General features: G+C 42.7%; 4 protein-coding genes across 13 annotated transcripts; all 4 read right to left on the bottom strand.

Moving 5' to 3' along the window:
- Positions 1 to 9,881: 9,881 nt before the first annotated feature.
- On the bottom strand, positions 9,882 to 26,820 carry abi2 (abl interactor 2). 9 transcript variants are annotated; one of them, XM_023961535.1, is made up of 12 exons: positions 26,639 to 26,819; positions 22,376 to 22,543; positions 22,083 to 22,259; positions 21,566 to 21,583; positions 20,130 to 20,233; positions 17,747 to 17,893; positions 15,673 to 15,797; positions 15,301 to 15,507; positions 13,819 to 13,983; positions 13,091 to 13,177; positions 12,514 to 12,699; positions 9,882 to 11,849 (listed from the first exon to the last, which is right to left on the bottom strand). In XM_023961535.1, exons 1-12 carry the CDS (start codon positions 26,753 to 26,755, stop codon positions 11,674 to 11,676), a joined length of 1,677 nt encoding a protein of 558 aa, XP_023817303.1. In that variant the 5' UTR covers positions 26,756 to 26,819; the 3' UTR covers positions 9,882 to 11,673. The 9 variants fall into 9 exon arrangements, with proteins under 9 accessions (XP_023817303.1, XP_023817318.1, XP_023817312.1 ...); XM_023961550.1 differs by lacking the exon at positions 13,091 to 13,177 and having other exon boundaries at positions 26,639 to 26,820; XM_023961544.1 differs by lacking the exon at positions 21,566 to 21,583.
- Positions 26,821 to 27,109: 289 nt separating this feature from the next.
- LOC101165867 (cytochrome P450 20A1) lies at positions 27,110 to 31,967 on the bottom strand. Its single transcript, XM_004066358.4, has 13 exons — positions 31,768 to 31,967; positions 31,335 to 31,384; positions 30,992 to 31,158; positions 30,771 to 30,916; positions 30,520 to 30,687; positions 30,356 to 30,434; positions 28,849 to 28,961; positions 28,720 to 28,774; positions 28,528 to 28,648; positions 28,348 to 28,459; positions 28,215 to 28,279; positions 27,675 to 27,764; positions 27,110 to 27,588 (listed from the first exon to the last, which is right to left on the bottom strand). The coding sequence occupies exons 1-13, from the start codon at positions 31,837 to 31,839 to the stop codon at positions 27,435 to 27,437; spliced, it is 1,392 nt and encodes a 463-aa protein (XP_004066406.1). The 5' UTR covers positions 31,840 to 31,967; the 3' UTR covers positions 27,110 to 27,434.
- Positions 31,968 to 32,416: 449 nt separating this feature from the next.
- LOC101166111 (transmembrane protein 237B) lies at positions 32,417 to 36,250 on the bottom strand. 2 transcript variants are annotated; one of them, XM_004066359.3, is made up of 14 exons: positions 36,061 to 36,250; positions 35,825 to 35,860; positions 34,503 to 34,534; positions 34,383 to 34,396; positions 34,243 to 34,311; positions 34,027 to 34,155; positions 33,860 to 33,953; positions 33,597 to 33,742; positions 33,397 to 33,529; positions 33,138 to 33,329; positions 32,996 to 33,069; positions 32,831 to 32,918; positions 32,641 to 32,762; positions 32,417 to 32,570 (listed from the first exon to the last, which is right to left on the bottom strand). In XM_004066359.3, exons 1-14 carry the CDS (start codon positions 36,079 to 36,081, stop codon positions 32,506 to 32,508), a joined length of 1,215 nt encoding a protein of 404 aa, XP_004066407.1. In that variant the 5' UTR covers positions 36,082 to 36,250; the 3' UTR covers positions 32,417 to 32,505. The 2 variants fall into 2 exon arrangements, with proteins under 2 accessions (XP_004066407.1, XP_020563214.1); XM_020707555.2 differs by lacking the exons at positions 35,825 to 35,860; positions 36,061 to 36,250 and adding an exon at positions 34,992 to 35,237.
- A 538-nt stretch (positions 36,251 to 36,788) lies between these two features.
- mpp4 (membrane palmitoylated protein 4) lies at positions 36,789 to 51,322 on the bottom strand. Its single transcript, XM_023961520.1, has 22 exons — positions 51,217 to 51,322; positions 50,123 to 50,231; positions 49,916 to 50,037; positions 49,420 to 49,497; positions 49,246 to 49,329; positions 48,010 to 48,141; positions 45,278 to 45,359; positions 44,734 to 44,819; positions 43,064 to 43,138; positions 42,797 to 42,993; positions 42,249 to 42,307; positions 42,132 to 42,149; positions 42,011 to 42,052; positions 41,912 to 41,932; positions 41,777 to 41,791; positions 40,802 to 40,843; positions 40,558 to 40,731; positions 40,400 to 40,480; positions 38,410 to 38,503; positions 38,234 to 38,342; positions 38,018 to 38,152; positions 36,789 to 37,029 (listed from the first exon to the last, which is right to left on the bottom strand). Exons 2-22 carry the CDS (start codon positions 50,178 to 50,180, stop codon positions 36,838 to 36,840), a joined length of 1,896 nt encoding a protein of 631 aa, XP_023817288.1. The 5' UTR covers positions 50,181 to 50,231; positions 51,217 to 51,322; the 3' UTR covers positions 36,789 to 36,837.
- Positions 51,323 to 52,402: the final 1,080 nt, after the last annotated feature.

Consider the following 52,402-nt stretch of genomic DNA (forward strand, 5'->3'; position numbering starts at 1 on the left):
ACAGTAGCTTGCCATTGATGCCCAAGAAGTTTCAAAAAGATCGAAAAAAATCCCTAGGACGAGTTTTCGTTTGTATCCGTTACTAAAGGTGCTTTTTTTGAAAATTCAAGATGGCTGCCCGTTCCCAAGGTCAAAGGTCAACGAAACTTCTTTGGCAGTTGTAGAATCGTGTTAGTGGCACGTGTATGCAATTTCGTGAAAATCCCTTAAACAATAGTTTCGTTTTCCTATATTGTCAAAAAACATGAAAATCGCCATTTCTCTGAGTTTGCCACAAAATGGCCGCCAAGCCGTAGGTCGTGTGGCCATCCCATAATGATTTCAAAACTTCTTTAGGATATCTCCAACACCCGTGTTTTGGTTTCGTAACTGTATCTTGAAAAAAAAAAATTGGCTCCATTTGAGATTTCGGCACCATTCATTTTTTTTACGGTTTTGCCGACTGTGAGGTCATCGGGTTTGGGGGGGGGGCGTTCACTTCGCCGAAAATTCATTTTGAATTTATCCTAGGTGTGTGCCAATTTTGGTGAGTTTTCGAGTATGTGGCGGGGGTCAAATTTGAGCTCAAAGACGCAGTAAGAAAGAAGAAACGTAATAATAATTAAAGCCGCAAGCGGCGTTGTATGGCCCGCAGACGCAACCCGCCTTCCACGCCCAACGCTACGCACCACCGCCGCCCTCGCCGCCCTCACCGTCCACAAATGAAAAGCTAGTCAAGGCTGGATTTGATAATTATGCTAACTATGCTAATGTGGCTAAAAGTGCTAGCATAGCGATCAGCATCATCAACTGACTCAGAAAAACACATTACCTGAAATGCTAATTATGCTAACTATGCTAGCTATGCTAATGTGGCTAAAAGTGCTAGCGTAGCGATCAGCATCATCAACTGACTCAGAAAAACACATTACCTAAAATGCTAATTATGCTAACTATGCAAGTTATGCTAACATAGCTAAAAGTGCTAGCATAGCGATCAGCATCATCAACTGACTCAGAAAAACACATTCCTCCATTGGTGAGAGCTATATGTCATAAGTTGATAAAAAAAACCCACTTTTTTCAAAATGGCGGCTTTTTTGTTTATTTTATCTCCATAGCAACCATTTTATGTTTTGTTCCCCTTGAGAAGACGAACAGATTGACGTCAGTTACGGACAAATCGATAAAAGTAAACTTTTTGTCGTCCTTAGCAACAGTGGTTTTATGCTAACCACGCCCACATTCCTTATATGTCCATTTCCAGTCTTTTTCAATGTATTCAGTTTCAGGCATGGATGCATGCATTCAATTTTCACTGTATTGTATTGAAATGCATGGGAGTTATAACAGTGCGCCACTTTGCTAGCTTGCCACGCGCACGCCGTTCAAAATCTACAACTTCTAATTCCAACATTTTTTCCACAGTAGCTTGCCATTGATGCCCAAAAAGTTTCGAGACGATCGATAAAAATTCCATAGACAAGTTTACGTTTGAATCCAGTGGCAAAGGTGTTTTTTATAGAAAATTCAAGATGGCCGCCTTTTCCCGAGGTCAAAGGTCGACGAAACTCCAGAGGTAATTGTAGACTTATGCTACGGACATGCGAGTCAAATTTCGTGAAAATCGCTCAAAAAAAAGTTCCTTTTTCCCTATTGTGTAAAAACGCGAAAAACTCAAAATGGCCGATTTTGGCACAAAATGGCCGCCAAACCGTAGGTCGTGTCGCCATCACGTAATGATTTCAAAACTTTGTTTGGATATACCCGACAAAGTTATCTGGGTTTTGTTAGCCGATTCTTAAAAAAAAAATCCGAATTTTTTTTTTTTGCCGAGTCAGCACTTTTTTTTGCGATCGTTTTTTGTTTACCACGGCCACATTCCTTTATCGATTTTGTCGTATGTGACATTGTTTTGTTCAGTGTGGGCCAGGGAATCCTATATTTCATTTTCACGACATTCCGATAAAATATGTGCAAGCTAGCTAAAATGGCGACGGTTGCGAATTCGCCACGCGCACGCGTTTCAAAATCTACAACTTCTAATTCCAACATTTTGTCCACAATTGATTGCCATTGATGCCCAAGAAGTTTCAAAAAGATCGATGAAAATTCCTAGGACGAGTTTTCGTTTGTATCCATTACTAAAGGTGCTTTTTTTGAAAATTCAAGATGGCCGCCCCTTGCCAAGGTCAAAGGTCAACGAAACTTCTTTGGTTATTGTAGAATCGTGCTAGTGGCATGTGTGTCCGATTTCGTGAAAATCGCTTGAACAAAAGTGTTGTTTTCCCATATTGTCAAAAAACACGAAAATCGCCATTTCTCTGAGTTCGCCACAAAATGGCCGCCAAGCCGTAGGTCGTGTGGCCATCCCATAATAATTTTATAACTTCTTTGAGATATTTCCAACACGCGTGTTTTGGTTTCGTTACTGTATTTCAAAATATTTTTTTTTGGCCCCATAAGCGATTTTCGGCCCATTCATTTTTTTGACGGGAACGCTCGCCGTGATGTCATCGTCGTGGGGGGGGTGACATTCTCTTTGCCGAAAATTCATTTTCAATTTATCCTAGGTGTGTACCAATTTTGGTGAGTTTTCGGGTATGTGGCGGGGGTCAAATTTGAGCTCAAAGTATCCGTTAGAAAGAAGAAGAATAATTAAAGCCGCAAGCGGCGTTGTATGGCCCGCAGACGCAACCCGCCTTCCACGCCCAACTCTACGCACCACCGCCCTCACCGCCCTCACCGCACACTTTTGATGAATGCTAGTCAAAACTGCATATGCTAATTATGCTAACTATGCTAGCTATGCTAGCTATGCTAATGTGGCTAAAAGTGCTAGCATAGCGATCAGCATCATCAACTGACTCAGAAAAACACATTACCTAAAATGCTAATTATGCTAACTATGCTAGCTATGCTAATGTGGCTAAAAGTGCTAGCAATGCGATCAGCATCTTTAACTGACTCAGAAAAACACATTATCTAAAAATCTAATAATGCTAACTATGCTAGCTATGCTAATGTGGCTAAAAGTGCTAGCATAGCGATCAGCATCATCAACTGACTCAGAAAAACACATTACCTAAAATGCTAATTATGCTAACTATGCTAGCTATGCTAATGTGGCTAAAAGTGCTAGCATAGCGATCAGCAACATTAACTGACTCAAAAAAACACATCACCTAAAATGCTAATTATGCTATCTATGCTAGCTATGCTAATGTGGCTAAAAGTGCTAGCATAGCGATCAGCATCATTAACTGACTCAGAAAAACACATTATCTAAAATGCTAATTATGCTAACTATGCTAGCTATGCTAATGTGGCTGAAAGTGCTAGCATTGTGATCAGCATCATCAATTGACTCAGAAAATACATTACCTAAAATGCTAATTATGCTAACTATGCTAGCTATGCTAATGTGGCTAAAAGTGCTAGCAATGCGATCAGCATCTTTAACTGACTCAGAAAAACACATTATCTAAAAATCTAATAATGCTAACTATGCTAGCTATGCTAATGTGGCTAAAAGTGCTAGCATAGCGATCAGCATCATCAACTGACTCAGAAAAACACATTACCTAAAATGCTAATTATGCTAACTATGCTAGCTATGCTAATGTGGCTAAAAGTGCTAGCATAGCGATCAGCAACATTAACTGACTCAAAAAAACACATCACCTAAAATGCTAATTATGCTATCTATGCTAGCTATGCTAATGTGGCTAAAAGTGCTAGCATAGCGATCAGCATCATTAACTGACTCAGAAAAACACATTATCTAAAATGCTAATTATGCTAACTATGCTAGCTATGCTAATGTGGCTGAAAGTGCTAGCATTGTGATCAGCATCATCAATTGACTCAGAAAATACATTACCTAAAATGCTAATTATGCTAACTATGCTAGCTATGCTAATGTGGCTAAAAGTGCTAGCATAGCAATCATTATCATCAATTGACTCAGAAAAACACATTAGCTAAAATGCTAATTATGCTAACTATGCTAGTTATGCTAACATAGCTAAAAGTGCTAGCATAGCGATCTGCATCATCAACTGACTCAGAAAAACACATTCCTCCATTGGTGAGAGCAATGTGTCATAAGTTGATAAAAAACCCACTTTTTCCAAAATGGCGGCTTTTCTGTTGATTTTATCTCCATAGCAACCATTTTATGTTTTGGTCCCCTCGGGATGATGAACAGATTGACGTCAGTTTCGGACAAATCGGTAAAAGTAAACTTTTTGTTGTCCTTAGCAACAGTGGTTTTATGCTAACCACGCCCACATTCCTTATATGTCCATATCCAGTGTTTTTCAATGTATTCAGTTTCAGGCATTAATGCATGCATTCAATTTTCACTGTATTGTATTGAAATGCATGGGAGTTATAACAGTGCGCCACTTTGCTAGCTTGCCACGCGCACGCCATTCAAAATCTACAACTTCTAATTCCAACATTTTTTACACAGTAGCTTGCCATTGATGCCCAAAATGTTTTGAGACGATCGAAGAAAATTCCAACGACAAGTTTACGTTTGAATCCGGTGGTTAAGGTGTTTTTTATAGAAAATTCAAGATGGCCGCCTTTTCCCGAGGTCAAAGGTCGACGAAACTCCAGAGGTGATTGTAGACTTACGCTAAGGACATGTGCGTCAAATTTCGTGAAAATCGCTCGAAAAAAAGTTCATTTTTCCATATCGTGTAAAAACGCGAAAAACGCAAAATGGCATATTTTGGCACAAAATGGCCGCCAAACCGTAGGTCGTGTCGCCATCACGTAATGATTCCAAAACTTTCTTTGGATATACCCGACAAAGTTATCTGGGTTTCGTTAGCCGATTCTTAAAAATAAAATCCGAAATTTTTTTTTTTTGCCGAGTCAGCACTTTTTTTTGCGACGGTTTTTTGTTTACCACGGCCACATTCCTTTATCGATTTTGTCGTATGTGACATCGTTTTGTTCAGTGTGGGCCAGGGTATCGCATATTTCAGTTTCAGGCTATTCCGATAAAATATGTGCGAGCTAGCTAAAATGGCGACGGTTGCGAATTCGCCACGCGCACGCGTTTCAAATTCTACAACTTCTAATTCCAACATTTTGTCCACAGTAGCTTGCCATTGATGCCCGAGAAGTTTCAAAAAGATCGATAAAAATCCCTAGGACGAGTTTTCGTTTGTATACGTTACTAAAGGTGCTTTTTTAAGAAAATTCAACATGGCCGCCCCTTCCCAAGGTCAAAGGTCAACGAAACTTCTTTGGTTATTGTAGAATCAGGGTCTTGGCATGTGTGTGCAATTTCGTGACAATCGCTTAAACAAAAGTGTCATTTTCCCATATTGTCAAAAAACACGAAAATCGCCATTTCTCTGAGTTCGCCACAAAATGGCCGCCAAGCCGCAGGTCGTGTGGCCATCCCATAATAATTTCATAACTTCTTTGGGATATCTCCAACACGCCTGTTTTGGTTTCGTAACTGTATTTTGAAATATTTTTTTTTGGCCCCATAAGCGATTTTCGGCCCATTCATTTTTTTGACGGGATTGCTCGCCGTGATGTCATCATCGTGGGGGGGGTGACGTTTTCTTTGCCGAAAATTCATTTTCAATTTATCCTAGGTGTGTGCCAATTTTGGTGAGTTTTCGGGTATGTGGTGGGGGTCAAATTTTGGCTCAAAGTGGAAGAAAGAAAGAAGAAGAATAATAATGAAACGAAGCAGAAACAATATAGAAGTTTTTGCAGTCAGGTGGCCTATGTATTTCAATGCGGCCTGTCTTTTACTATAGGCTGGGCATGTCTTTTTGGCTTTAAACCCGTCTTTTGAGGGCTTTTTGGGGCTTTTTTGTGTTTTTGTCGTCATTTTTGCGACTACAATTTTGTCGTTTGTGCGGGGGTGTTGTGCGTGTGTGTGTTTATTTTTGTTCCGTTACACAATTGTCGTGTCGTTGTGTGCTTTGGGCGACTTTTGACTCCATTTTTTGGCGTTTTGACGCGTTTTTTCGACGTTTTGGACTTTTTGAGTGTTCGACCCTCGTACCAGTTACAATATGGTCCTTGCAGTCTATGACTGCTGCGGGCCATAATAATGAAACGAAGCAGAAACAATATAGAAGTTTTTGCAGTCAGGTGGCCTATGTATTTCAATGCGGCCTGTCTTTTACTATAGGCTGGGCATGTCTTTTTGGCTTTAAACCCGTCTTTTGAGGGCTTTTTGGGGCTTTTTTGTGTTTTTGTCGTCATTTTTGCGACTACAATTTTGTCGTTTGTGCGGGGGTGTTGTGCGTGTGTGTGTTTATTTTTGTTCCGTTACACAATTGTCGTGTCGTTGTGTGCTTTGGGCGACTTTTGACTCCATTTTTTGGCGTTTTGACGCGTTTTTTCGACGTTTTGGACTTTTTGAGTGTTCGACCCTCGTACCAGTTACAATATGGTCCTTGCAGTCTATGACTGCTGCGGGCCATAAAAATGAAACGAAGCAGAAACAATATAGAAGTTTTTGCGGTTAGGATTTCCTATGTATTTCAATGCGGCCTGTCTTTTACTATAGGCTGGGCATGTCTTTTTGGCTTTAAACCCTTCTTTTGAGGGCTTTTTGGGGCTTTTTCGTGTTTTTGTCGTCATTTTTGCGATTACAAATTTGACGTTTTTGCGTTGGTGTTGTGCGTGTGTGTGTGTATTTTTGTTGCGTTACACAATTGTCGTGTCGTTGTGTGCTTTGGGCGACTTTTGACCCCATTTTTTGGCGTTTTGACGCGTTTTTTTGACGTTTTGGACTTTTTGAGTGTTCGACCCTCGTACCAGTTACAATATGGTCCTTGCACTCTGTGAGTGCTGCGGGCCATAATAAACGTTTTTTCAGTTTAGTCTACAACATGATACAGATGGATTGTCGGGAAAATTTTGAGAAGAAATGTGGATCCGGTTAAAAAGTTCTTTTAATGAGCCTGTTTTCCTCTAACCAATTTTCAATGAACATCAAAAAGAATGCGAAAAGGAAACAAAGAAAATACTAACAAGAGCAAGATGACAACAGGCAGTTCAAGAAAACATAAAATCAGCCATAACGGACCACTGCAAACAAGAAAACCACATTATGGCCAAAGTCCTCCGCACTGAAGACAACGGACACCGCAGATGGATCATGGAGGTGGTGGAGATACGAAAACCGGCCCACACTTCCATGAACCGGGATAACTGGAGCAACATCCTCCAGCAGAAAAAGGACATCAAGGGGCGGAGTCACTTGTCAAGGTTTGACGGGTGACTCCGCCTTAGTCAGAAGAACCATCTGTTTTTAAGAGGTCACACACCACCATCTGATGACGACTCTGATGAAGGCGGAAGTGCTTCCGCCGAAACATGTCAGGTATGTGAAAAACAACCGTGTCTGATACAAATTAACTTGAGAAATCACATTTCAATGAGCTGCTGTGAGTCACTCCTGCTTCAGAACTCTGTTTCCATCCCGCAATCCTCAGCTACGGTGGCTGTTTTGGTTCAGTTGTTCCACTCTGAGCATAAAGCCTGTTCAGACTGAAGAATCTAAGAGCGAACCGGAGCTCAGTCCGATTAGAAACAAACCAAGACCACCATAAAAGATTGGTCTAAGAGCGGTTCCTGGTCCCGGACCATTGTCTGCTTGGGTTGGTGAAATCTGGTTCCGGATTATCCAGGCAAAGAACTCCGGTTCACTTTAAGCGAACCAAATGTGTCCAGTCTGAACACATCCTATATGAACAGAGAAGCAGGTCAGTTCTGTCAGTGGTGAGGAGGAGTCTTTGTGATGATGAGGGCAGCAGAGTTCTGGAGTTTCTGGAGGAGTTCTGGTCAAAGACCATAGAAGATTGTAATTGTTTATGATAGAAATGAGTAAACTAAAGGGTTGAACTCACCATTTACAAGAACTAGTTCTTCTGTAAACAACATAGACAGAAGATCAGCAATCAAACAAGTCTGAACTTATGAATGTTTTCTGCTTAAAGTTCAGTGTCTGTGATTCAAACACAGACTGCTGCAGATTTTACACTTATGTTTCTGTAGAGAACAGTCATGATCTCTCCTTCAACTGCCTTTGTATCACATATGTCTTCTAAAATCCTGTTTGAAAAACCAAAAATAGAGTTAACTTGATGTCTACACGTTGAGTTCAGAACACATAAATCAGGTTTGTGTTTCATCTGTAAGCATTCAGGCTTCATTAGACGTGTTTGTGACACATTCTTCTTTTTCTACATGGATTGGTTGACTTGAATTCAACTTTACTGAAAGAGAGCTTAAGAGGGCACTCGGTGCTGTCCACCAGAACGCCAGGTAGCGCTGCGGGGATGCTAGGCAAACCTGATGGACAGCTACGTTGTCCACAGAGCCTCTGGCTAGCACAGCGAGCCAGCCCACTGAGCGTCCACTTAAGCCAATTTGGACAAACCCATCTGGGGCCCACTTGGCCTTGCTGTCTGGGATCCTTACAAAGACTTCATAATACATTTACTGCAAGCACAACAATCGCGTCATGGAATCCCTTTAAGTGGGCGAACAAGCCTCAAGGGAACTGAAAGACACACCTGCGTTCACCTTGAGATGTGGACTCAGTTGTCTTCGACCTTCCACGGATCCAGACAACCCAAAAACCCACAGGGTGTCACTGAGGAGCACGTGACCTAGACTTTGACTGCCAGTGTTTCGTGCACTGCTCGGGCTCAGGCAGTCGGAGCTGTTACAAAAATTAAAAAGAGAGGGTAATACAAATGTTTCAAGACAGTTTTTTTTTTCTCAATAGATGCAAATTGCTGCATCACCTGCATGTCTTCAAAATGCATCTAAGGCTCAATGTTGTTGTTAGTCACACATATTAACCTTGACCTAAATCTATCCCCAACCCCTAAACCTCTCTTTGTCACCTCTCCCCCCCCTTCTTCCCTCACAACCTCTTTTCTTCCCTAAAACCCCCTCCCTCAATTCTCTTACAAACCTCATTTTCTCCTACCACTTTCTCTTGCCCACTCTAGGGTTTGAATGTATCTCATAACAACTGTTTTCTATTTATTCTATCTTTTCTAAATAACCTAGAAGTTTATCCCACCTCTCACTATGTTATTGCCACTAGATACATACGAAGACAAGGCACTCACCAAGTTGCCACCTGCACCCATAAGGAAGATACGCAGGTTTCCAATGCACAACACAGCACACAAGTAATAGCAGCATACATTACAGACAAGGGCACTGTCAGGTCGCGTGACCCCGACCGGACAGCGGCCATCTATATCAAGTACCACCGGCTGCCAGTCCTCCTGTAGTCAGGGAACATAAAAAGCAGGCAGTTCTGTCCACCTAATGGTCGCCGTTTACATTCACATTCTAGAAAAAAAGAGGCAGCGGCAAGGAATGTTGAAGACTCTGCCGATGCCTCCTCATTGCCCGGTGGCAGTTTTATTTGTGAACATAGTATAACTAGCACATATATATTTTTCCCTAACAAAAAGGCCTGCAGTAAAAAGTTTTCTGAGATGCATTGGAAATTATTTTACAAATTAAGATGACTACTGATAACTAATTTTGTGGGCTCCAAGATGTTAGAAGCAGCACAAAAGCTTTGCAAATTCAACACTTTAACCCTTGTGCTATCCTAGGCACTTTACCGTTGGGAGTTGGGTCATCTAGACCCACTAGACAGTGCTCTGAACCTTTTTTCTTCAATGATTTGTGATTTTCACTGGTGTCCATGGATTACATGAAATCTTTCCACCTTTATCCACCTTTGTCATGGTAGGGAGAACACGTCAATGGAAGGGTGGGGTCATCCAAGATAGCACAAGGGTTAAACCAATTCGGTGATAGAAGCACGGTGATGCCACCCGTAATACAATCGGATGAAAAGACGACAATTCTACACCACGAAATCTTCATCATTTTATTGTCTTTGTTGTCATGATTTTACAAACATGATGCTTCTGCAACTCCACTTTGAACTGTGCAACACGATGGCGTTATGGACCGTCAACAACCCGAAGGACGCCTGGGATTCCAGGAGGCCGTGAATCCTGCAACCCGGCGGTCGTCAGGCGGTGGTTCTTAGCGCTGTTCTCAGGGAGCTACGCAAGTGGATCCTCCCCTCCCCCGCCCGCTGTTTCGCCACAGTGGGCCGAAAGCAACTTGGGAATAAAAAACTCCTCCAATAGTGTCATGGATGGCTACAGTCTTTGGGGGAAGACGCCCCACACATAAGTTAGGGTTCCTTGGAGTTGTACAGTCTCTTTGGACGAGGCTGCAGGTACCTGGTTAAAGATGCCCGTCCGTTCGGTAACGGGGGATGTCGCCACATGGTTTTTTTGTATTTGTGTTTTTTTCTGGACACCGGTACAGATAAGAACGATGGCATGCAAGAACCACATTTTTTTTACTTCGGTTTTTACTGGAAAACAGGATTCAAACATAAAGTAAAGCACTGAGCCCTGGAAAAACACTTCACGGCCAAAAGCTTATTAAACTATATGGAGGACAATTCAGACTTTTTTATATAAAGTAATGGGGCGCTTGCAACAGTTAGAACCATTTCAGCACAACAGTTTGCATCTTTTCATATTCAGTAAGTCCAATCGTGAGGACAGAATACATTTCACATTTATATTATATCTTCTTCTACACCTTTTTATTACAAATGTATGTGCTTTTTAATAAAAATTAAATCAGGAAAGGAGAGGAAATAATAATATTAGCATTCCGATGACGATCCGGCCAATTTATTGCGAATGTTGACCTGTGAACACCCTTTAATATGGCACAAACACCGTAGAAATGTCCTAAATGCATCGTCATCCTGGTGAATATCAAGAAAAAAATGAAGAACAACCCCACCGCATATCTAAAACAAAAAAATATTAAGACGGTAAAAATTAGTAAAGCAGAAGTGTTTTTTTTTCCTCATCGGAAACATGCGATCAAGCAAAAACTCAACGCGTGGTTAAAATAAGGAAAAAATGTGCAGACGAGTGTTCCCACGTTGATGACGATGTCCTTCCTGGAGACGTCTGGAGCGACTGAACCTGTGTGCAAAACGTGACAATCGACCCAACGGAGCGAGAGCTGGGCCCTCGGGCGGACCCACGCGAGCTTTGGGCGGCGCTTTAAGACATCGGATGTGCTTATTTTGCTCAGCTTTGGCACCGCTTTCTGCCGAGGTACCACGCTGTGTGACCCCTCCCCCCGCATTCCCACACTGAGGATACTGTTGTCTCTGGAGTGTTGAGGAGAATCGGCCCTTCCGCTAAGGTTACCGATATTTGACAGTTATCTGAAGCCTTCGACAACGGCCACCTGCTCGCCATTTATCCCACTACAAATAAATATCGTAAATAAGTCGGTAGAACGCAAAGGATATGAAGCAAACCAACACGTGTAGTGGCTTCAAAATGTAAGACGAAACTCTGGGAACTAAAATCCACCACCGTCCACTCTAACGGATGAAGAAACACTACGGGGGAGGATGTACTGTAACTGGAGTAGTGGTTGTTGTACAACGGCGATGTGGAGAGAATGACGCCGGGCCACGATGTCCTTTCCATCTCCCCCATCTTTGTCCGGAGGCGACCGCGCTCCGTCGGACCCAAAGTCTGACACCGGAAAACCCTCCCTCCCCCTTCCCCCTTCCCTGCCGGGTGCTCCCTCCCACTCAGCGGAGGGGCAGGTTGTTCAGTCGGCGTAGTGCATGATGGACTCGACGTAGTTGCCCGGGAAGAGGCCCGTGGTGCCGTTCATCACGCCCTCGAACCAGCCGTCGTCGTTCTTCTTGATCACGTAGATGATGGAGCCCTCCTGGAATGAAAGCTCGTCCTCCTTGTCGCGAGTGTAGTCGTAGATGGCCACCACTGCGTGGTGACAGAGGTCAAGTGAGATGTCGTCAAAGTTTATGGAGGATTGAAAGAGGGGAAAGGGGAGCGGGGTTGCTCCCATTGACTGTATCAGAGAACTGGACCAAGTGAGTGATGTCATCCATGGAAAATGACTTTTTTTATACTCTAGCCAATTATTCGCCATTTTTTTCACGATTGGTAATCAGTGATTGGTCAGAATTGGTCAATATTTCTATCAGAAGTGAGCTTGTTGGAAGGCCACACCCCTACCACTCAAAAATAGGGTACATTAAATCTGTCAATGTTTTGAATGTTGGGCGAAAGGGCCAGCAGGCTCCACCTACTTTTATTGAGGCATCCGATTGGTCAGTTTACGATTTGAAGAAAAAGAATCAGAGCAAAAACGGTCATTCTGACTGTAATAGCCGTTTATTTCTCTATAGAAGTCTTTGGGTACTTCCTGTTTGAAACATGAGGGGGGAGGGGTCACTCAGTCCAGTTCCCATTTACAGTCAATGGTTGCTCCAAAAATGATGACAAATATTGCTGAAGTCATGTACAAAATGGCTTCTTCAGGTCTTTCCTACCCTAAAGGCTGATGAAATTTAGGCGGGACTTGGTTCGACCCACTTCAATTCATATCACGCATTTTTATGAGTGTATTTATTAAAACCCAAACCTTTCTCCATGTAGGTTCGGGGGGCCCAGGGCGGGTCCTCTTCAGCGTATGGGTCACTGTACTCCACCACCGCCGACTCCTCTTCATCTTCATCGTCATCGTAGTCCTCGGGCGGAGGAGGCGGCGGCGTGGGCTCCTCAAACACCGGCTCGTCTGAGGGTGGAGGCGGCGGCGGCACGTCTGAGACTAAAGGTGTTTTTTTTGGAGGATGAAACAAAAGCAGTTAGGAGGAGGAGGAGGCGCCAAAAGACGGCCGATGGTCCATGCGGGGTTCAGGTAGACGTGTGGTTGTGCGTTAAAAATGACCACATCGCGCTAAGGGCCAAACGCTGCTCACATGCTTTCCACCTTAAGGAGGAGCCAACAGCTGGTGCCGCTGCGAAAGAATGAAACTGAAAACTGAATCTGGATTCGGTAAGAATCCTTCCTGCAGCAATCAATCTGATGTTTTTGCTCGTTTTTCCAAGATCAAGATGCAAATGCAGCAACTTCCTGCTGGTGGCTGATCGGAAGGTGGCGGGAAAGTGAAGGCGGGCGGCGGTCATGCTGAGGCGGCGAGGAGCTAAAAGCCACTTACTGGTCTCCTGAACCCGGGCCACAAAGCCCATGAGGGGCAGCTGAGGGGTGATCTGCATGGAGGGGGGAGGGGGCGCGTGTGGGCCAGCTATCGCCGTGCGGCGTCAGAATACAGACAGAAGCGCCAGGCGGAGAACGGCGGGAAAACACATGTTAAAGAAGAGAAAGACAGAAGTTGGAAGACAGGAAAAGGAGAATTAAAGAACAATAATCCAGATGATTTAAGATTATAAAAATACATGAACATAATCGTTTTTCATAGTTTGATATTTGCAGATGATTCCATTTAATTAGAATTTAAAAAAAACCTACATATAAAAGCTTGAAAAAACGTGTAAAGCAATGACCACAGAGGGCGCTAGAGAGGTGAAATTACTCATGACAGTTTAATTATAAATTACATAGCTTGGAAAGAATCCGAAAGATACTTAAAGCAATATTTAATTTATTGTAAAGAGAAAAAAATTGTTGGTTTGCCTGGAAACAGATGACAAATCGCTCAAATTTAAATATAAATTTAATTGTTTTAAAAATGTCTTTGAGTTTTATTGTGAAAGACAGAGTTTTAGAAAATAAATGTTATTTGTTATTTGAGTAAATTGCAGTAAAAAAAAATTCTAGAGTTAGTTTTTCTAGATTTAATCACTAAACGTATTACAGATGGATTATACAAAAATATTACAGCTACTTATGTGTTGTTGTCTTTTTACTGCAGATGCTCAGATGTACCTGGGTTCTGGGTGTAGTGGGGCCCCCCGTTGAGCTGGGTGGGGTTGTGGGCCGTGTTGGGTTGCCCGGTGACGGAGTTCGGCCGGCGGTACGGCAAGGAGCCCCCCACCTGCTGGTTCTGGGGCTGCTGGAGGGGGCGGTTCATGCTGTAGAACTGAGGCGCGCCTGCAGGAGAGGACAGCAGGGGGCAGCAGAGAGTCAAGCTCTGAGGCTGCAGCATCATAAATCCATGTAGAGGACACACAGCGCGGCTCATGCACACCGAGGAAGAGGAGGATACGCCAATGGAGATGAAGAGCAGGGAGGTGAGTGAACTCTGATGACAGTCTTCTTTCTCTTTCGGCTTTTCCCATCAGGGGTCGCCACAGCGAATCATCCTTTTCCACCTCACTCTATCATGAACATCTTCTACCCTAACATTAGCCAACTTCATGTCCTCTGTTAAGACATCCATGTATCTCCTCTTTGGCCGTCCTCTTGCCCTCCTGCCAGGCAGCTCCATCTCCAACATCCTTCTACCAATATATCCACTATCCCTCCTCTGAACATGTCCAAACCATCTCAGTCTGGCAGAGATATTTAAGTAACAATAAACTGACTTTATTCCAAAACTTTTAAATCCTCACTATCCATCCATAGTTTATTCAGATTCAGGGGGAAATTAAACCCTTAGATAATTTTTTACATTTTTGAAACATTTGTAGTTTATGGGATAAAAACTTAAACTTGAAAAAAGAAACAGCTACCTCAGACGAACAGTAATCAGATTACAAACCAAGACTAACTATATGTTTAAAGATGACATACTCTCCAAATACCTATGGATAGGTATTTTGTAACCTGATTACTGATCTGTCTGATGAGTTTGATAGTCACTAATCTGCTATCTTCCATTCTATGCAAATAACAATGAAAAGAGCTTGTAATCTGATCTCAGAAGTTTATAATCTGATCAAAGGCTACACATGATATGGATATGGTAGTATGTAATCAGATTACAAATACACACGTGGCAGAAATTAGGTAGTTTTTTTATTTATTTTTTGTAATCTGATTACAGATGGAATACTTGACTAAAAAATGGGTCTGATTACAGATGACATATGTGACTGATCCTCAACTCTAAAGTGAAGCTCTTTAAGGTGACGTTTTTTCAACATGGACAAAAATTACAGATGTGTTGATTATTTAACTAGTTCCACCTTAAAAAAGAATAAAGGTGGCATTTAGTTTTCTGGTGTAAAGTTTTCAGAGCTGCAGATGTTACTGTAGGTCAGTTGTGTTTGTTTGTTGTTTACTTCCTATGAGCTGCCTGCAGGTTTGTTTGTTTGTTTGTTTATCGGTTTATTAGATTTATTTTCAACAACAAACCTTAACGAACCAGATCTGCTTCATCTGAGAGGAGGATGATGAGGGCAGAAACACAAAGCAGGTGGGGGTGAGGGGTCGTCTTGATGGAGGGGGTGGGCTTCTCCCACTCACCTTGTGCCGGGTTGCCAAAAGGAGCAGGACCGGAACCAGGGGGGGTTGTGTTGGTGGGGAGCTGGGGAGGGGGTGGGGGTACAGGCGGGACCTCTGCGGGGGGGTTGGGGGCTTGTGGGGGGCCGTCTAGAGCAGAAGAGGGGGGGCCGGGGGTTGTGGCACTGTTGGGGGCGGGTTTAGCTGGGTTTGAAGGGGCGGGGGCTGATCCTGACAGGTGAGGGGGAGGGGGAGTGAAATTAAGAGGGAAAAAAAGAGAGAGACAGGTGAGGAAGAGGAAGATCAAAGTGAGCAGGGAAGACGCCGAAATCCTGGACACTCAGATTAGTCGAGTTAGTCATGTGGGGCCCCACCCTCACAGAAAGAGGGCGTTACCTGGGAAGGCTGTGGGCGGGGCCGGGGTCGGCACGGCGATGGGAACTCCGACGCTTCCGCTGCCGCTGTTTTCCCGGCTGCTGCTGCGACTGCTGCTGGGGTGGCTGCCTCCGCTGCTCCCACTGCTGGAGGCGGGGCAGCAGAACACGTCAGAGCACAAACACACCCGGCAAACCCAAAAAGATGCTAGTCGCTTTAAGCTAACAGTTAGCCGCTAACTCTTTTAGCCTCACGAGGTAAAACTAGGAAGGAGGACGAGAAAGGTTGTTGGGAACCCAGTTCATCAGGGGGATTAGTCTAAAATCAAAGTAGCAAAAACGACAAAGAACAAGACTTCTTTTCTTAGAAGTTGCCTTAAAGTGGCGATATTTTATCTTAATAATTTCAATTTAAGGCTATGGGAGGAATGACGAATTATAAAACTAAAACGGTTTCTCAGTTTATTTAGGTGTAATTTTATGTGACGCCACACGTTGGTACATCCCCTGTATTTCGGCAGACATTGAACACGACTGTCATTTTTTTTCGTAGAAAAGTTTTCAATCGTTGACTTTTTTCAATGAATCCTGGGAGATGTAGTGAGCTGATTTATTCATTTCTGCACCTGTTTTGCAACATCTGACATCAGAACCCACAGGAAGCCGGCTACAATCTTCAGTTGCGATTTTTGTTAAAAACTGACTATCAGTCGTATCGGCACAAGGAAGTGCGGACGCAAACGTCTGATTGGTTAGATTGATGAGGTTCAGGTTTTCCTTTTGCAACTCCTACAACAAAAAGACTGATGCCACTTAAACGTTACTGTGACCACGCTAACTCCCAACCTGCTAGTAATACGTTGAGGAATAAAAAAAAAACGAACAGTCCAACACCGCTACAAGTTAGCTGCGTTAGCGTATTTACAATAACACCCAACCGTTTTTGAAAGTCGCATTCAAAACAAACTGGGATTTTGAAGGAGCACCGTGTACCTCTCCAAGTCAACATCTGTACGCAACACCAGAATGAATCCGTATACAAGACGCTCTGGATTATAAGGTGCACTTTTTTTGAAATACGGTAATATTGTTTACGAACAAAATAACGAAAAATGTCCAAAAATATGTTTTTTATGAAATAATCAAACTTCAGGGAGGTTTTGACGGCTAGAGGAGTTTCTGCTTTTCAAACAAACACCAAAATACAAAAGACTAAAACAATTTCAAATAAAATAACTGAAACTCGCATTATGTTTAATGTTTTTGGTTTTCAGAGAATATTGTGGGACTGAAAGACTGAAAGCTTTAGTCTGAAGTGTGGGTCACCAACAACTTACGTCTTTTAAGGAAGAAGATTAAAAAAAATCCCCAGGAAATGTGGGATTTTAAACCATCAGATCAAATCATCATTCAGGAACTGTAGAACTCAGAACTGTTGTTGTTTTTTTAAGAGCGTCGATGTGTTAGCCGCAGTCGGAAGCCTCTGAAATGACCATGTCACAGGGATATAAAGAAGCAGCTGAAGCCTGAAGGAAACAACGAGACGCAGACACGGAGATGACACGGACAACACGGGGCGGACTTTCTGTTCACAACAAAGAGCCCAGAGATGAGCATGAGGATGGAGATCTGTGGATGGAGCGGTGAAGATAAAAAAAAAACACCAAGAAGAGGCGGGTGGGGGTTGGTTTGGCAGGTGGGGCAAGATAATTTCTGTGTCGTTCCCACATGTCTCCACTTGTCTCACTGGATTTTAATGAAGTTTATTGGTCCTTGTTTTGGTTGAAGAATGTTATTTTTGAAGAAAAACAAAATCAGCACTGCGGGGGCGTTGCGTTGTATGGCTATCACCATGGAAACCTGTGTCTAGCCGGGCTAAAAACAGCTCCGGATCTCTGCGCCGTCCTCGTTTCTTTGTCAACTCGAGCTTCAACTGCTGGAAAAAGTCAGTTCAGGAGGAGGAAACGTCTAAACGAGGATCTAGAGAGGAAGACTCCCCGACTCCAGGGGCAAGAGAGGAAGAGAGAGGCAGGAGAAAAGGGGCTGGCTGTTGAAGTGTTGAAAGGCATGCTGGGAAAGGGGGAGGGAGGGGGTACCTGTACGTGCGGTTCCTCTGATTAACTGATGCAGTGCGTGCGGGGCTCTGCTGGGGGAGCGCCGTGTTGCGCGTTGGGCTCGAGACGTAGTCGTTAGGGACAACGGGCGGACGCACCGGCTCGAGCGTCCTATAGGGCGAGTGGCGCCTGCGAGAGGATCGGGGTCCAGAGGGTGGGGGGAGGAAAAGGGAGGGGCATCCACACAGAGGTGTAGGAAGGGGGAGGGGGGAGGAGAGCAAGAAAACAAGTGCAAACTTAAAATGATTTGGGTATGACAGGTGGTAAACATCGGGGTGGGTGGGGATCCACAGGTGGTCTGGGGGGGTCAAAACCCATCGCTGCTGAAATACAAACCATTATATTCAACTATTTAACTACTAAGTAAGAAAAATAAATGCAACCCGACTTACCTTAAACGCTAAAAATAAATAGAATAAAACCTTCAAAACACGATTTTTAAAAATAAAAACAAAAAAGGTTTAAGCGTCTATTAAAAAACGTTCATTTTGTAAATCATATCCATATCAGACGCTCCTTTACACTTAAAAAAAAAGTACAACATGTTTAATTTTTATAAGAAAAGCATTTTCTTAAAGTCGTCCAGATAATCTCGTTTAGATTTAACAGACCAGTGATTAAAAGTGAACCCCTGATGGTCAGTTATGAAACTGCAATGGAAGATGTAATTAAATTAGCCAATTAAAATGAAATTTCCTATAAAAAACCGCAAGTTACGTTCACACCACCCTCGGCAAAACGCGATCAAGCTACCACTTCCAATGAAGAGTCTGTAAATGCGCATTTTGAGCTTCCACGTTCAAAACTTAATCGTTCATGCGTAACTACAAATGTTTTTATGACTCTTTTGGGGCTCTAAACGTGCAGTGCAAGTTAAACCATTTAAAGTTTAACCAATCAGGGACTGGCATCTGGTAGTGATGGCGTCCCTTTTAACCTTTCAACCTTTCAAAAGGTTGGCACGGAAGGACTTGCGCTAGTAAACAGTAAAAAGAAGAAGCCCCCCCCTGCTTGTCCAGTTTGAACATCATGGACTATACTCATGCTCAAGAATCCACGGGTAGCGAATCACATCCCCGGTAAACATGTAACTTTACGCATATCATTAATTTATTCCCTCATGTAGTTGTAATGTCAACCTCCGGCCACATGGTGGCGGTGACACACTAGTCTGTTCACCCAATGTAAATAAAAAGTAACCAAAGAAAAGGGTCAACGTAAAAACTATATTCTCAAAAGCAATCCACCAATTACAATTATGTTATTCTAGCACATTATACGGAAAATGGACAGTTTGAAAATAACTTTATTGCTGACCCACAATCAACAAGTTACATCCGGTTAATTGAAAGAGATCTCTAAAAATGATTAATGAAATTTCGTTAACTTCTTAGCAAGTCCTGTCATTCTTGACATGGTATTCTTATTATTTTTATAAATTAAAATGTAAAAAAAAAGTCAGATATTTGATCTTAAGCAGACGGTACAATTGCGTTTTGATGACGATTACTTGCTGCAACTTTCTATTTTTGGGATTAGCATCTTTCCTGTTTCATATCAAAACAACTGACAGTTGACGGAGGTAAACAAACACAAAAACACGGAGCTTTGAACCGAACAAAAGTACGACTCGTTTCCATCACTCTTCCAACGCTCAGGATATCTGATCATCTGGAGGATTTTAAGAGTGTCAAGATGGTGAGGAACCTGAACCAAAGCAACAAAATAAAGGCTATAGATTTGTTTCAGTGAAATTAAAACCTACGAACGCAAAACCATATATGCTAGCTCACTAAAATGCTAATTTCTTTGAATCGTTATAACATTCTTCCTTTAAACAAGGTTACTTTCAGTGGAAAAGCTGGCGTAGGCCTGTTTTCCCAGCAGGCACAGCGGGGCGACCCACTCCCCGAGCCCTGTTGCTAAGAGACACTTAAAAAACGTAAGTCGATGATTGTCAGGAGCTAGCATGAATCTTGCAGACAGACAAAAGGTGAGGGGGTCGTGAGGAGGACGGAGAAGCCCTTTCTGTTCCACATTCAAACAAACAACTCAAGCGGATGGACGGGGGATGAGAAGACAAACATATCGACACCATTAAAGAACATTCACGCAAGAAGACTTCAAAGAAAACCACAAAACACAACATCTCTGGAAAACCTCGGAACAACTTGGAGAACAAATTATTTCTCTAGGATCCTGATCATCAAAGTCGAGATCAAAGGTGTTTGGAGATCCGTGTTTGGAGAAATGGTTGCTAACCCAACCGCGGGAAAACCAGGACCCCGATGAAGCACCCGGTCCCACAGACACTCGCCAAGCCTTTAGAAAAGACGCGCTGAGAGCGGTGCTGCGGCCTACATACCCAATCGTCCCCTTCCCCGTCATGGGCGGGCTGGGGGGCTTCTGTGTGGGGGGGTTGGTGCGAGGAAGAGCACCTCCTCCGGTCTTCATGTTCTGAGCGTTAGCCTGTGGCGAGGAGTACCGGGTGTGAATACTTCAGAGAGAAACACGTCAAGCAGTCGACAGCAATGAGCGCATCTGTGTTGTCTTTGTGAACCAGCAAATACTGAGCATGCCGACAACAACACACAACAGCTGGATTCACAAAGAGGAGAGATGCACCGTTAAAACCCACCAGGAATCACAACTGGACGATTTTCCATGGAATGTAGCCCCTCCCGAGAGTGTTTATTTTAAATTAGCATTAAGCTAACAGGAGATTTTAAATAAATATTTAAATCAGATGAGGTGATAATCAGCAACGCAAACAAGTTTAAATAAAAAGATGTAAAAAGTTAGCAAAGCGGCTTTGAACCATTTGAAACACATTAGTAGCGTAAAGCGTTGGCGCAAAGCCGTTGGAATTACGTAAATTGCAGAAACAGTTGAAAAGTTAAAGTAGTCGATAGAATGTGAACACAGGCTACTTTTTTTCTTAAAGATTTTCTGTGACTCTTGATTGAAGTTTGTGTCATTGTTTTTTTTTTATCCCTTCTACAACAAGCTAGTGTAAGCTAACAGATGCTATCCTTGTAGCTTCATTTAGCTACTTTTTAGACCTCAAAGCGACAAATCGACCTATTTTTTTCTATTGTTATTAAAGATTTCTCGCCATTGTTTGCTTTACTTGAGAAGTAGCAGCATATACTGCCATAGCAACCTTCTACAACAAGCTAGCATAAACTAAAAGTTGCTATCCTTGTAGCTCGATTTAGCAATTTTTCAGTCCTCATAGCGACTAGTATCAAATCGAGCCCCTTTTTTCCTGATGTTGTTACAGACCTTTCGTGATTCTGGATTAACGTTTAAGTCATTGTTTGGCTTTCCTTGAGAAGTAGCGGCGTATACCGCCATGCTGTCCTCCCACATCATCTGACAGCAGCTACAAGACAAACACATCCCGTCTCCACTCTATGTTGTCGTTTAACACCTATTAAATGAAATTATTCTTTCTAATGCTGCAAACTAGAAATATTGCTTCACAAAATAACAGCAAAAAGACTGAAAAAACAAAACAAAAATGTGTTCATATATATTTTTCTTTTAAATAAAGTTCTCAGAACTCGATTTGACCAAGAGTAAAACAATCTGTGTTCTCTTTTTGGGTGTAAATAAAGTTTTTAGCATAGACAGAAAGAAAATAAAGAATGAAATTGTTTTGGTGCATCTCAAACAAAAAGGAAACAAAATCTAGAAAACCTCTCAGATTAAAGAAAGCATTAAAAAAAAAATCCTCAAACACCCAGAAATCCCGGTAAGCCCCTCCCTCCTTTGAGGCTTTCACTTCAAGCGTCTTACCTTAAACCTTTGCAACCACTACGGTTGACAAAGAGGAGAAAGGAGGCGAGCGTAAAGAGGAAAAGAGAAGAAATCAGGAGGTTAACGAGTGCTTACAAAGTAAAAGCATCCATGAGGAGCAGAGGCAAAACATGAAAGCTGCCAGCTGAGTTTTTGCTGATCAAGCACATTCGTACCCTTAATCTTTTATGTATTTATTACAAAAGTCAGATTTATTCAAAAACAGGTGGCTTTTCAAAATAAAACAACATGCTGGACTGCAATCGAAAGCGAGAACAGGAAGCAGCAGCAGTATGACAGATATTTTGTCTGGATCATTGATTTCTGAAACCCAATCGTCGTTTGACCTCAAAGAGTTCACCGTGAGGCGCCGCGGCCGCCATCGATCCAGAAACACAAACATGGGTGAAAGCCACACCTCCTCCAAACTACCAAAACCTACCGGACCTTCTAATTCGGTCCAATAAATAAACAATCTGACAGTTTGATGAAAGGACAGGAGAAAAGGAAGCAGCACCTTAACTCCATGACCCATGTCGTCCAGCAGGCTGTAGTCGACGGGCTTGCGGATGTAGCGGACGGGCCTCTCGGGGTTGGCGGGGGCGATGATCTTGTGTGTGCGGGACGTGTTCTTGTTGGTGGTGAGGATACCGATTTCCCGCCGTGCTACTTTCTCTTTGTGGATGTCCACCGTCTGAAAAAAAAACCCCAACTTTTAAGAACAAATGCCTAAAATAAAGACAACTATCACGGTAAAAATGAAGTTTCGGCCTTGGCAGATTAGACGAAGAGGAAGGGTGTTGTCCTCACCTGGGAGATGTGGTTGATGGAGGACTCCATCCGGCGGAGCTGCGACGCCTGGATGTCGAGCATCTGTAGCACATTGTTGGCTAGTGTGTTGATCAGGTAGGCCACGCTCGCCAGAGACTGGGTGGTGTAGTTTTTGGTCTCCTCCAGCGCCCTCTGCTTGTCTGGAGACTTAACAAAACACAGAAGGGGCATTTACAGAAAGCAGATGATGGATTTTTGCTTTTAAAAAAATGGCATATGGTTGGTTAGGAAGCTGGCTTTCATAGAAAACCTGTCTGCACTAGGGTTGTGCCGATGGACGATATCATCGTCCATCGTGATGGGTGACTGACATCCCGATGGAGAGACCACCATCGTGATGCCACGCCCCCGCCACGTTGCGCGTCGACACCATAAGCCGCGGTTACACGTACAAAATATCTTGATGGGATCAATGGTCGGATTAGAATCCAACCGTGTACATGGGCCCAGAAAAATGTTTTCAGAATATAAAAACGTTCACTAAGGTCACAATTTCGGTCGGAATAAATCATTCGCACACGCGCAGTATTCACACATGCGCAGTTTGAAAACCGGAAGAGGATACAACTTCCGCCGAGCGGCTTTTTTTCCAAACTTTATTGAATGTAACGATTCAATACAAAACAATAACAGCTATATACATTGACATGTCAGCTCGGTAAAATACGAGACGATCTTCTAAACGTGCTTTTAATAATGTTACGGTTATTATGAAACACCTCTTCGCTCATCATTTGAATTTTAATCCGTGTGGTCAGTGCTTTTTCTGAACGTAGCCAGGATTAGCAGTATGCTAACACACGGGCTAACAACATTAGCTTTGGAGCTGCGGGACGGATCGCAGTCTTAAATCTCCCACACATACCGCTCATGTACCCCCCCCCCCCCTTCCCATCAAACATAAAGCTGTAAATCTGCCCTCCGCCGGTCCACTTCGCTAGTTTAAGTGCGGGAGCGGACTACTTCTTTTCTATTTTGTTTGTTACTTTTTCTGTTAAAGTCACTTCCCTCAGTTTATACTGGATCATCGCGGATTAACTATTAGTTGGGAAATAAAATGAAAAAAGCAAAATAACGAATAGCAGTTATATAAGAACGAAAAATGTAAAAATACCCCCCCCCCCCCCCCCCCCCCCCCCACGATGTCATCGTCCATCCCGATGGTTGACAGCAAACATCGTCAACGGCCAAATTAGGGGACATCGCCCAACCCTAGTCTGCACCAAAAAATAATGACCTGATTAACGTGGCCGGGTTGCAGTGAGCGAAGGTAAAACAAAGAACGTGGCCCCGGCCTCGCCAGCTTCAAAGCGCCAGAGGGATCAGTGAAGATCCCTGATGGGGAACGGTGCACATCACAACAAGCTCCACCCGTCCAACCCTTTCTCCTTATTTGACTGTTTTTATCTGACAGCAAATCAGCCGTTTGTGATCATTCGACCGTCCATCCATTCATGCCTTTATTGATTCCTCTGGAGAAAATCTGCAGCTCGCTGATAAGACGGCTATCTGGAACCACATCCATCACCAGCAGCCTGCAGGCTGGATCCAGCCCACTTCTTTCCATTGAAGGTGGAGGAAATAACTTCATTTATTGCAACAGAGGTAACTAAGAAATGTACAAAAAACAAAAAATCTACTCAGCCTTCAGCATATTATCATGAAACCCTAATACAAAGCAAACTTGTAGCTAAAATGCCCTGGAGTTAGTCAGCAAAAATCTACCCATTCTTCATCCAAGAGAAAAGAAACCTTTACCAACAGCGTCATCGTGACAGCAGGTGAGGAGGTGAAGCACTGGTTTAATATAAGGTCAAACAGGTTTTCAGGTGCGCGTACGGACCACACCTATTAAATAGAAAAGGTCTGTGTTCGAAGGAAGCCGGTTTTCCGCCTCACTTTAAGTAATTAGAGATGATGGACTCAAGTTCCAGTAAGAGAACATAAAAAAACCTCCCAAACCACCACATAGAACCAGCTTCTGGTTCCACCTGTTTAAATAAAATTACAAGCTTAATAAAGGTCAAACCTCCATAGCAACCATTGGATTTTTTTCTTGTATGGAGCTAATAAAGTAAATTATGTTGCTATCACAAATTAGATTTCCATTTGTCCTTAGCAACTAGGGTTGTGCCGATGGATGATGGTGGGTGACTGACCTCACGATGGAGAGACATCATCATGATGCCACGCCCCCGCCACGCTGCGAGTCGATACCATAAGCCACAGTTACATGTGCAAAATACCTTGATCTGATCAATGGTCGGATTAGAATTCAACCGTGTACATGGGCCCAGAAAAATGTTTTCAGAATAGAACAAACGTTCACATGGGTCACACTTTTACTGCATACATCGTCAACTGGCAATTTAAGGGACATCGCCCAACCCTAATAGGCATTCAAGCATTTTACAAACCAGAATGACAAAAAGAAATAGACCACAATTACATTTTGTTTTTTGTTTTTAACTGTGGTTTTTCCAGAATGAGTGCTAGTGTTAGCAATGAGCTAGCAATGATGGCAGCTTCATTTTCTTTCCACACAACATGGAGCCGTTGGTGTTTTTCGATCGCAAATGCTGGCAAAGAGCTTCACCTAAACGGACACTGCAAAACTTCTCCATCTGTGCCACAAGAAATCAGCACATTTAAAAAACACACAAAAGGAGTCCTTGGCTTCCGCGCGTTTACGAGGCGGTCACCTTTGACCTCTCCCAGAATTCAACCCACACCTACGTATTTGTGAACTAGTCCATATCTGCAGAGAGGATTTGTCATTCAGCCTCTAAGTACATTTTGTGCATTTTCCATGCATGAAATTTTTGTCTTCCGTGAAATATGCGTGACAATTCATACGCGTTTCTCGTGTTCGTCGATGTGGGCTGATGTCTATCAAGGGTTTCAGCCAACGGCTCTTTACGTGAATTCGGTTTTAAGTGTGAATTACGCGGTTTATGCAGATTTTGTGTGGTTTATGCGCAATTATTGTGTAAATCTTACGCAATTGTGTGATTTTTGAGAGATGCAAACACAAATTTGTGTCTTTCCAGGTATGTCTAACGGACTTTTCACGCATGAACCACCAATGTATAACTTTTAGATCGCGTATGCGGCGCACATCACGTTCCTTCTATGTCCTTTATGCACAAATCACTCATGAATTGCAGATAAACAGCACAATAATCACACGCGGTTCATGGTCTACGTTGATTTCGTTGCGTGGTTTATTCATACCTCTTCTGTGATTTTAAAGTGGTTCATTCGTGATACATCTGCGATAAGACCACAACGACAACAGGTGACTCCGCCTCATTTACAATCATCCGTTTCTATATAAGTGACATCACTACCACCTGATGAGGACTATGACGAAGACGGAGGACGTCTGTCGAAACATGTCAGGTATGAGAAAAACACAGCCGTGTCTGATATAGAAGAACCTAAGAAATCAACACAACTTTTTTCTTTTGTAGATTCATGTCTGACCAACAGGTCTGCAGGACGGATCCTGATGCTGGCAGCTCTGAGGTTCAGACGATGTGGAGGTGTGAGCAGCATGACAGCAGCGAGATGACAAGCCTCCACCTCCACCTGTCAGGTCTGATCAACCCTGTTTGTCAGGGATGTCAGGGCCAAGCGCATCACACCTCCTCAGGTGCCAAAGATGTGTCGGTGTCGAACGCGGAAGCTCACATCACACATCCTCCGTATGTGGTTCACAGATGCAAAGCAGCTGCGGGGTTTGCGTGTGTAGAGGGGCGTGTGTTTGCGTGTCTCTGTATCCCGCATCATCATAAATCAAGTGTTTAATGTCTGGTCACGTTTATCCGCCGTCAATCCCAGATTACCAGAGATTAGCCTGGTTCAATTACCCCCCCATACTATGACCACTGTGTGTGTGGCAGCGGATCGTATCGATCCCCGAAGCATCACGGGAATGGATTTTTCGTTGGTTGTTTGGACCGAAAGGTTAGCTTGCTAACATCTAGCGCTCGAAAAAAACGCAACATTTTCTCCCCAAAAAGCGTCAACAATAAAGCGCGTGGGCCGCACATCTGCGTGTTTGTGGCGGGTCCACCGAGAATCGCGCGCGCGCGCATCGAATGAAATTACTTGACAGCGGCTTGTTTTTACGCGCTAGCCGCGGCTAGCTGCCTTAGCTGCGGCTAGCACGAGCGTCGGATGGCCGCCGGGAGGAGCGTCCGCCCCGGGCTCCCTCTGTCCCCCCACGCGGAGGGATACCTGGACATAGTTGCTCTCGCAGTACTCCGCGACCCGCTCCAAGTTGGTGAAGCTGTCCAGCAGCGCGCTGCGTCCGGCCGGGATCTCCTCTTCCAGAAGCATTTGTAGCTCCGCCATTTTCACATCTTTGGAGTGGGCAGGCGCGCGCGCGCGGGCTCCTTGGCGCTCGCAGAGGCCGCGTGCAGTACTGCAGGGTTCCCCCGACAGCATCAGCACTTGCGGGCCTCCCACCAGAAGGGGGCAGTAAAAGGCCGCTAACTTTTTTTCTTCATGTCATAACAACTTTAGTATTTATCTCCTTTGTCAGTTAAAATTTATAGATAAAAATTAGAAAATAAATCTTATTAAAAAGAGATTTTTAGATACATTTTATAAATATTTATACCTAAAACAAATGACATTTTCTACAAAATGATGCCTAAATAAGTAGAGAAATAAAAACATAATGTTTATAAACAAAAATGCACCAAATATTCAAAAAAAGTTTTATTTGTTTTTACAGTGAGCTAATTGTTAGCTCCATTTGTTCATGGGTAAAGCAGAACAATAAATGTTTTGGAACATTTTTATCATTCAAGAGCTTTTTAAAAAGAGTGTTGGAATCTTCTAGATCCTCTATGACTCACAAAGACCTAGAAGTCTGAGGACAGTCGAGGTGCAGAGATGGTATAAGGATGGCGGTGAGGGCTTAGAAAGGCACTGATCTGAAGATGAGATCTTCGTCGAGAGGAGGGGGAGGAGCCTAACCTCTAATACTTTCTGGTTTCTCTTCGACTGGAGTTTGTTCCTGGAGCTCTCAGCCCCTCCTGCTGCTCACCGTGATCCAGGTTTCCTCTTTGGGTGTGGACACCAGCTCAGACCGGACCTCGGGTGCCTGTCCCTTCAGTGGTCGGAGCTTGAGCCGCCTCACCAAGGTGGCGAGCAGAACTGTAGCGACTGTGTAGGCGAACCTGAGGAGATACAGCCCCCGCCGGGTAAACGCCCACTTAACGTTAGGGGTCTGCATCTCCTAAAAGAAAAAAAAAAGGTTTCTCACCTGAGCTCCGGACACGTTTGGCTCCCAGAGAAGCCGAGGAGGCAGAAGCTCTTCCTAGCCGACTCGTCCTGGAATCGGTCGGGATCGAACCTAAAAGAGGACTGAGAGTCAAGCGGCTGCTGCGTGACGCTACGTATACACCGGAGATTCAAGAACGCGCATGGTGTTCACACTGGACAAGAAGGGAGGGGCTTCTTCTTCTACCATTTACAAGCAAATTGGGCACAAACGGTTTTGGTTCCTTGCAATGGGGATGTGGTTTCGCTTTCCCTTTGTTTATCTTTATTTGAAAAACAAACGCAGACATCGTCAGGCTCTTGACCGTGTTCACCAGATAAACCATTTAGAGTCTGGTGAGTTTGACAGAGCAGAGTCCCCGTTTGACCTGGTTTAGCTGGCAAGACACGAATAAAGGTTGGTAGAACCTGGTAGCTACACGTGAACGCCAGACTTTTGAAGCACCACTTTCCATCGGAAGTGACCGCTTGAACACGTGTTACCGAGGCCGGTGTGTACGTAGATGAAAAGGTCAAGCTGAACCTGTAAGGGGTGCTCCAGGTGTCAGCGTCCTGCAGGACCACGCCAAGAGCGTAGATCACCAGCGTCTGCAGGAGAAACGACCATGTTCATGTCTTTCAGTCACAGCATCTGTCAGGACCTGGACCCCACATACCTCTTTGGGGATGACGTGTTGACCCACTTTCCCCTCCACTTCCTGGAGGCGAGCGGCGACGGGCGTCAGCTTGGCGGTCCTCACCGTCTCGTTGAGGACCTGCTGGCAGTATCTACCGAAGACAAAACCATCAAACACAACCGAAGCGGGAATCGAACTCTGACAGATGACCAGCCTCACTTCAGCTGCGGGATCCGGTCTAGGGAAACCGGGTCGGAACCAAACAAGTCCTCCACCTCCTGGCACAGTTTCTCCTGGACATCCTCTGCGGTCGACAAGAAGTGGAGCGCCCAGATGCACACTGTCGGGAGGAGTTCAGGGGTCAGAGGGAGACACGGGCAATGCGGCACCAACTGGTTCAGCGGCGCTTACGGTTGGCTGTGATGACGCATCCAGCCAGCGTGAAGACCATGCAGTCCTCCATGATCTGAAACAGAGCCAGCATTAGGGCCAGACCTTCTCCCAGCACCGCTGCGCGGGTTCGAGACCGGAAACACACACCTGCCGCTCCGTGAGGCCGGACTGAAGCAGAGCGTCCACGAACGCCGTCTGCCTCCGCTGCGCTTTCCTGTCCTTCGCCACCGCCAGCAGCGTGGCCTCCATGTCTGACAGCGCTGAGCAGAGACCCGCAAACGTTAGGCGGAACCGGATGACGTCTGAAGATACACCTGATCAAAAACTGGAGCAGGGAATGCTGGGAAATGAGCAGCATTTTGGACCTCCTCAAAGATTTTACCAAATCTGGGAATTCCGTCACCCAGTTGGGATTGGGATTACAATAATCTGCTCTCGTCCAATCACACGAGTCGTAGCGATCCAGCCAAAATGACCTCTAGGTTCAGGTGTGAAATCTTTGCTAAAGAACCAACAGTTTGAAGTTACGATTCCTGTTTTTGTAGAGAGAGAGGAGGCTTGGTGGTGGAACGAAAAAGTCCAGGAGTGAGAAAAGGTGGTGCAGTTCAGGGTGATGTAGCAAAAGGTGGAGGTGACAAAGACCAGACAAAGGGTGGATGAGGACTGTCAGGTCAATGTGAAATGTGAACACATTTTAAAGTGAATACGACAGCTGATCACAATTTACTGAGGATAAAAATAATAAAGAATGTGGAAAACGTATACTACTATAATTAGCAAATTAATAAAAAAGGAAAACCACTGAGCGGTCCAGTCCGGTCTGCTTTAGAATGGAACACAACCGCTTTCTTGGAGCTTTCTTTGGTCATAATGACCTTCAGCGCATCAACGGGTGTCATCAGTAGCTCCGCCCTAACTGGTCCGTTCCATTTTTCTGTGGACCAACAGGGGCCGGTCCAGCGTAATGGGTCCATTTTACAATGGAAATGCTTAAAAAACCGGACCGGACCGCTCAGTGGAAAACAGGCTCAAGAGCTGATTTACACTGATCCATCTGTGCTGCTTCTCTGTTCATTAATGAATTGTAACGTTTATATCGACTCTGTTCATGTCCACGTCTGATGTCCGCAAGCAGTATTTCCCATCTGTTGACGGGTCAATTCTGCGGCAAAAAGACAGAGAAACAGGAAACGGGTCCGGGTTTCAAAATAAAAGCTGGCTTGCCCACGAGATAACACATTAACCTGATGGACAAAGTTTTGGATGAGCTACTCTTCCAGGAGCCAGGGGGGGACGGACTGGAGACGCAACGGAGACATCGCAAAACTAACTGACGGCCGGAGACGGAGTTTTCAAGCAACGCAACGGAGCCGCAACGCAACGGAGCCACACCGCAGACGGACTGGCATGAGTCAAGGAAGTTCTGCCTCCGTTAGACACGAGATGACAGAGTTCCCTTGCTACATCATGCTCCTCCTTTCACTGTCACACAGTTTTCTTTAGTACAATTATGCATCCTCATTTTATTTTACAGTGCATTGTGTTCTGCATCCTGATTGGCTGCAGACCACTGTCAATCACTCTCTCCAAGGAAAGTTTGTGTGCTGCTGATGAACCAAAAGACGTGAAAACAGGAACCGAGGTCTCTGCTCACCGCTCTCGTAGTGTCGCTTTCTACTGGAGCTCTTCTCCAAGGAGCCGTCCATGTAGCCTTTCCCGATCTCCGACCAGATCTGGCGACAAAAGAAGGGTTTGTTTTATCCGAATAAACGTAAACAAAGGCCAAAGCTGCAACCCTGCCTCTGAGAGCGTTCTCACCGCTTCGTGGTTCTTGCGGAACGAAATGACCTCGGCGTCGTCTTTGAACCGTTCGCCCAGCGCCAGCTGCGTGACGGTCTTCAGGGCCAGGCCCAGCAGGTGAGCGCACAGCGGGATGTGCTGATCCTCCGGGACGGAGCTCCACTTATCCACCAGCTCCTCCGCCACCTGAAAAAACACAGCATCCACTGGGGGGCGCCGCTGGGACTGTCGGTGAGCTGCAGGTTTAGCCTAAAGAAAGATGGACGAACCTTCAGCACCGCAGGGAAGCTGTTCTTCACGGCGTTGTTGATGGCGCTCTCGTACAGCTTCTTCCTCATCACTGACTCGTTGGCCCCACCTCCCGCCCCTGCCTGGTAGCCTAGCAACGACTTCAGCATTGTCTCAAAGGAGTCAGCTGTGGGCAAAAAGAGGAGAATCACCAACTTTTCATTTTAAAGATACAGAAACAAACAAAAGCGGCGCCCCCTACTGGTGTGGTTGGGGTTGATGTGTTGCCGGAGCGGGTCCACCGAGCCCAGGCTGACCACCGGCTGGCGGCCGAACCAGAACGAGGCCACCGGACCGAACTGCTCATGCAGACTGACGAGGAACTCATGGAGGCTGCCTCTGCCCACGATGTCCTGCAGGTTCCCATCCCTGAAGACACAAACAGGAACTAAAATGGAATCATGTAATTTCCTGTTAACCCCTTTAAGACAATAAAAGTCATTTAACTCTTTCACACTTGAAAACGGGTCAGTTTTAAACCAAACACAATTTAGCACTTAACGCTTCTCTAACGCTGTAACACCAGGGGAAATATCTGCACTTACTTCTCATCTGTTGGGAAGAGACCCGGAACTCCTGAGGCTCTCCTTGACGACTGAAAACAGGAAACTCAAAGTTCAAAACATAAGAATTTCAAAATAAAAGCCCGGTTTTTCTTCTCCCCCCCAGTAGGTTAAGTTCACGGATCAATAGAAAAGTCGCTTTGACATTGACTTACTTATATTCTGTGAAAAAAAAATACATTTTTATATATTTTATCCCATTTTATTTTCAATAGTCAAGCCAAACCCAAATTAGCTTAAAGTTTTTACATACATTTAATTATTAAATACGATAAAATATTTGTTTTAAATTTCTAAATTATTTTTTGGCTCATGAGCGACAGCGAAAACTTTAAGCCGCGCGCTCTCTACTTCTACATTAGCTCGACAGTGCATTAGCATGATGCTAACGTAGCGGAGCTAGCTGCGAACTTACCGGGTATAAATACAGAACAGCGCCCACTAAAATGACGACAAACGTGACGGCGAAGATGGCGAAGTCCAGCATGATGGTTCGGCTGTCGGAGCGCCGCTCTACGGACTATAGGTCGTGTATTTCTGCAGGTTTTTATTACCTCGCTCGCGACCGTTTCCACGTCAACAAAATCGATCGGCAGACCAAAGCAATCGATCCGAGATGCGATCGATGTGATGTGGGAATCTGCCTCCTGTTCATCTTTTCTGCATTTCTCAACACCTTTAGAGGTTTAATATTACATTTAAATTATTTGTTGACGGTTCTTTAATCATAAGTTTAATTTTGCTTTTATAATCATTTTTCATTATTTTGTCATATGGTACCGTTTCACAACATTCATTAATAATTTTCTTAGGTAATACCGTTATTATAAAAAAGTCAGTAATAAAAAAAAAAACTATTATTTCTGAGTTGTATGTATTGCTAAATTAATCTCTAAATTTTAAACTGGATTAACCTCTAAATCCCAGCAGCCTCCTTTATGTTCACATAATCCATCAATGATTATAATCTGGATTATTTATGAATAATTCTGCAACAAATTAACAAAAACACAGACAGTTGACACAAATTTTTTCCTCAATTGACTGATTGAACTAAAAACAGATTTTTTGTTCAAAAAACTTTATTTAGAACACAAAAAGTAAAATGAAAAAAAATACAAAAATAATCTATAGATGATAAAAATCGCAGAGCTCAGGCCGTAATCTCTGCGTTCTCTTCGGGTTTCGGTGCCTCCACCTCCATGGCTCTAAGGTAACCTGCAGCAGAAGAGCGCAGACTTCAGATGTGGATTTCAGGTGTGAGCGGCGGTGGGCGGGTTCGCCCCACCTTCGGTGTAGTCGGCTTCAGGCCTGGTGGCGACGCATATCCAGGCGATGCCCACCAGCAGAGCCACCACCAGGTTGACGGTCACCCAGGGGTGCAGGATCTGGTGCTCGGAGCCCGGCGGCCTGCGGAGGAAGCGCGTGTGGCAGATAGGGGAGATACTGGCGAGGTGAGGAGGAGGAGCTGGGCTCACCATAAGGTGGCGTTGTAGGACGGGTAGAGGTTGATCCGGTCGCTGGTCATCTGTTGGCTCAGAGAGAGGACCAGCGCCGAGAAGTACACTGCGGGGAAAAGAGGAGGTCAGACCGAGCGGAGGAGGTGTGGTTGAAGGAGGAGTGAAGCGGATTGACGCGCTCACAGAAGGAGGCGAGGGCGACGGGGTCCAGCGTGATGAACTCCCGCAGCGCCACCGTGCCTTTGGCCAAGTTCACCCTGCAGACACATGTTTGGTTCAAAAGCCAGCGCGGGCTCTGCGCCAGAAGGGGGCGGAGCCAGCGTACCTGTCGAAGGCGGCCACCGTGCTGATGGCCAGCAGCATGTAGAGCAGCGACTGGGACGGGTACGCCAGGCTGTGGTACTGCTCCAGCAGGTTGGCCAGGGCGGTGAGGTGCTGCCCGGCGAGCATGTACACCACCACCACGTTCCACACGGCGTAGCCCGCCAGGAAGCCGTGGCAGTACAAGCCGAAGACTCTGAGGACGGCGAGGAAGCGTGAGGACGAGACGCCGCCGCGGGGCTGAAGAGAGGTGGCCTGCTCACCTGAACCCCCCGTGGACTCGCACCGACACGTCTCTGGTGGTCCACGGCTGCTGCAGGTGCTGGAAGTCCGCCGTGTGGTCCATCTGCTGGCTGCTCTTCCTCAAGTCGGCGCGCTCGGCCGCCTGGAACCGTCCTGAACGCCAACGCACGTGTCAAACTCAAACCGCCACCGGACCGGCTCCCGAATGGTTCCTACTCACGGTTCCTCTCCACGAAAACCTTCGCCACCGCCTGGCTCTGACCCTGCGGCGCCGAGAACAAGGCATGCTGGGGGATCGGGTAGTCTGTAACCACATCGTCTTCCTGTATGTCCAAGTCGTCGGGGAGATCAGCGACTTTCGGCTTCCTTCGAAAAAAAGAAATAAGAGAAGCTGCGTTACATTTAAACCCACCTGATGAATTTAAAGCTTTATTGTTCACCAGTTCACAAACATTTTTGGCGTAAACGAAATTTTTTTTTTACTTCTTCTTTTTGGGCTTTTTGGCCACTTCCTCCCCGTCTGTGGTCTGATCGGCCTCGTCTCCGTTCACCAGATCGGCCTGATCGTCCTCCAGATCTGAAATCCGAGTTTCAACCGGAACTACATCAGCCGCCGCAGAGGGCTCATCCCCTCCAAACCCCCGCCTCACCTATGGTGGGGGTTTTCTTCTTCCTCCTCCTCCTCTGCGGCAGGGCCTCAGTGGCGCCCTCGAGGGTCAGCTGCTCTCCGATCTCCGACGACCGCCGACTGCTGACTCCGCCCATCTCCATCCCCTGATCTGAAAGCAACCAGACACTTCTCAGAAATTAAATATTTCCGATTTTAAAAAAATGAAAGACAAAAGCTAAAAACCGTCATTTTGTACCGTCGGTGTCGTCGACGCCCTCCACATCCTTCCTCGCCCGCTTCTTCTTCCGTTTTGCTGCTGGAATTTCTGCGTAAAAAAACGGAAGTTAACGAACGGAAGAACACAAAAAAAATTGTTCCTTCATTGTTTTTCCTTACCTGTCGTGTCTACACTTTAAGGGTAAAGATCAAAGAAAAATGATGAAAGAAGAAACATCAAAGACTTCAGTTTGACGTTTTTTAACACCAAATTGCGTAACATGTAGGAAAGGTAAGAACCTGGACATGGCGGGAAGCGACCTCTGACCTCGCTGAGGAGATAAAAACAAAGACGCAAAGTCTCTTATGTCCCACGTTTGTCTCAAAATAGACGCAAACAACACGAGACACACAAACACTACAGTTCTAACGGTATTTTGACAGAAATACTTCACTTCAAAAAGGTGGAGAACGTCTTTTTTGGGAGCATTTTCTGGGCGGTTTGGGATTACATTAAAATTTAAAATCATTCACAGCTGATGTGCAGGAAAATGTTTGATCCCAGGAGAACTTTTACACCTTTAGGTTGTTTTATTTTGGAAAACTACTTGGAATAAAGTTACATAAGAATCTAACAGGCGAATTAAAGGCTCTAAAGTCCTTAAGAAACAAATATTTTAAGTTGAATTTTACTTCTTAATCTAAAAAGGAATTAACGTTTTAGAACTATTTAAATAAATAAATCAGTATTTTTTCCCCCCTCTTTGATGTCAAATCAAATCGTCTTACCGTGGTCTTTCTGGTCATTTTACCAGGCGGTTGTGGCGAAGCGAACAACAAACCTGACGGCTAAATCCCAAACTAAATCTGGCAGGATTACACAGGTCAAAGGTCGGAGGAATCACAGCTTCTTTTTGTTTTCTTTCTTTCTTTAAAGGTGAGAAGGTTCAGCAAAGACGGCGTGCATAAAAAATAAGTTTGGTTTATTTGTTAACTTTGGGTTTCTGATTGAACTTTAGTCAAAAATGTTTTTTTATTGTTAATAAAATTGTTTAAAGTTGATAAAAAGCACAAATGTTTTTCCTTCAAAAAAATAATAATAAAAACATAAAAACACAGAGGAAAAATTCAACTTAGCTCCTAAATGTTTCTCAGATCCTCCTTACAGCAACTCTCAAGCAAAATCTGGGATCTTATAGCAATTTAGTTTAATTTTTCTAGAATTATTAAACAAAGATATTTTTAGAGAAAAAACAAACCAAATTTATTAAACTGTGGAAAAAAAATGGAAAATTGTACATTCAACACATTTAAATTAAGTTGTTTATTTTTATTATATAGTTGTAAAATAAAAAATGTATTTCGATCATTTTTGCCTTTTTTATTGTATTCCTCATTTGCATTTTAACTTTATTGTTAAATGTAGAATCGGTGTTTAGAGCGAAACACTGATTCTTAAAGGGCCAGCATCGAATTTCTCACAAATAACTGAAATACTATATTCATTAATAAATATTGCAAATATCTTATTTAAGAATATAGACTTACTTTTGGTGAACTAAATGAAACTATTAATTTTAATTAATTAATTAATTAAATCAGAAAAATGAGTGGAAACTGACCTGCGGGAGCGGCGGCAGCTCTCTGGCCCTCATTTTCTGAAACAAATCACGAAAGTAATTTCATTACGAACAACAACCTATAGCGGTTTCACTTAGCAAACGAAATCCCTAATAAAAATTAACTTTAAGTCAAGAATTGAGTATTATTTCAAACTTATTTTGGATGAAATCAACGTCCGAGTTAGCCAAAATAATCTCACTGCTGCACACACACAAAACCGGTTAACAAACATCACCTTCGAGCCTCCAGCGTCCATTCTACCAACGTAAACCTCAACATGGGCCTGAAATATAATTTAGCTTCATAATTGTCACCGAATATGTCGCTTTTACTACACTTTCAATTGTTATAAGCCATTTCAAAGCTAATTTAACTCCACCGTTAATTTGTTTACACAGATATCCGAGTTGACGTCACCGGAAACCGGTGGGCATCGACATCCGGTTGATTTAAAATAAAAGTCCGTGGTGAAAATGAAAACACAACAAAACGGTAACAATAAATACAACCACACATTTGTGAGAATTAATTCATAAAATGGTTTATTGCAGTAAACAATTACTCCACACATGGTTCATGTGAATGTTTACATTTGTGATGCGTTCAGCTTTTATTTGAAATAAAAAAAAGCTACTTGTTAATTCAGTGTAAAGATGATACATTGCTATAAAGTTTTTGTGTTTAAAAATGAAATTAATTTCACAACAACAAAAAACATTTTCTTCTAATTGAAAGAAAAATTAGATACAAAAGCAGAAATGTGTGACATCATCAGTGACAGTTTCAGGGATTTCATTTTTGTGTGTGCGCGTGCGTGTGCGTGTGTGTGTGTGTGTGTGTGTGTGTGTGTGTGAGACTTTTGGGTATTTAACTAAATAACCAGATCAAAGCTGTAAACAAATGGATCCAAGTATTTACATTATTTATTCTTGCCAAAGTTCCTTAAAAAAAGGTTGTAGTAGTTTTTTGTTGTTGTTGCATTGGCTGGCGTGTTTTGCTGCAGGCCCCTTCCTCACGGTTCGGCGGTGGGCCGGATCCAGCTGGCAGGGACCCATTGGGGCTCGTCCTGCGCCTGCCTGACCGCCGTCAGCAGCTGGACACAGGAATCCTGCAGCTCATCGTTGATCAGGACGTGATCAAAGAACTGCCAGTACTGAGACTCGATCTTACGCGCTGCATCTTCCATCTCCTGGAGATCTTCATCCTGGTGGGTAAAAATTAAGCCTGATTGTGGTTAGAACTCTTGGTATTATGGCTAAAAAACAAACCATCAAATAATAAGTTTGATATGTTGCATTTAGCAACTTTTTATTGGTGTGGAGTGACCAAAAAGATACATTTATGCATTTTATTTATCTAATAATTTGTTATTTTTGTTAACATAAAACCATGAATTTTTTTATTTAAATTTGAAAAGACAGATTTTTTTCTTCAAAAAAGGTTTAAAGATCTGGTTAAATAATTATGCTAATCATATAATCAAAGTTGTTAATTTTTCATCTAACAAGAATATTCAGAGAAACCATAAAAACAAAAAAACTTGTTTAGAAATTTTTATGAGAAATTATGTTAATTATAGAAATTAAATAAAAATTGTGCTGGTCCCAGCATGGATCCCAGAGGTACACCAAAGTTAATAAAAAAAAAAAAAAAGAGCTAATTTGCATTTTCTAATCAAAAAAATAGAATTACTTGAGAGCATTAAAACAATGAACAATCAATCAATAAGTTTTACATTTTACATTTGACAACTTTTATTAGTGCATAGTTACCAAAAGATAAGTTTAGGCATTTAATTCCCGTATTTTATTTGTTATTTTTGTTAGCATAAAAATAATATATCTATTTTTTAAAAGGCAGAAGGCAAAAAAGGTCTGCTTTTTTAATCTTAAAAAAAATCTAATTATAGAGTCAAAACATTGCAAAGAAATTATTATAGAAAATTGTGTTATTTAAAATAAATTTGACCCCAGGACAGATCACCAAAGTTAATCAAAAGAGTTAATTTGCATCGTCTTAAGGATAAATCTGTTTTTCTTTTTTATAGCAATAATTTATCTTGTGATTTTTATTTTATTTTAAAGCAGCTTGGGGAAATACCACTTTCTGATATATTTTTTATAATAAAATAATAATTTCAACACCGTATTCTATAAAATAAATTCAAAGTGATGGGCACCAACAGTCCGTACTTTGAACGGCCGGTTTACGTAGTAATCGGTGGTGATGTACGAATCCCGTCTGGTCTCCCTAAGCCTCTCCAGAGGTGGAGGCTTCACGTAGATGATGTAGGCCTTCAGTTCATGGGTCCTCACCGCCTGAATGGCCTAATATTGAGAGGAGATTCAGTTAAACTTAAAGGAAGCTGTCATTCAGCTTTAGATCCTCAATCTCATCCCTGGACTCACGTTCGGTTCTATGTCCATGACGCAGATCTTCCCGCTGTTCAGAACGTGGCGCGCAGACTCAATGCTGGTGCCGTATAGATTCCCTTTGTACTCCCCGTACTCCAGCAACCTGTTCAGCAGATTCTCCATTACCCACAATATGATTGATCTCTACCACCAGCTTACAGCAGCTTCACCTGTTGTTGTAGACCATGTTGTCAAAAGCCTCTCGAGAGGTGAAGTAGTACTCCCTGCCACTCTCCTCGTACCCTCTGGGTGGCCTCGTGGTGTCTGACGATGGAATGAAGGCAGAGTCATGCAAAAGTCAAAATATTGTCTCTGAAAGCTGATTTACTGTATAATTAATAGAAATAACAAATCATTTTAGAGTTATATTATGCAAAATTAGAATATTTATTCATCTGAAACCTGCTGGTTTGAGGCAAGTTTAAAAAACAAAATCAACTGGAACCACATCAGTTCATCAAATGACCACCAGGTGGCATGTTAACTACTTCAGCACATCTCATTCAAAAGCAGATGCACAAACCTCGTGGCATGCTAGTTTTTCGTCTAATCGGTCATCAAACCAAAAAAACTAGGCAAAGGGGCGGGGCTAACACACCTGTAAATTGTTGGTAAACACCTATCACAGTGGTTCTAGAGCGAACAGTCATCCGTCATCAATCTCAAACCAAATTAAAACCATTTTAAGCAGGTAGAAAATGTTCTCCACCTTGGTTGGTTCCCATTCACTCCAATGTAACCCAGTCCAACTTTTTAACACAGATACATCCTTTTCTATCACTTTTTTCATGCCTCTATGGTTTGATCAAACATCCACGCCCTTTAAATTATGTTAAATGCGTAAAAGGTTCTGCTGACCTCAACGGCTTCAAAAACTAACCTGAAACCAATTTAAGAACTCGTGTGCTGGCTTTCTCCATCTTTCTAAAGCTACGTTAAACAGGTCACGTGACGCGTCTTCAACAATGTGCCAAACGCGGGTTCTTGAAGGCGAATTTAGCCCACGATGTTCACACTGGACAAGCAGGGAAGGGTTTCTTCTTCTACCGTTTACTAGCGCCACCTACAATTGGAAGTGGCTTGGTGGGAAATGTCAAAACGGTGCAAATCTGGCGAATCTCGCTGCAGGCTTTTTCTTACACGGCTCTCTTCCGATGTATGAAAGACTTTGTGTCATTGAATTCCGACGCCTGAAAAGGGTCTTAAAAATGCAAGAGCGCAAGAGTTTTGACCAGGGAAGCACGAAATGCTCATTTATTTCTTCATTGGAAGACGTCGCTGAAACGCATGATGCAGAGACTTTAACCAACAACGACCTTTTGTAGACATTTGTATGGGTAACTTTTTTAGGTCAAGTATGAATTACATAAAAACAAGCCCATACCATCTGCATCCACCTCCGTGTTTACAGCTAATAATGCTTTTTTACAGCTTTATTCAGAGACAGGCTTGTGTTCTCAGCTCATCTTGCTCTGATGAGGGTTTCCTTTAGTTGAGGCTTAAAATAAAATTTATCTTAACATTAATTTTTGACGTTTTTGGGGTATTTTAGGTGTTTTCTTTATAATCCTGATCTTGATGAAGGTTTTAACTTCAATCTACTCTATTATACCCCCAAAAAAACTTTTGTGTAACAAGTTTTCTTTTCTTGGTGTCACTATCCTCATCATTCAAGCTGCTAAAATCAGTAATGCAGTTCTTTTAGTTCTTCCTGAGTCTGTCACGGATAATATTTTGCTGGCGAGTTCCCTCCTTAGACGATTAGCGGCTGCCTTGAAAGTAATCCTCTTGTAAGTAATCTTTCTCGTTGTGGGAATTGTTTGGATTTGGGTCTGTAAGCCTCTCCAGATTGATGTGCAGCAACAGTTTGTCAAATCGTGGCTGATGTTCCGTCCTCTTGTTTGCAACCCCGCGGTTGAAGCCTCCAGGGTTCTTAAACCTGAGGCCCTGGAGACTCATGTGGCTCTTTGACCCAGTTTTTGAACGATAAAGCAAACTGTTGAAGTTATTAAAAAATCTATTATCCCACTACTGCTACATTGGCTCCATTGATATGATCTCATGGGGTCCAGGGTGTCTCCTACTGGGTTGTGGTTGAAGAAAAATCGACCCAAATGGCTTTTTAAAGTCATACAGTATTAATTAAACTGTTGTACGTACGAGGCACCGCCCCCTGGAAGATGTTTGGGTTCATCTCAATCAAGCGCCTCCGCAGTTCGCTCACCCCCACGCCAGACGGACCTTTGGGAAAACACTTTCCATTAAAAATCCACCAAAATCCCAAAGAGAGAGCCGCTCAATCTGATCGTCCGGTCTACCTAGAATGGCGATGAGGCGGTGCACGTCCTCTGGGTGGCGTTGGTAGCGCACCACTTCCTCGTATGGGCTGTTGAGGGCGCTGTAGCAGCTGCTGGGACAGCGGGTGGGGCAGGACGGATGGATGGTGCTGTGAGCGCGGCGCCGACACAGACGCATGCTGCGCCTGAAACCAGCTAACGGTGGAAAGAGGGCCGTAAGCAAACCACAAAAAAAACTCCATCGTTACCTTTGCTCCAAACCTACCCAAGTAAACTCCTTCAATGTTGCTGCTGTAGTCATCCTCCTCTAAAGGACACACAAAGAAAGTACAGAAAAATTTTTGAAAAAAGCTCCGACATAAGAGTTTAGCAAAAACAACAAAACACATTTAAGAACTGAGTTGTGCCTTAAATTGTGAACACAAGAGTGAGCCTCGTTTAGGAATTTATGAAGGCTTTGAAAACCAGCTGTGACAGTGGTGCTGGAAAGTCAACCATAGATTCAGCAGGAGTCCATAGCAACCATTTAAGTTTAGCCATCTCTTGGGCTAATAAATATGTCCACCAATTTTCAGATCTTGATGCAAAAGTACATTTTAACAGTTTCCTTAGGAACCACAGTTTTGGCCATTTGGCCAATTTTTCGACTGATGTCAAACATTGACTCAAAATGGTGCCCTCCAAATGGGCGAAGTTGAGTTTTGACACTAATTTATTTCAGGTTTCGATACAAGAAAGCTTTCTGACGATTTTTGTTTCGGCTACTTTTCTTTTTGATTGACGCAGAGTTGCCATGGTGACAGTATACAATGGTCATTTTCCTTGATTTTTTTATATTTTGAGGTGTTTTTCTCCTTTGTGGCTTTTGTAGATTTTAAAACGGATCAAAAATTGAAGTGTTTGGGTAAAAAAATTAAAATTTTTATCACATCCTTAAGGTTAAAGTGAAGAACATAGCCAGAGCTTTAACTTGCAATTCTAAGGATGTTATTTTGCATCGTCCAAAATGAGGTCATACATCTTTCAATTGAGTTTGCAACGTAGTTTTTCTTCGACATTTCATCAACGTATCATCAATGTATCATCGACGTATCGACATATCATTGATGTATCATCAGCGTAACATTGATGTATCATCGATGTCATTGAGGTATCCTCAACGTATCATTACTGTATCATTGGCGTATCATCAACGTATAATTGACGTATCGACAAAAATCTAGAGTATAGAGTTTCTCACCTTCTCTGAGTTCCTCTGACGATTCCCATCAGACAATAGCGAGAAAAGAAGCAACAGTAACAGTTTTATATGAAGGACGCTCAATGAAGAGCATCTGCGATCAAGCACAGATGAAACCAACACAGACTTACCCACCAGATTCAAAGGCCTCTTCATCTGAAAAAAGAAAAGCACACAAATCAAAAACAGGGAAGCAAAGTGTGCAAAAAAAACTTGTTTAAATCAAAGTATTACCTGCTTCAACACATTTCTCATCAATAGCCATCATGTCCTCTTCTGTGGGGAAAATAAACACAAATCGACATGATCGTCAAAGAAAACAAAAAAAAACCACGGTATAACCGTTTGGCTTTACCTTCGTCAACAGTACTCACTGCAGCAAACGTGTCAAAACAAGGAAAATGGTCAGTTGAGACGTTCAGATGAGTCAGAGGTTTGAAAAAGTGCAGCTATGAACATGTGGGAGACTCACAGGTCTGCATGCAGAAGTGTGGCTGGTACGGCTGAGACCACCAGAACTCCCTCTGCTTCCTGTGGAAACAGCGTTCAAACTCAAATACAGGGCTATAAATTAGCTTTTATTCCAGAAAAACTGGTAAAATATGTTTTAAAAACAATGTTCTATTTGGTTCAGCTCAAAATGGTCGGGCCTGTTGTACACACACGTTTTTGTGCTCACCTAATTAGTTATGGTGTTCCACAGGGATGGGTATTTGGACACCTTTTTTTCCACCCCAAAATCTCACATTATATAAGGGAAATCGTTTAAAACCATGCAATGCGGATGACTCTAAAAATGCCTTTTTGTACGTAACCTGATGATATTCGTGACCTATTGAAGTTTCAAGCCAGAGAAGACAACTTGGACTTTTGAAACCAAGTCTAATTTGTTTGTCTTTACAAGTGCACTGAGAGACCAAACAAAAATTTCCTAGTCTTTTGTTTTTGTGTCATAAAATTTTTTATATTAATGGATATTCGATGACTTCAGGTGGAGATGGAGTCAGTGAACAGTCTGACCGTTTGAGGAGATTGGTGGAAGGAATGAGGCCGGCGCATGCCACGCTGCTGGGCAGTTTCTTGGCTTGCCACCAGAGGGCGTCAGTCTGATCCACGATCTCAAGAACGTCTCCTTTCTTGAAGCTGATGCCGGCGTCTGCGCAGGGGATGTTGGGGTCCTGCTGCGGGCTGTAGTCAGTCATGGCGCGCATATATAGCTGAAACACAGCAGTTGTTGGTTGGATTTTGGTTTAGGAGTAAACAAATAAAGTAAAGAGCAGCACGCACCATGGTTTGGTTGTGGACGGGCCTCTCTGTGATGGGGATGACCTTAAACATGATGGTGCCATGGGACCGAGCTTGCTAATTGGATAAAAACACAATTTTCCTATTAAGAACATAAAAAAGGAATGACTCATTTTAAAATCATTGTAACTTATAAAGATAGGTAACTTTATTTGAGATCTTTTATTTTTGAATGAGCTTTGAATGACTTTTAAAACTTTTCTTATTGTAGGCCTATAACATTTTTTGCCAGTTATTTTGACATTGTTTAACGTTGTTAATCCCTTATTGGATTTCTAAAAATGTAACTTGCCGAAAACAAGATGGCAGCTAATTAGAGAGATAACTTAACATTATCATTATATTTTAGCATTTTAACAATAACCAATTTAGCACTGTTATTTAGCATTACAAATATTTATTTGAGTTTTTCTTTATTTCTTTAGTGTCTTGCCGTGTCATTTAATCTAATCCTTCTAGGTTAGCATTAGCTTCCCTAAAGCATTCAAACATTTTATGCTAGGTTGGCATTTAACTTGCCAACTTCAGCTAAAAGTTTAGCATTATTGCATACAATTATTCAACTAGAGCTTTTTTTCCCTAAGATTTTAGGCTATGTCCGAATTCCCACCCTAACTACTAAAAGACTATATAATGTGGGACTATGTAGTGCTGTGAATTTTTAAAGCAATTCAGACACCAAGCTCACTACTTTTTTTTGTAATGGCGAACATGAGATCATTGATTTCACGAAGTTAAAATCTAATTGATATGAACGTTTTTCGACAATCACTGTCCACTGTCCACTGTCCATTGTCTTCTGAAGATAAAAAAGTTGCTGGTTTATTTAAAAATGTATTTAAATACATTGTTCCGACCCAATGCATTGTGGTCAATATTCACCAATCTACTGAGCATTAATGCACACAGGTTTTCTCCAAAGACTTCTGGGAAATTTCAAGGGCAATTTTGGAATTGTAGATTCGGACAGCACTGAAAAATGGCGAACGCACTACATAGAGAGTAGGGAAAGAATTCGGACACAACCTTAGTGATTTTTCTTTTACTATATTTTTACAATTTAGCCATCTTGTGTAAATTTAGCACTTAGCCAATAGATAGCATGCGTAGCATTTATTTAATTTTCTAAAGCATCGTTCAATGTTAATTCTAGTTTATTAGCAGTATCTTTCCTAAAGCACAAATACATTTTTTGCTGGTTTGGCATTTAACCTGCCAACTTTGCAATGCTAAGATTAGCATTACTTTGTTGTTGATGGCATTTAGCCATAACCCAAGTAGTTAGCATAAATTATTTTTTCCCCTAAAATTTCAGGGATTTTTTTCCTCAATAATTAAACAATTTGTACGTTATCTTTTTATTTCTTAATCTAAAATCATACATTTATCATGAATACCAAAATAAAGTGTCTTCTCAGCTGCTTTAGACATTTTGACACTACTTTAGCATTAACAGTAATAGGGTTCCTTTAGCATTTTTTAGCTTAAATATACGTCTTTGCTTCACCTTTTCTGTTAGGCTGGAGTGTTTTTGTCTTGGTAGCTTTATGTAAACCCATTTTTGTAACACTCAGCATAATTTTTCTTTAATAGATGTCATTTTGGGAATCTTTATATCTAACAGTGAAAGAAAATATGTATGTAATATTTACCACAACTTGAATGACTTGTTCAGGCTCCATCCCGTCAACAGGAAAACCGTTCACTTCTACAATCCGGTCTCCTGCATGAAGCAGACCTGAACACAAACAAATCCAGACCTGATATTCTGCACAATGTTTTTTTTTCTCCAATTTGATAAAACAAAAACATCAAGGGCTAAATTTTTAGAGCAAACCCACTGATTTTACAGATACGTTTGAAAACGTATCATTTAGCCTCCTGGACTTCTGATTTTTTTTAAAGAAACTGGATCTTTCAGAACTATTTAATTAGTGGAAATGTTTTATTTTGATAAAATGAAACCTAAAATACTTTTAAATGACAAAAGGTACTGACTGATCACATTATAAATAGCATAAAAATTTTACTTTGACAAAAAATGGCCTCATGATGTCGGTACAGACCTGTAAATGTAAAAGGTGCTAATATCTTGTGATTAAATTTTGAGCAATATCTTTCAATAAATGATCGTATATAAAGTTGTTAAATTACAACATAGCTGACAGAGGAACCTTTAAAAAGAAGAAACCTTACCACTTCGATCAGCCAGGCCTCCATGGATCACTCGAGCCACGAAAATCTCCCCTGTGATCTCGTTTCTCTTTATCGTCGCTCCCTGTGGAAGGAAATCAGATCTTAGCCGCTGTCCTTTTCTCCATTTTTCTCCAAATCAGTCAGACATTCTTTAATTTACTTAAAAGTGGCTTATGACGATAAATACCAGCTGGACTATCTCAAAGCACAAAAAGATTTCAAAATAAAAGCTCAACCACCTATATTTTCGGGTGAAAGTGATGAAACACAATTTTGGAATCCCCTTTTCTTCTACTTTCTTAAGTAAAAGTTCTTTCAATATTGCACCAAAAATGGCACCACTGAGGTATTTTTGCGACGTTTTACTGCTAACGAGTACTAAAGTTTAAAAGTCGTTGGACCACTTTCAAGGATTAAAGAAATATCTGACATTTTGGGGGGAAAAATGAAACAAAACGATGGACCAAGAGGTTGAAGACCAAAAAGAATAAGTATTTCTGTTCAAGAAATAAGGAAAGGACTGGGAGTCGGGACAGATTCAGAGGAAGGCCATGTGTGATGTTTATGTAGGGGTCAAACATAAACCACCAAACCAAGACATCAAGATGGACGTTCTTGCATGAAAACATTTGAAAGTCACAATGAAAGATGAGGAAAAGCAGATAAAAACGACTTTTTAAATCTACCGCTGCTTTTTGTGCAGGTCGGCGATTTCCCAGCGAACTGGAAGAGATACCCAAAAAACCAGTTTGGATGCTCCTCAAGTCGCACTCTTCCTTCTCTTTTTTCTCCGTTTGTTTGTACCACCTCCTCCCACGGGCCTTTCTCCATCCAAAACCCCATTGGTGAGTCTGCGCGATCCCCGATGGCCGTTGTGCTTTTTCTGCTGCTGAGGAGCGTGCCTTGTCCTTGTCGGCGTGGGACGAGGAGATCCCTGGTAAGATCCTGACAAACATTCTGCAACCTGGGAGGTGGAGGGAGCGTCCAGCGAGTTGCTGCTGGACAGGGAGGAGGTGCAGGAGCATCTGGACAGGTGGGTCTGAGCTGAGTGCTGCTCAGAGTCCGTGGGGTTCAGGGGGCTGAAGTCGGACCGGGAGGTGACCAGAAGGGTCTGCAGACGATCTACCACCTGCGTGAGGAGCACCAGAGCTTGGGAGTTGTCTTGAACTGTTTCAGTGATGCGCTCGGTGGCAGCGGTCATCTTCTCCCCGAGGAGCTTGATGTCTTTAGTGCTGCTCTCCATGGAGCTGGCGGCCAGTTGGACGGTGGTCCTCAGCTCGTCCAGGCTCTCCTGCTTGGCGAGCTCGACGGAGGAGTCGTCCAGGAGACGGTGAGGGTGCATGGGGCTAGGTGGAGCAGTGTGGACACGGGGGCTCTGAAGCCTTCTGGGAAGACCTGGGTGGAGGCACTCCTCAACATTTGGGTGGTGTAGAATGCCAGAACATGGTGGACTTGCTTTCCACCTCTGGGAGGCGGGATAAGGGACGTTGGTAGAGGATCCTGCTCCATCAAACCCTTTCACAATGTCGTCTCCGATGAGAAAGGAGAAATGGTTAATCCTTGAGAAATCAAGACTGGATGGTGGATGGATTATGGATGGATGACGGATGACCAAAACAAGGGTCACATCTTTTCTTACCGATCCAAAAAGAGCGGTACACTGACGGCGCAGAGCGGTTCAGCCTTTCCTCCCAAAACAAGTCTGTGCAACAAACCCTACACCGAAAGTCTGGCTTGTGTCCAGGTCGGGGGCACGGCAGCTGGGGAAGCCTTCTAGCAGGGTGGATCGCCCCTCTGGAGCTACTCCAACACTTGGGAGATGAGACTCTGCGGTCACAAAGCTGCGGGACAATGGAAGTACCGGAAGTCTGTTTGTGTTTGGCCTTGAATTCGCAGCACTGATTTAGAAAAAAATAACAAATGACAAATCATTCAAACGCAATGCATTGTGGTCTACATTAGGTAATCTGATTTTCTACAGAGACTTCTGGGGAGAAGATTCAGACACGCTGAAAAAATGGCGAACACCCTATACAGTGCACTAATGCCTTTTTTCCACTGAATGGTCTGGTCTGGTACGTACGGTTCAGTCAGGTATTTTGTGTGTTGCCATTATCTAATGGATCCATTAAACCGTACCATTTTTGGGCCCCCATTGGTTGTAGGTCCATTGAAAAATGGAACTGACTGGTTTGGGCGGACTTACTATTGAAGCACAAAGTACCAAAAGCTAAGCAGAAAAATGTACCTGCTGGATGACCTCCGTTGTTGTTGTTGACTTAACCCGTGACGGTCCAACTTTGAGTGGAAACGCTCACCTGAATTTGGACCAAGTGGAACCAATTTTGGACCAAGAAACTAAACCCTACTTGCAGCCGAGCCTCATAGTCGAGATTTAGCCATAAAGAGGATCCAAATTGGAAGCTATAAAAACAGTTTTTTATAACACGTTTATATTATAGTATAAATTGATATCAATCATGATTAGCACTTGTTATATTAGGAAAAGCTAAATAATTTAAATTAAAAAATAAAACATTTCAAAATTTATTTTCCAAAATAAAAGTTTCATATCTTTGAGCAGAGCCCTAAAAGATTCAAATCTAATAAATGAGGTTCCGTGCATTGTTGAAATATGAACAATCTTTATGAATCAACCTACGAAAAAGAAAACGCTGGGATGGACTAGGAGTTGTGAAACGTCATTGTTGGATAACGCCTAAAGAGCTCACCAAAGGCTGTTTGTTCTTCACCAGACAGACGATTCGCGCGGCCTCCTCGTCCTCCGGCAGGTCCTCTGGCATGGGGGGCAGTACCGGCTCATAGTCCTTCTGGGCCACCGTATCGTGGGCAGAAAGTAGAGCCTGGAAAGGTCAGACTGATTTGTTAGCGCTTTGAGCTAAAATGGACTTCGGGGAAAAAGTCAGGAATCCACAAAGAGTCTAGAACCGTCTCCTTAAAAGGGATGAAACCGAACAGCTAAAAGGTTCACAAACTTTGACAAATGTATCAAACCAATTAAAGAACTGTCTTAAAAACTTCCTAGCTGTATTTGCTTGAAAGGCAAAGGGAAAAAACAAAAGCACCTACGATATAAATTGTATTTTTCTATTTGGTTTATTTTAATTTTACAATGTAAACTAAAAACATGAAAATTGCTACATGTGTTCATATAAAGAAAACGCTATGGTTGCTATGGTTGTGTATTGGGACTATAGAAAAAAAGAGCAGCACCTCTTAATGCTGTCACCGTGACGACAGCCAAATTTAAAAGACCTTGGTGCACAAAAACTTCACTACACTCATAAAAATACTTCTGTTTGTATTCTATTGCATTTGGGCAATGCAATGAGTTGTTAATAAAGAGTTGTTTGATTGACCTTTGACCTTTAATGCCCAGCCATCTTTGAGTCAAACTGTAGTGTCACATAAAAATCTGTTATTTCTCTTTAACTTTTTCAAAACTTAGACCTATCCCCAGCCAAACACATCAATTTTCATTTTTATGTCCTTCTATTAAAAATAAGGCGGTGGGAGGCGTATATGATGGTTGCTATGGAAACCGAACATTTTGCTTTAAGGTATAGACATAAAAATTGCCACACATGTTAGTCAGCCCAAGACATGAACATTTTTCTATGGTTGCTATGGAAACATCATTAATACAGGGCAACAATTTTCAATCAAAGGATGACTTGAAAGTTTTAACATTGGGCCCATAACAGACAAAACTCAGAGTTTCAGAATTTATGCTAACTCTGACGTTGAAAGTTATTTTAATAAAAACACAAACTCCTAAAGAAAATATGCTAGAAAAAAAAGGCTTTTGAGAAAAACTGCTTTCCCACTTAGGTGTCTCCAATAAGCTCAATTGTCCTCATGTTTTCTGTTTTTGTTCATGAAAAGCCGTCTTGGTGTGATGCAACACAAAGTGCAACATAAAGTGAAATTGCAGAAGCGGTTCTCACCTGCAGGTGTGGTTGTCGGAGGAGGTGGTAGAGCTCTTTAGCCTCTTCAGAGCAGCATGGCAAAGACTTAATGTCTATCAGCAACTGTGCACAAAAGCCCCCAAAAAAAACCAACACAATCAGGACACCAGGAAAGAGAACAAACAAGTGACATTTTACGTTTAGAGAGCAAACCTGAAGTGAAAGTCCAGACGCATAATCCAGATAAGGCTCAGGAGAATCTCTCAGACGTTTATGGAGACACTCGTATACCTGACAAAAAAGTAAAAAGTAAAACCTTTATTTGTAAGTATTATAAATATAGTTAAGGTCATTTAGATGTTTAAAATAATTTGAAAAATTGCACACACAAAAAAAATACAAAAAATACATTTTAAAAACCAGAGATTCCAGTGTTGTAGGACGCTGTAAAACTTTGACTTGTTGGAAAGTCTCATTTATTGAGTGGCTCAGTGACATCACCAACCCACTAGGCGGAGTCAAGTGTCAAACCCCGCCTTTAGATTGACTACTGAATTTCTGAATGTGACTCCCCAAAGCCTCAACATTTGGGCAAAAATAATTCTGTTGACTTAAATACTTTTATTTTGAAAAAATTAGAAGTTAACTGATATGATCAGAAATGGAGGTTTTAAAACCATTATCAACTTTTATTTTGTCCTTTTCAAACCTTGAGGAGCGACTGCAGCCAGGGAGCATTGAGCAGACCATGGAGGATCTCGGCGCCGTCGATGTCTTGACTGACCGAGCGCCTCACTTCCTGGATCACGTCTGCCAGGACGTGCCGCAGGCCTGGAGCCCGGACACACAGCGTCATGATCACAGCTCAGGGGAAGCTTTAAACTCGTCTGCAGACCCATCCAAACACCCCGCTTACCTTGCTCTCCAAGCTCAAAGTGAGGAATTGACCCCTGAGCTTCAACCGCCTGCCTCATGGTCGCCTGACCTTTAACCCTTAACTTCCCACTGAGTGCTGAGCAGCAAACCTGCAGATGAATTAACTCATGTTACAAACTGCAAGAAACTTGATTTGATTTAAACTATTAAAAAACAGCATCAGGTACAGAAAACTTTCCCTCACAACTAAACCAAACACGTATGATTTTGGTTCTTTATCACTAACAGATTTTTTTGTTTATGAAGTATTTGCTTACAATTGATGAAGCTTCAGTCTGCTCATCATATATCGCAATAAAATAACTTACAATTTAACGTAACGTAATCAGCTAGCATGAATATTTCATAATGTTCTAGTGATCAAATGATGTGCGATAAAAAAGGTACAGCCGATGGTTGAGCATTCCCAAATTTAAGGCAGAAACATACAGATCTGTCGCCAAAGTCAATATTTTAAAAGTTCGGATTTAGCGCCACCTGGAGTCACCACCAGGAAATACCCAGACTGCTACATTCTACTGCTTAAAAATCCCAAACACGATGGGTTCGTTGCTCTGCAGAGGCGCGACTCAAGTCCTCATGACCTGCGAGTCCCTTTCAGTGAAACCAAACGTTGCATGCTTTCAGAAGATAAAGCAGCGAAGAGCCGCGGCTTCAGGAGATTTTCGCTGCCATCTGCAATTCTGCAGTTAATCAAAGTTGCACTTTTTGCCCGGTTCCTGCAGCAGAATGGAGGAGGTCAGAGGTTACTGGCACACGTTGTGCCGACCCGCAAAGGCAGCAAGATGGGCATAAACTGTAATCTCCTGCTGACAAAGAAACTTAAAAAAAGAATTAAAACGGTCTTTTTTTGTTGATTTTTGAGCAATAAATCAAGATTATTTAACCAGATTTGACCTTCTGGAGTTAAACAGGAAAATCTTCAAAAGAAAGAGCAACTTCAAATGACACAGAGCTGAAAATGCTGCAAAGTAAAAAGATCTGATTGATATGCAATAATCCGGCAAATATTTCAAGCACTAGAAGAAGATAATCCCTGAAGTCTTCCTCTGACCTTCGTCCCTCAAGTCTTACCTGTTCACCTGCAGGCTTTCGGGGCCCTCACCACCTTCCACAGGTGTCGGCTCGGGAGCAGAAGCAGGGAAAATATTCCCCTGACAGCGCCCACGGTTGCACTACGCTTTCATCCAGCCGTAATCTCTCGCAATCCCACTTAATCCCGGGCAAGTGAGCTGCCTGCCTCTGGCCACCGGAAGCCGGTTCCTCCCTCACCGGCTGGCTGTTTGCCCCAGACCTGCCAAATCTCCTTAACTCAGCTGTGGGTGGAGGCGGCAGGAAACACAGGTGCTGCTTGTGACGATTAGAGCTGAACTCCAGCAGAAGAAAAAGCACAAATCTGGACTCGCCTGACGCCACAGGAGGACGGAAATGAACTTTAGCCACAGTTGTAGCCGCAGAAAATCCCAGATTTACCCTGAAATTCCTGAAAATCTCACATTTTATTCAGTTTTTTTGACACGTTACATCAATTGTTTACACATTTGAAGTAAAACATGGAGAAATGCAGAACTGCAGATAATATTTAGAATTAAGCTAATTTTCTTTATTAAACAACAAAAAGTATCTTATTTACTAATCTTTAGCTTCCGTAGAAAATTAAATCAACTAAATGTTTTCCCGAGCTAAAGAAGTATTTGACTATTTTCTTCTAAAAAAAAAAAATTAACAAAAAAAAAAATTTAGATTAAATTGACAATTCTGGGGTGAAAAGTTTGGTGCAACGAGAGATTTTTTTTTTAAACTGACATCCACAAAAAGGTAGATAAATGTTCCCATTTCCATAGCAACCGGTACTTGTGCTTGCCACGCCCACATTGTTAAAATAATTATTTTTAATTGTTAAAAAATTGTTAGGATGAATTTGTCTAGCTTTGTATATTTTACATAGTTTTTTTATTGAGAAACCTTTGAAAAGTCCAAAAATAATTGAAATTATTTAGCGTTTGTTACAAAATTTATTTTCTAAAACAAAGCAAATTAGAAAAACCTGTTATTTCTATCCTGCAATTTAGCTAGCCATCATGGTGATATCATGTAAGGCGGCAGAGTCATCAACTTTGACACTTGTTTTTTAAGAAAACATGAAATTGGACAAAATATCAAATGTTTTATGGGGGAATTTTTTTTTCAATCATTGAGTGGGTTCATTTTTTAAATTTGGGGCGTTTTAACTGTTATCATACAAGTACTTCTTCCACTT

This window comes from Oryzias latipes, chromosome 2 (assembly GCF_002234675.1).
Source record: "Oryzias latipes chromosome 2, ASM223467v1".
Taxonomy (NCBI): Eukaryota; Metazoa; Chordata; class Actinopteri; order Beloniformes; family Adrianichthyidae; genus Oryzias; species Oryzias latipes.

Coding starts and splice junctions, on each gene's coding strand:
- mpp4 (XM_023961520.1), bottom strand. CDS start 50,180: ATGAGGCAGGCGGTTGAAGCTCAGGGGTCAATTCCTCACTTTGAGCTT. Junction 50,038..50,122: donor CTTTGAGCTTGGAGAGCAAG/GTAAGCGGGGTG, acceptor TCCGGGCTCCAG/GCCTGCGGCACGTCCTGGCA. Junction 43,139..44,733: donor AACAAGTCATTCAAGTTGTG/GTAAATATTACA, acceptor TTATCCAATTAG/CAAGCTCGGTCCCATGGCAC.
- LOC101166111 (XM_004066359.3), bottom strand. CDS start 36,081: ATGGACGCTGGAGGCTCGAAG. Junction 33,743..33,859: donor AAAAAGCCCAAAAAGAAGAA/GTAAAAAAAAAA, acceptor TTTTTTTCGAAG/GAAGCCGAAAGTCGCTGATC. Junction 32,571..32,640: donor TGAAGCCGACTACACCGAAG/GTGGGGCGAACC, acceptor CTTCTGCTGCAG/GTTACCTTAGAGCCATGGAG.
- abi2 (XM_023961535.1), bottom strand. CDS start 26,755: ATGGCGGAGCTACAAATGCTTCTGGAAGAGGAGATCCCGGCCGGACGC. Junction 13,984..15,300: donor TTTTGGCAACCCGGCACAAG/GTGAGTGGGAGA, acceptor CCTCTCCTGCAG/GCGCGCCTCAGTTCTACAGC. Junction 12,700..13,090: donor GGCCCGGGTTCAGGAGACCA/GTAAGTGGCTTT, acceptor AAACACCTTTAG/TCTCAGACGTGCCGCCGCCG.
- LOC101165867 (XM_004066358.4), bottom strand. CDS start 31,839: ATGCTGGACTTCGCCATCTTCGCCGTCACGTTTGTCGTCATTTTAGTG. Junction 31,159..31,334: donor CTCTTCCCAACAGATGAGAA/GTAAGTGCAGAT, acceptor TTGTGTCTTCAG/GGATGGGAACCTGCAGGACA. Junction 28,460..28,527: donor GACCGGATCCCGCAGCTGAA/GTGAGGCTGGTC, acceptor TGTCTTCGGTAG/ATACTGCCAGCAGGTCCTCA.